This window comes from Leuciscus leuciscus (assembly GCF_965113295.1).
Source record: "Leuciscus leuciscus genome assembly, chromosome: 21".
In the NCBI taxonomy this organism is placed as follows: domain Eukaryota; kingdom Metazoa; phylum Chordata; class Actinopteri; order Cypriniformes; family Leuciscidae; genus Leuciscus; species Leuciscus leuciscus.
The window spans coordinates 9,446,886-9,518,974 of NC_138745.1; the positions used below are offsets into that span (position 1 = coordinate 9,446,886).

The 72,089-nt window shown below is 37.9% G+C and overlaps 4 protein-coding genes across 6 annotated transcripts in view; all 4 read left to right on the forward strand.

Annotated features, from left to right (window-relative positions):
* The first annotated feature begins 992 nt into the window (after positions 1 to 992).
* Positions 993 to 13,888, forward strand: ndc80 (NDC80 kinetochore complex component). Of its 3 annotated transcripts, none has more exons than XM_082151587.1 (17): positions 993 to 1,077; positions 1,686 to 1,795; positions 1,936 to 2,016; positions 2,377 to 2,503; positions 3,059 to 3,231; positions 3,394 to 3,496; positions 4,943 to 5,032; positions 5,139 to 5,232; positions 5,934 to 6,034; positions 6,866 to 7,010; positions 7,716 to 7,921; positions 9,196 to 9,342; positions 9,446 to 9,535; positions 11,695 to 11,787; positions 11,941 to 12,071; positions 12,152 to 12,254; positions 13,567 to 13,888. In XM_082151587.1, exons 2-17 carry the CDS (start codon positions 1,707 to 1,709, stop codon positions 13,690 to 13,692), a joined length of 1,899 nt encoding a protein of 632 aa, XP_082007713.1. In that variant the 5' UTR covers positions 993 to 1,077; positions 1,686 to 1,706; the 3' UTR covers positions 13,693 to 13,888. The 3 variants fall into 3 exon arrangements, with proteins under 3 accessions (XP_082007713.1, XP_082007712.1, XP_082007714.1); XM_082151586.1 differs by having other exon boundaries at positions 1,005 to 1,152; XM_082151588.1 differs by having other exon boundaries at positions 1,024 to 1,105.
* A 3,942-nt stretch (positions 13,889 to 17,830) lies between these two features.
* On the forward strand, positions 17,831 to 30,553 carry tut1 (terminal uridylyl transferase 1, U6 snRNA-specific). The gene is made up of 10 exons (XM_082151803.1): positions 17,831 to 18,019; positions 18,935 to 19,125; positions 21,729 to 21,929; positions 22,026 to 22,140; positions 24,007 to 24,131; positions 24,235 to 24,461; positions 24,587 to 24,696; positions 25,182 to 25,304; positions 26,429 to 26,521; positions 29,098 to 30,553. The coding sequence occupies exons 1-10, from the start codon at positions 17,944 to 17,946 to the stop codon at positions 30,237 to 30,239; spliced, it is 2,403 nt and encodes an 800-aa protein (XP_082007929.1). The 5' UTR covers positions 17,831 to 17,943; the 3' UTR covers positions 30,240 to 30,553.
* A 13,366-nt stretch (positions 30,554 to 43,919) lies between these two features.
* On the forward strand, positions 43,920 to 47,311 carry pyyb (peptide YYb). The gene is made up of 4 exons (XM_082152042.1): positions 43,920 to 43,988; positions 44,243 to 44,430; positions 46,683 to 46,760; positions 47,030 to 47,311. The coding sequence occupies exons 2-4, from the start codon at positions 44,243 to 44,245 to the stop codon at positions 47,049 to 47,051; spliced, it is 288 nt and encodes a 95-aa protein (XP_082008168.1). The 5' UTR covers positions 43,920 to 43,988; the 3' UTR covers positions 47,052 to 47,311.
* Positions 47,312 to 52,079: 4,768 nt separating this feature from the next.
* Positions 52,080 to 72,089, forward strand: part of mpp2b (MAGUK p55 scaffold protein 2b) — a 53,016-nt gene continuing 33,006 nt past the window's right edge. Inside the window, exons 1-2 of the mRNA XM_082152620.1 lie at positions 52,080 to 52,445; positions 68,369 to 68,442. Coding sequence (XP_082008746.1) covers positions 68,412 to 68,442 — 31 coding nt within the window. The 5' untranslated portion in view covers positions 52,080 to 52,445; positions 68,369 to 68,411. The remainder of the gene's footprint in view (positions 52,446 to 68,368; positions 68,443 to 72,089) is intronic.

The following is a 72,089-nucleotide window of genomic DNA, read 5'->3' on the forward strand; positions in this document are numbered from 1 at the left end:
TTTTTACATGGTACTCCATATACTAACTTTGTTTTATCATGGTTGATTTCCAAATCTTAACAGGAAATGTGAAGTGTCATTTCTGAGGTGGCCCAAGAAGATTTTCTTTCTTTGCACAGAAGGTCGTAGCACCTCTAGCTTAAAATGAACAGAAAAATTTGTTACAAATTCTGTAAATTCTTTTAACAGTAATATAAAAAAATAAAAATAAATACTATGTACTGAATGATTGGTATTATAAGTTGGCACCATGGTATTTAAGTGGTACTCCCAATGTGCAATAAAGGTAGTATGGCAGAGTAGTAAGATATCCCTGCAACCTTTAATTTTTCTCTTGTTAAATGTAATCTCAACATGTTTATTGATTGGCTCTGCTCTTATTAATCTTGAATTTTCATAAATTTGAGATTTATTAAAACTGTCCACTTAAGCAATCTATTTTTTTTTTTTTTTAATCAGTGGGTAGTAGTTACCTGTGCATTTATTTTGAATATTAAAAGGTTTTAGGTCTAATTGTTAATGGTGGTTTGTGGACAGTAATTCATTTAGATTTGAATAGTAACAAAAGGTTAATATTTTAAAGTGGAACGTTAAATTATAATAGCTCAATTATTATAATTATAATAGACCTTCTGTCTGAAGGTCATAAAGGCATGTGGCTGTTGCGGTTTTTATGTTTTAATTTACTAATTGAATGAATGAATATATAGCGCTTTCATATGTACTACTACTGTACACCCAAAACGCTTTACAATCATATCAGGGGATCTCTCCTCAACCACCACCAGTGTGCAGCATCCACTTGGATGATGCGACGGCAGCCACAATTATTATAATTCACTGAGCTATTTAATAATTCGAGTGGTGAGGTATTGTAGTGTAAAATTAGTTGTATATTATTTAATTCTTATTTTTTTAAGTTTTGCACAGCGCAGTTCCGCCACACCAGCAGGAGGCAGTACTCCGCGCAGCAGCTCAAACTGAGGCGTTTACGTCATCAGAGTCAGCGTTCGCGGACATTTTTGAAATTCAACCGAAGCATCGACGGAAGAATAAACTATATTCGTGATATATCTGGTATGCTGATATTCATATCTGGAATATAGTACGTATTAACCGATAATCGTCCTCCAGCTGAAGTTTATATCGGAGGTATTGTTTTGTCCATAATTCTAATTTATTGCGTTACTAGCATAATATGTAGTTAATTTTTTATTCATTTAGCGCCGTTTAATGTAATGCAGTTTCATAAGAAATTTATTATTTCTCAATCATTTTAGATGGCTGTTGTGTTTCAATGTTTGTATGTGTGGGTTTTAAGCTTATGTTCTTCACGTCAAAGCTAACGGACAAGTTAGTCATATATTTCTAACATATAACTTACTAACGTTACTACAATTACAGTATAGTTTTGCATGGTTGTAAGATTCAAAGTACTGAGTAAATCTGCGTTCTTTGTTTTTACGCATTCCTTCTATTGGACAATACCTATGGTTTATTTACATTACACGGCTAAGTAACGTTACAACACCAACGCATTCTTTATTAGTAACGTTAGTATTTTAAGTCATTAAGAAAATGGCCGAAAATAGTAAACAAATCCAAACTGTCTTATGCTGGATTTGATCACTACTTTTCTTTTACTATTGTAGTAACTGAGTCTTTTCTCTGTCCTACATGTGAAGGGTGTGTTTATAAAGGTCAAGATGAGTCGGCGACCCAGCAGCAGATATTCTGAGATGCCCATGCGAGTGACAGACAGCAGGATGAGTCTGGTCAATGCCACCCCTCAAAAGTACACCCCATCTACATTTCCTTTTACATTATATTACTGTAGATGTATTTAGTGCATATTGAAGTGGTTTTATTGGCCTAAACTGCTTTCAGCGTTCATGCTTCAATATATATGATATGTTAACTTGAATTTCATTACAGCAAGGACAATGTCTTTGGCAAGCTGAACATACCTAAACCTCATTCTACCACATCTGAGAGACGAACAAGCTTTTTTGGAAAGTGAGTCTGGTAGTAACTTGTGGTTGTGTATTGATCATGTCATATAGGCCTGGTTTCACAGACAGGGTTTAGATTAAGCCAGGATTACACCTTAGTTAAATTAGAGCATTAAAGTTGCTTTTAAAAACATGCCATATAAAAAATAAAAATAAATTACTGGTGTGCATCTTGAGACAAAACAATAGCAGTGACATACTTTAAGATATGACCTTGCAAGTTGCTTTCAGTTGAAACATGCATTTTAGTCTGGGACTAGTCTTAATCCTTGTCTGTGAAATCGGGGGATAGAGTTGTTTTTATTAAACCACAATTGGTTAATCATATACTGTAGTACAACAGTATCCGCATCTTTCTCCACAGAGGCATCGGGGCAGGTGGCCAGAGGAACAGCATGTTTGGGGCATATGGGGGCCCAGAGAAGATGAAGGACCCCAGACCCCTACATGACAAAGCTTTTGTCCAACAGTGTATCAAACAACTTTGTGAAGTATGATTAGTTTTAATGTCATATTGCGGGTTGGTGAAAAGTTAAAGGTATAGCAGAGGATGTTTTACTTCCTGGGGGGTAGTCTAAACTATTGGTCCTCCTAATTGTCAATCATTCTGGTGAATCAATCAAACTTTTCAAAAAGTGGAGAGGGCGGGTCTTATCTAAAATTTGGAAAGATCCTCCGCTATACCTTTAAAGTAATAGTTCACCCAAAATTTATAATTCTGTCATCATGTACTCGCCTCTAACAAGTGTACACTTGTCAAGCCTCCATGTGTCAGATTCCTTGTGGAAAACAATATTTCTTTAGAAGGTTCATGGATGTTTTTCAGTGTTTTCACCATCAATGGGTTTTCTATTGGGACTGTGAACAGATATTTCTAGTTATGGTCAGCTTTAAATGAATAAATATTTTGTCAGTTAGAAATTGCTCTTTGAGGAGGCACACTATATAATATGATTTTTAAAAAGCTTATCTTGTGATTTTATAAGCAACTTAAAAAAGTCTTAAAAAGTCTTTTAACAATTAATTAATTTTTCCATTATTTCTAGTTCCTGGCGGATCGAGGCTTTCCAGGCAGCATCACAGTGAAGACTCTCCAGTCTCCATCCACAAAAGAGTTTCTAAAGATATTCGAATTCATCTACACTTTCCTGGAACCGTCCTTTCAGATGCCCACTGCCAAAGTGGAAGAGGAGATCCCAAGAATGCTCAAAGATCTAGGGTAATCACATTATCATAAAAACAAAGGATGACAATATTACTTCATTACTACGCCCTGTACGAAACGCTACAATAGTAGTCTGATGTCAAACACACTTTGCTCCGTGTTAACCACCCTGTATTTTGCCCTAATCGTTAAGAGATGATTATCGTTTTGTTTCAGATACCCGTTTGCACTCTCAAAAAGTTCCATGTACTCCATTGGTGCTCCTCACACGTGGCCACAGGCTCTCGGAGCTCTTATCTGGCTCATCGACACAGTCAAGGTAACTCTTCTTCAGACCTTTAACATATTTACGTGAGATATAATCTGTACATAGAACTATTACTGGTTTCCATTTTAAAGTTATGAAATAAGCAAGACTTTCACTGTTGCTCATAGCAAAGCAAACATTCCATAAATATATGTACACTACCATTCAAAAGTCAAGGTTTTGTAGAGTTAAGGTTTTGTCACCCCCAAGGCTGCATTTCTTTGATTAAAAAATACAGCAACAGTAATATTGTGAAATATTATAACATTTTAAAAGACTATTTTCTATTTGAATATATTTTCAAATGTAATTAAGTCATTTGATGGCAAAGCTGAATTTTCAGCATCATTACTCCACTCTTCAGTGTCACATCATCATTCTAATATCATTCTAATATGCTGATTTGCTGCTCAAGATGTTTTTTTTTACAATGTTGAAAACAGTTGTGCTGCTTAATATTTTATGGAATCTATGATAAAGTATTTTCAGAATTATTTGATGACTAGAAAACCCCCCCAGCATTTATTTAGAAATCTTTTGTAACATTTATTTACTGTCACTCTTGATCAATTTAGTTCACACACTTGGCATGTTTGGTTCGATTCAAAAGATTTCTGTTGCAATTGCTCTGTGCGGTTCATTTGAATATGTGTGAACGCTGCCATCCGACCAAGTCTGCTGAAAAGATGGGGCTTGGTCTACTTCCAAATTAGGCCTGTCACGATAACAAATTTTGCTGGACGATAAATTGTCCAAGAAATGATTGCGATAAACGATAATATTGTCGTTCGAGGCCATTTTCATCTAATATAATGATAATGGCATAATAATGCAGGTACACCTTTTCAAAGATCTATAAACTTGTATTTCTTAAGAATATTAAACATTGAAAACGGAAACATTTTAAATATCCACAAAAAACGAACAAAACAACCAAAAACTATAAAAGCAATGGACTCTCAGTGTCTGTTAACAAAAAAATTCACTTGAATAAATACCAAAAACAATAAATAAAATGGATGTAAACAAAATTGCAAAAAAAAAAATGACCCTTTTACACATTTTCTAAGCTCTTATTCACGAGTTCTCAGCTGGTCCAAATACCATCATACGTACACACATACACTGAGCGCATTTAGCCCATAACACAGCATTGTTTTGGATGTTCTTTAAATTTCGTAAAAAATTTAATAAAAATCCCCCCTCTCTTTTTAGGTTCGGTCTTAAAAATGACAGTGTGAAGGCTAAAGAACCAAGAGACCGAACTACAAGTGTTAACACCCTTAATGTGTCCTTCCTGAATAAAACAATTATTTTAAAAATATGGTGCCCTTCAGTTTTGATGACAAGGACCTTTTTCACTTGAAACTCTGAAAATCTAGCTTTCCTTACTATCCCAGACTGCAATGTGAACAATAACGTGCAGCTTTGACTGACATGTAGATATTCTCCCTACAGCTCTTCAGTGGTCAGAGAGACCAGGGTCTGCTGTTCTCTGACTTCTCAGATGAGCTGTGTGATCTAGAGGAAAGGACCGAGTACAACAAGGTACCGTATCAGACAAAACGTCTGCTTTGACTGTATAGTTCACTCTTCTGCATAATTGTAGATGTGACATATTTTCCAAATGTGTAAATGTATATTTTCTCTGTAGCTCTTTATGGAATACTGCTCTGACACCTACAACAAGTTCATGCAGGGAGCAGATACGTTTGAGGATGAGGAAGATGACTATCTTAATAAACTAAGTAAGTTACACCACAGTGTGATGATGTAAAGTGTACATTGAACTTATTTGGATGGGGGAAATTATGATGGAGATAAATTATATCTGACCTTCTGAACAACTTCCAAATTTCAGTAAAACTAAAACAAAGTTGGTGTGAAATAAAAATTCACCCTATTTTTCTAAATTGTAAACCGTTATTGTAAAATTTAAATGTATTTATTTATTTATTAAATAAACCTCAATGTTTAATCAATGTCATAACTGGACCTCTGGTGATGTATGCATGCATTCTCCAATCATTTACCCACTTAAACCTGCTCCTGCAAGCTTGTTCACCAGCCTCTGCTTTTGAGTGCAACGGCCACATAGCAGCATCCAAACAAAACCATTGCATTTTTCTTTTTTTCTTTTATTTCTTTTTTTTACATTTGGATGAAAGTCGTAACACAACCAGATATTTTATTAGGAACTACAACATAATACATGTTTGACTTTGAATGCCTTACTGATGCCACATTGTTTTTCTCTACCACTCCATGTTTATGTGTGGGATATCCCTCACATTAAGCAACCGAAACAAAAATAATAAGAAGGGAAAACTTTGTGTCTTTATGGTCATAATAATCACACATTTTATTATTTAAATTTTTTTTTTTAATAACACTAATGCAAAATATGGTTTCATTGCTGATAAAAAAATTATTTTTGGAATTCTCTCAGAGAAGCTGTACAATGTGGATGGGGCGCTGTTACACTCCCAGCAGGAAAAACATGCAATACTGATGGAGCACGTGGAGAGACTCGAAAGGGAAAGCCAAACTGTGAGTGTATACATGTTTCCTTCACTTCATTTATCAGGTTCATTCAGATCATGAGAATTACTTCTCACTATAATCTACAAATTTTAGAATAATAGCATAAAATAATGAAGTCAGTCAAAACTATGAAAAACTATGAGTATGAAGTATGAGCTTCTTCAAAGTTGCCACCATTTGTCTTGATTTACATCTTTTCACACACACATCTCTCAACTACCTTCATGAAATGGCTGAAAATGAATGACCCCAATATGAAAAAGGATGGATTGTGAAAATTAGGCTAGATGTTACATAGGTCATTAAGGTCTTAAACATACAAAGAATTCTGTCATGACAACTCTCTAATAGAATAATGGATATGGAAAAGTTAATGTATTTGGTCTTTGCGGAATAGATCTGCTACGCTGCTGCAGAGCAAGTACCAAGACTTTGCTACAGCCAATACATTCACAGACATTGCTGTGAGCATGTAAGATATGTTGCTGCACATGTAACATGCATGAAATAACCCCTCAGCAAAGCAGGAGACAAGACATAAGAAGTGTAGAGCCCTTTTAAAGAGACTACAGTTTGCACTTATCTTGGATGTTGATTTCAGATGCTTTCTGAAGCGCGCTGCAGACTGCTAACAGCAACGCTAGCGGTATTTGGTTGATGTTGAGCCGCAGCTCATTGGCTGCTGATGCAACAGCAACCAATCAGCTGCCCTATGTAGATGACGATACGATCGCAAATAAACGAGTTAAGGACCTATCAGCCTGCCTAGAGTTTCATGCCATAACTAGGTAAAAAAAAAAAAAAAGATATCAATGTTAATGCAGTGTGTATTGACAGGATCGTTTAGCAGGGAAGAGGACCGAGAAACTCAGATTGCAGGCTGATCTGCAGAAGCTGCAGGACTATCGTTGTACTCTCGAGGACCATAAAACTGGACTGAAGAAAAAAGCTGCTGGACTGTCTGAGGAGCTCGAGGCTGCTGGTAAGAGAGATTAGAAGATGCAGCCACACATGCCTTGTTCACTTTGCACATTGTATGTTGTCTTAGCTTAGTCTGGAAATCCAGACCTAAATCTGAAAGATTAATGGTCTTGCGTCGACTAATGAAAATCGGCAAGCTCGAGGGGTGGCACCAAGCATGCATTTGAAAATCTCACTGCACACACTTGGATAACACTACGACCAATCACAACAAGTTATCGCTTGGCTACCAGCGGAGCTAACTGGTAGATTAGCCTCTTACCGTATCCGGTCGGCAAAACAGCAAAAACGCCCTTCTTGCAAAGGAACGATTCGAGCGCCGTCTTCTGTTCCTCTTTTAGAGAAAAAGTATAAATCTTTCATTGTAGCGGCCAAAGCCGTTTCAAACAAATGGTGTTCATCCATAGCCATCTTGCAACTTCGACGTCACAACGCTGTCGTCATCTCGCCTCTGGCATATATATATCAGATAACCCGATGTGATTGGTACAGCTCAGATAGAGGGGCATATTTAATGAGCATCATTACTCGACACTAGAGTAACTCGCTGAGCAAATTCAACTTGTGCTCTCGCGAGAACTCTGGATTACCAGGGTAGTCTTAGCTCTGCAATAAGTAAGAATTTCATTGTACTTTGTACACTACATATGATAATAAAGATACAAAGGTTGAATTAAATTGGTAAATGTCCCTGTTCTTTGTACAGAGATGCAGTTGGAGGGTCTGAAGCAGGAGAGAACGAGGCTGCAGCACATCCTGGAGATTCAGAAGTTCACTCCAGCTGATATCGAGCGTATTAACCGAGAGAGGAATGAACTGCAGCAGACCGTTCACAGCTTAAACCAGAATCTTGTGGAGGCTGAGCAGCTGGTTTGGAATGAGGAGGTCAACCTGTCCAAAACCAAAGAGAAGGTCAGGACTTTACCCACAAACAGACATCCCAGCATGTCTAGTAAGAGTTGTTTCACAGACCAAGGGCTGATTCACACAGAACACGTTTTTTGCTGTTAAAAAAGTGAGACGCAGGTCAGTGGAACGAAAATAATGTTTAGAGATGTGGTTTTTAAAAGTTTAACAACTTTTAACTTCAGTGCTATGTTTTTTTTAGAGAAAGCTGTGTCATGCATGAGACAGTGCAAAAGACACAAGTGCAATGGTCAATGAATAGGTACTTCATTTGAATTAGTACTTACTTTGTGACCAAATAGTATGTTCTGTATTGTGTAGTATGAATGAAATTCGGGCAAACTACATCTACCATGTTGTTATTGTAATTTGTACATGTTGTACACTGTCATTTATGTCACTTTACTGTCATTCACAACTCCTCTCCTGTGGCCTCATTGGACTCCTGGACACATCTTTGATGGACACTTTACTATGTATTCAGACATGACTTTTTTTCACATACTTTTTTATCCTTAATATAGTAGGGAAGTAGGCATATTCAGATAGAGAGCAAAACTTCTAAATATGCCTACTATATAGTATGTGAAAATCCCAACACGAAATAATAGCATGTCATAATTCGAAGCATTCTTAAAACGGTAAGTGAAATTAGCCAGATGAGGCACTATGTCTGGCGAAATCCGTTGGTGTCACTTCACAATCTAATGAGGCCACATTATAGGATTTTTTTTTTTTTTTTGGCAGGAAAGTGACGACCCCGACATTGTAGGTCACATGACAGTGCCAACATGGTGAATGGTACACGCATGCATACTTCATGCACAATGTTTTTTCAACATCCCTGATTTCGAACACGAACTCGCAACTGCGTTCGCCGTAGTCTTGCAGGTATCGGAGCAGAAACGAAACCTGCTGCCCACTGTATGTTTGTCCATTGTCTCCGGTCGCATTCATTTGTAATTTGTGTGAGCTTACTTCGTACATTAGATTGCAAGATCTGAAAAAGCCCTTACATTTACCTGCCCATTGACCCTCCCCTCAAAGAAATCAGGACAGAAGTGGTTAAAAGTGGACGCAAGATGTGGATTAAAATACCAGGTGTAAACAGGAATGTGCCTCCCTTATTTACTTGTGATCCGATCGACCAAAACTGATCTTAATACCAGGTATAAACGGGGCCTAGGAGTTGTGTGAAGCCAGCCAATCAGTTTAGAGAGAGTTTTGTTGGTGTTCCATGCAGTATACATAAGTTCATACATTTTCACATTTTGTTGCAGGCGGAGGTGAAGGTTGCTGAGTATAATAAACTGGGTCGTAAGCTGAAGCTCATCCCGCAGTCAGCAGAGAATGCCTGTGGTCATGACTTTGAAATCAGAACAGATTATAGTGCCATTACCATCACGCAGTACAAGACACAGATTCAGGTACAGTCACTACTGCCATCCATCAGTAGCTTCTTTTATTTATTTATTATTATTTAAGGATGTTTATTTTTTTTCTTATTCTGTCTTGTCTTAACTGTGTTAGAATCCTCTGAAGAATATGATGGTTGACGTGGAGGATGAATGCAGCAGACTCACCAATATGAAATTGAGTTTGGAAGAGACTGTTGAACAGGTGCGATGCTTTTGTTCTACCTCTTATTCAGTTGCTGTTTATGCCTTGCATAAAACATTTATATCTTGTTAAATACACCAACTTAATGATGTGACCCCTAATTATCCTACTCTGGTGAATCTCACAAAGTCTGTTAAGAAAATGTCCAGTTCATATTTCACTCCCAAATCAACAAAGAAAAGATATGGAATTTTATTTTGCATAAAGAATGTTTTAGTACAATTAAGACTGTACTGTTTATTATTTGCATTGTAATTTAATTTCACCAAGTCTTAGTGAATTATATGTATTTTATTATTATTTTTGGTTAGAGTGGATGAATTATGATGGTGTTTATTTTGTGAATTGTTGTAGATGGTTGTGGTAAGAGTGCATATTTTTGAATGAGAAGCTGGAAGGAGGAAGACATTATTGGTATTTTGGTTACACAATATACCGCACCTGCCATTTAATTCAACATAAACTCTTACAGCTTCTCTCTGAGAACAAGCCCAAGAACATTTAACAAATTTAATATAAAGATTTTACTAGTATCTCTGCACAATCTTTTTAAACACATTGTTATTGTATCTGCAAAATCCAGTATCGACCGACCTATAATTTGTATGTATTGATATATTAGCAGTAGCACTAGGGCTGTCAACTGATTTACATTTTTAAAAATCTAATTACATGATGTGCTGATGAATTAATTGAATAAATTACAATGTAATCGCACGTCAATTTTGGCTGAGAAATTACCCCCATTTAAGACCAATTAAAGTAATTTGTGTTGGATGAGAAAAGCATCGAATAGATATTACAAAAAGTACATTTATAATAAATTATTTGATTCATTTATTACACACAAACTTTTAAGGCTACATTATATCCATAAATGTTTTTCTTTTCTTTTTTTTTAAAGCTGCATCTGAAGTGGCATTTTGGTATATTTACTCAAGATGGTTTAATGCAGCTCAGAGGTGGCATGAATATGGATGAAAAATGAAATGATACTCTAAATATGAAACTAAAACTGCCAATAGGTGGTGGCAAGTCACTGTCTTAATGAGTTGTTTAGAACTTTTCATTGCCAAAATTGAGCAAAAACAGAAAATATGGATTTCATACAACAGTTCAATAAACAAGAAGTGAATATTTGTTAAATTGTCAATATCACATTTGCAATCGTGCAGATATTTGGGGGGGAAACAGCACTCTTGATTGTGTGATTGCTAAGCTATATCATACGAAATGAATATGACATATCCATACATGGGCATTTTTTTGCCCTCATATCTTGAATTTTAGTGCCATTTTTAACTGCATTCTATTAGGCTTCATCACACAGTTAGTCTGCCCTGCATCATGTTTGTTGCTAAACTGCATGCAATGCATTAAAAGCGTTAATAAATTGAACACCTTTTCCCCCCATAATTAATCGCACCAAATAAATGCGTTAAATCGACAGCGCTTATTAGCACATAATCTATTTTAATACATACCATATACAGCGCTTGTCTTGTCTCTTTAGTCACAGTTGGCCAAGTCAAAGTCTGGACTTATTCTATTGAACAAATTTGGGATTTAGTGGATTCAAAGACAGATCAAACAAAAGTTTAATCTACAGCAAGTCTTTGAGAAACTATTTGGAAGTCAATAACAACAGAGACTTTATCAAGGCCAAAGGATGCCACTCAAAATATTTAGTTGTTTCAGTTTGTTATTTGCCTAATAAATGACGATGACATTTTTAGTTTTAAACAAGTTTTTGATAGATTCCTAAAATATTTGTTTTCTCTTTATTATTACAGGTGGTCTAATAAATTGAAACACTGTATATTGAGTATTTTAAATTTGCAGTTAAATGTGAGCCCCAGCCAGTATTTGAGATAAATGATTTTATTTGTTCTGTATGAACATACAGTATTAATTTTATTTGTGCAGGTTGTACATTTTATTTTAAAAACTGCAGATAGATACCTTGTTGCAGTTGCTGCCAATGTAAAGCACTTCAAATATAGCACGTCATTTATGAGTTTCAGTAATGAAGCTACCTTAAAAGGGAGTTATCTTTGTAGAAGTCAGAAAGTGAGACTGCTTTCTAGGTTTTGTAATAAAGCATGTGCTTACAAAGCTTGACGTGAGCTCATGTATGTACCACCCCATCTGTTTATTAGGTGAAGTCCAACATCTTTGATAAGGAGAATGACATCAAGCAGCTAAAGGAGCAGATTCGCAGAGTCGACCAACAGCTGGAGCATGACATGCAGGTAAAATGCATCAGTATGGGGATTTCTGATTTTAAACCTGCTGTAATATATTAGCCTAATATATGTTAAATTGATTTTTAATTGATTTTCAGTAATGACACATTTGAAATCGATACTCGGAGCATGTGATTGAACTAGTTATGGTGTGTGTAGGAAATGGCACAAGAGGATGAAAAGTGGGCAGCTGAGGTGGACTCTGCTGAAACCCACAAGAAGCGCTTGGAAAAGAACGTAACGCAGGGATGTGAGGAAGCCGAGGAGGAATGCAAAGCTGCCCAACAACAGTGAGCATCTTTTTTCCACTTTATTCTTCTAAATACGTCACCTGTCGATCTCACTTTACGTATCTGAACTTCTCCACCAGGTACCATGTGGTCGTGCAGGAGACTAATGAGGAGCAGCGCATGGTGAACAAGAATCTGACTGAAATCTTCTCTTATGCAGCAGACCACTTAGTTACAGTTGAAGTATGTGATGATTTTTGCCTACAATTACCAGTCACATCTTGACTTGATATGTTCTACATAAAGTTGAACATTTTGCAACTTGAAGGGAAATCCAGATACAGTTCTTAAAAAAAGCTATATGTATTTGAATTATACCATGGTTTGTCTGAATGAGTTCCGATTACACCAAGAATCATAACTATAAAAGTACCTATATTAACATCCACACCAACGAACAATAAAGTTCTGTTTATTAGTAGGGCATGCTGCTGTTCTGCTGCTTTAAAGGCTCGAGATCTGTAACGTCAGGTGGATTCTGATTGGCTGTTGATGATTTTTATCATTCATCAGCTGGAAAACATTATTCTAAAAGTGATTCCAACCATCATTGTAGTTGTGTGGACTTCCCTATTCTAATAGTTATCATCCTTGGTGTGAACAACCCTTAGTGCTAGTCAAAATGTATGTGCTGTCTTCATTGAAGCACACACATTAAAATAGCATTGCTATTAAACTCTCATTTATTTTCCGATCTTAACGTACTACTTCTCTCATTTAAATCTGGCAGATTGCTTAAGCAAGTGACCTGTAGCTAAAATGTTTGGCTGTCTACCAGTCAAATTTTGTGCTGCAAACATTAATGACTGCTTTAACTTGTCAGTGCTGGCAAGTGGCCATGGTATAATCGGGATAATCGATGACTAGGTGTGCATTACTTGATTTTATTTGACTCCATGTCATGAAGATTCTTTGCTGCCATGTGATGGATTAAAATTGCTTAATGCACACCCAGCCCTGTATTATTCCTTATATACCACCCCATACGCTGATTTCACGCAGCCGCCATTTTGAAATCGAAAGTGAGGCTCCGGTGGGAAGAACCCCGGAAGTAAAGATAAACAATGCCTTGGATTACCAACCTGAAGCTGCTGCTGCGATTTACACAATTGGATGTTAATATCCAATATAGGATATGTATATAGTTCATTCCTGCTTCTTTTTTTACTTTCTGAATTATATATAAAAAAACTTTTTTATTTATAAATGAATTTCACTGTATATAGTCTAAAGTATGAAAGAAATGTATGTACAGTTTTAGAATAACTCATTTTATACATTAAACACAACAATACGCCATCGCATTCACGACTCTCCTGTGATTAAAGGCGACACTTCCGGTTTTCTTCCCACCGGAGCCTCGCTTTCGATTTCAAAATAACGGCTGCGTGAAATCAGCGTATTCTTTACATCTGTACTTCAAAAGGTTATATGACCTGGTTTGTGAAGATTCTACGTGTAAGCAAAAAAATGTTCTGTCTCTTTCTCTCTTTAGAAACACTGCAACGAGCAGCTGAAAAGGTTTGATAAGATGAAGGAAGTCATCCGTGAAGACGAGGCTGACATGAAACAGTTGATGGATCTAGTGGAAAACTTCATGAAGAAAGCGAACAGCTTGTAATGTCTTAATAGTTTTGATTTGTAAATAGTTTTACTGTTAGACTACCTTTTTTTTTGCTGATGTTGTTTGATTCTGGCAACCATAGAGTAATATTGGAGTAAAGACATTGTCTTTGGAGACGGAATCAAACTTTGTGTATTTATCCTGTATTTACATTTTTGTTTACTAAAAAAAAATAAAGTTTTTTTTTGTGCTAGTTTGTTTACATTGCTTACATATTAGGTTCTTATAGTATCATTTTTTTTTTTTTTTTTTTTTTTTTTTTTACAAATTAGGTTTTTATTTAGTTTTTCATGTGTCAAAAAACATTTCACTTCACATTATGTGGAGGAAAAATTGTCTAGTTTATTTTAATAGGATTTAGATCAGATGTTAGTACTATGTTAGCTAATAAGAATACTTGGCCACCTATATATCAAATCAGATATAATTGTCCTTGAGAAATTTCACATTTGTGGGGAAAAGTACATTTTATATTTGTACATTATCTAGAGTGTAATTCTATGGTAAACCACTTAGATTTGTCCTCGGAAATTACTGCTAGAGCTTGTTGGATGCCATATGCCACAATATAATGCATTTAGCTTGACCTTACTGTTCCATGTGGTCCAGAGGTAATATTACCAACTGTGATTTTAACTCTTTCCCTGCCATTGACGGAATATTCCAGCTTTCCGTGTTTTCCACATTTATGTTTCAGCATGTAAATCATAGCTGCCTAATGTCGACCCAGGACGAGCTACAGGAGTGCAAGCATTAGGGGTGTTGATGGACTCGATCTACTCCATCTTTGTTTTGATCATCGTTCTGAATATGGTAGATAGTCTTTTGACAGAAACGCGATTTTCTCAGCTTATTGCTCAAAATGTTTTTGTTTTTTTAATGAAACTTGCCCACATTCAAGAGTTGATTAAAAAAGAATGCAGTTTTTGTTTAAAAGCAGAGATTCTCTTCTTTCCTTTGACATATTGCATGTTCAGGAATTCACACAACAAAATATTCTGGAGGCCATGACATATTGGTGAAAATTATCAAAAACGCTGGCGGTGGCTGGCAACTTAAAAAAAAAAAAAGTTGGCGGGGAAACCTTTGCGAAAGGTTGAGACATTTCTATCCAAAATTGAATAAAAAATGCAAAATAAAGTTTATTTTCATAAAAAGTGGCTACTCACTATAAAAAAAATGGTAATCAGGCGTAAGAAATCATGGAATGTTCTGAAAAATGGAATAGCCTAAAAAAGATATAGAACACAAAACAAGGACATGAATAAAAAGTAGGCTATATTTTTCTAATAGAGTAAATTTCCAGGGCTGTGCTGCATAGCATACACAAGACAGAAGTGAGCACAATAACAATAAAATGTCACTTATGTTGAAACATTCCACTTCTGCCAAATTTCTGGGGCCAGTTGTTCAAAAGTAGCCTAATCTGATCAGATTTCTTCTATCGGATTGAATCAAAAGAAACAAAGGATTCTGAATTCAGATTAGATCACAAAATCCAACTTTGGTTTTGATCTGGATCAAATCGTCAGTTTCCATTGTATTTTTGTATATGGAAGTCAACAGCTACTGTCAACTATCTGGTTATCAACATTCTTCAAAATATCTTCTTTTGTGTTAAACAGCAGAAAGAAATTCATACAGGTTCGGAACAACTTGAGGGTGAGTAAGTAGTGACAAATTTTCATTTTTGGGTTATCCAGTTAAAAATACAAGATTGGAGGAAAGATTAGATTATGATTATGATTAATGCTTTCGCGTTCTTTTGCAAATCTCTTGCAAATGTTTTGCATTCCCCCAAGAAACTGTGTGTTCACTCTCAAAACTTTTTGAGTTTTTTTGCGAATGAATGCAAAGTTTCTTGGGGGGAAAATGCTAAACTTTTGTGAGAGAACGCAAAAATACATAAATATAATATATATCTCATATTTTTGTCCATCACCATGTCCCTTAAGTGCCTCTGTAGGGGTCTGATTGTTTAAAGAAAATTGAAAATGGAAGGGGATGTTTGTTTGTTTATGTAGTTCATAAACTTTTATGCACCCAACTTTTAAAGTGACCCACTGACTCTTCCGGTGCGTCCCAATTCGAATACTATCCGTCCTAAATAGTATTGTCTGCCCTACAATAGAATGCAATAGAATGAGCAATTCAATAGAATGAGTATGTCCCAAATCGTAGTATGTTGAAATGAGTATTCCAAAGATACCCGGATGGTCTACTACTGTATTTCCGGGTATCTTTGGAATACTCATTAAAGATGACGAAGTAGTATGTCCCCAAGCTTGCCAATACTCTTTTACTACACACTCAAAAGTATGTACTTTTTCATTACAAAAAAAGAGTACATACTTTTAGGGCGTAGTATAAGTAGACGAATTGGGACGCAGCATTCCTGTTGTTCTTTACGTAACCTAGGCTACATTGTGACAAGTGATCCTATTTAGAGCACTTGATTTGATATTCTGACAAAAGCTGTGTCTGAAATCGCTCCCTATCCACTATATAGTGCACTATTTAGGGTGTCGGCCATTTTGTAGTGGTGTCCGAATTCTGAGTGAACGACATCATTCCCTACATTCGTTCACTACTTTTACCCACAATCCTCTCTGAATTCGAGTGTACATCCGATGTACACTTGCTGAGACACTATTTCCCACAATCCAACACGATAAGGCGATAGAGCGCGAATGAAAAATAAATATGACGGACGGCAACAATGTCACCATGGCAACAGCGCACGCGAGATAGAAAACAATCATTTGAAGGACATTTAACTATCCTTTGACTGACTGGAAACCCCGCGAAAGTAATGAAAGTAATGTTTAAATAACGGAGTTTTTTTTTTTTTTTTGACAGTTTTATGTATTTATTTATTTATATATATACCGTTATATCTATATTTGAATAAACAAATGTGTTGTGTAGTATTTTGTTCTCTTTTATTTTCACATATAAATGTAAAAAGTAAATAAATATGACAAGCAAGTCTTTAAAAAAAAAAATCAAATAACGCAATAAACCTGAAAAATACATACATACAATTGTTACATACATTTCATACAGCCAAAAAAGGAAATATCAAAGATGGGTAAGTAATGTTTATGACGAAATTGTCCGAGCTCTCTGGCGCGTGATAATTATGTCAGCGTCCGAATTCGCTCACTCATTTTCGTTCACTCTTTGCTGATGTAGTGCACTCAACTGCCATTCACTATGTAGGGATTAGTGAACGAGTGAACGAGTGAGCGGTTTCAGACACAGCTAAAGTGTGTATCTGGATCAGGGTGTTCCAATCCAATTTTTTTCAAAGCACAAAAGTAAGATGGATTACCTGATCCTGGATAGCAAAACATGGGATTTTCAAATCTAGATTCTGATCCATAAACCTTTTGAACAACTGGGCCCTGCCCTGGAGACTGGAGTCATTGTGTCAGCCAGTATTGGGAAATCGGGATAACCGCAAGCATTCATTGTGCCATCTATAAATGTCATCTTCACAACACCTTTTAGACAATGCATTTACTTTGGTTGTCCTGGACGATCCCATCTGAGCAAAACAAATTTACTTGCAGTTTTGAGCCAAAAATTGAACTTTTTTTTTCTTCTTAGATGTTTACTTTCATTACTGAAAGCGGTAACGATCATAGAAACTACCCAACTATTGGGTTTTCCCCTCACTCAGCTCATCATTGGCAAAGATTGCAATCGGAAATATAGGATTAAGAAGGAGTGACTATAAAATGTTGGTATTAAACCCTGTTTTGTGAGTGAATTACAACATTTTTAGTTAATCTACAATTAAATGTACAGTATTGTTATATTACAGATATACCTTCCCTTTTGACAGCACAGCTAAATATCACGAATTGTGATATATTATAATACATTTTAAAACCCTCCTTTTGGAATAAAAATGCAAAACCTGTATTTATTATATTGTGTTTAGTATTTTTCTGTTCAGTTAACAGTATTTTTCATTGTACGTTTTATTGTATACACTAAATATAAATGCATAAATACAAAATAAATAACTTTAACTTTAAAGTTACAAGAAATAACTTGTAACTTCATCAGTTTATCCCTGGCAACCCTCCTTCTGAAGGGCGGAACAAAAAATTCCCCGCTCCGTGTTTCTGTCGGAAGAATTACGGGGACGGACGCAGCGGAACATCATGGAGGGAGATTTGAGTTGTTATATGTAGCAACTTGGACGCTTTTCTTTGGAATTACCAACACAGCCTCTCAATGGAGCTCGATAAAGACATCCAGACAAAGCAAAGAGGATTTCACTGCAACCTCTGCAATGTTAATATACCCAACAGTAAGTTGTAATAAACTAAAAACAGTAGAGCTAACGTTAACACAAGTGAGACACGTTTCGAGACGTTGCTAACTTGTTATAATACAACAATTGCCACTATATTTAGTTCACTGTTAGCCAAAAGTACTTTTTTAACACATTCTATGGACTATGATGATATTACGGTATTTCTTGCAGCATCTTTGAGTTTTGTAAATATGGAAATCATACGCACCAAAGTATTTAGAAATGCTACAGCTGCAAAAATAGGTAGACCTTGTGTGGTTTTGCATCCAATTTTAAATACCATCATACGTCTTACAAGCACTGTTTCTGGTAAATACAAGTTGACAAAAATCGAAGAGAATTAAGGAAACTTAAATGATCAACTAAATACATGGATATATTATGAAGGTAATATATGAAGTATAAATATGTGAATACTTGAATTCAAAGAGAATTAATAAAAGAGAAAAAACAAATTAATAATATGCATAAGAAAATATGGTAATACTTTACAATAAGGTCTCATTCGTTAATATTAGTTATTGTATTACCTAACATGATCTAACAATGAGCAATACATTTGTTACAGTAGCATATTTATTCATTTTTGTTAATAATTGCACTGTCGCTCATTGTTTGTTTTTGTTAGTTCACAAAGCATTATATAATGTTAACAAAACAACTTTTGATTTTAATAATGTATTAGTAAATGCTGACATAAACATTAAAATCAATAAATGATGTTGAAGTATTGTTCATTCTTACAGTAGTTCATGTTAACTAAAGAAGTTAACTAATGGAACCTTACTGTAAAGTGTTACCGAAAATATGAATTAAGAAAATCATCCCAAACATTTGACTGTTTGATACACCGGTATTCCATCAACGATGTTGCTTTCACACATTTAACTGAAGTGTTTTTTTGTGCAGAGCCGAGCCTGGAAGATCATGTTAAAGGAAAAAAGCACCAGCATCTGCAGCGGCTCAGAGCTCAGCGTAAAGCTCAGGAGGAAAACAGCGTGTTTGTGAGCGGCTTTAAACCAGACACCTCTCAAACCGATCTCAAGGAGTATTTCACACAGTTTGGGTCGGTGTCAGATGTGATCATGGACAAGGACAAGGTTAATATACACACTATCTTTATCATGACATGTGGTATACCGGTAATTCTCATGGTAATCATTTGATCTTTGTCGCTTGCATCTTTATTTGAAGGTCTGCCATAAATCAAATTCAGAATATGAAATTATCTTGTCATTTCATCCCCAATTTACAACCCCATTTCCAGAAAAGTTGGGACATTTGTAAAATGCAAAAATGTTATTTATCTGACAAAAAAGTAGAAGGAAAATATTTCCAATGTTTTCCCTGTCCAACTTAATTGTATTTTGTAAATATAAACATTTGAATTTGATTGCTGCAAAAGTTTGGATAGAGGCATGTTTACCACTGTGTCACATCACCTTTCCTTTTAGGGTCTTTTCACACCCAAAGATCGTTTGTTTTGTTCTGAAACGGGGACTTCATTTGTTACAATGTTTTTTTTCTTGGTTCGGTTCGCTTTCACAAGGCAACCTTTCAAAGCATACAAGAAAGGTTACAAGTCAGAGTTTCCTCTGCGTCATCCATCAAGATGATTGACAGGTTCGCACCATGAGCTTATTGTGGCTTTATTTGTAACTGTAGAGACAAACACAAACACTATACGATTGTAGCTGTCATTCCCGCTGTTAAATGTTATACTACACTTGTATTATTAATACTTCAAACATGCAAACACTAAATGAATGTTATAATGCAGCTAGAGCAGGAATCAAGGCCCAAGACATTTTAAGAAGAAGATTTTGGTTTTCTCATTTGTGATAACTAATGTGCTCACTCACAGAATCAGACACTACTGCTATTTATTAGGGGTGTGCAAAGCAGCCGGTATTTGTATCTGTATTTGTATTTGTTGAGAGAGGAAAAGTATTTGTATTTGTATTTGTATTCGAGTAAATTTCAAAATAGGTGTAAAAATCCATTTTTTTTGCGTTACACTTCTAATTTACGTTATAGTGTAAGTATTCTTTAATTATATATCAATTATAATAATTATGGATATGCAATATTGGTTGATGTTTTTCCATAAATCCAGCAATGAACATGTAACAAGGAACGTCATTGAAAAGAAAATAACATAACAGCCATTACCTACGTTAATGTTACTCTGTCAACAGCATATTGTCTAAATTACCAAGCTAACAGAGCTACTAGTGTTGTCACGGTGCCAAAATTTCAGTATTCGGTACCAATACCTGTGAACATCCACGGTTCTCGGTAACAATTTCGGTAAAGCTTAATTTAGATTAAATTTACATATATTAAAGTTTATATCACGGTTACAAAGATGGAAACTGTAGTATTAAAAACACAACATTAATATTACATTTGTTAGATAACAATAGATAAAATGACCTAACAATAAACAATAGTTAGGCTATATACTGTCGCAATTATTCTCCTTGGGGTTCATTTAAAAATACATTTTTAAAATCAAAAGTTAACATTATTTATGTTAACATTATTTAATGCACAATGAATGAAGTGAACAAACATGACCAATCAAGTGTTTGTATTAAATAACATTCACAAACATTAATGTTGTAAAAATATATTGTTCACTCAATGTGTTGATGTTAGATGCGCATTAAGTAATGTTAATGAATGGTATCTTATTGTAGTGTTACCAAACAGGAGATAAAACATGTTTTATTTGACTTGACTGTACTTATATTTAATCCAAAACTGCATTCATATTTAATTTTAAAAGAGCTTTTTAAACCTGCTAAGAGTTATCCAGCCAAGAATAAGCCTAGAACTGCTTTTCTGACGGACTGATATTAATGACAAAATGACGGCTTTTTTATTTCATTTCTCATCTCCATAAATATATCTAAAGCTAATGCAAGGGCTAGAAATCAATTAATTCTTTGCTGATACTTCGTAATCATGAAGAGCGCAGTTCGCACGCTTTCTCCTTTCCACAAGCGCTTGCCCTCCCGTGGCGTCTGTCGTTGCTATGCAGCGCGCTTGCCGCGCGCCTACATTTGAAATCTGCACGCGCAAAAAACGCGCTATGTGAACTACCCCTTATGACAACGTGACATTAGCCTAATCCAAAATATTTCAGCCACCACATCAGCAGCACCGCCGGTCGCCATGTCTCATGAGGAAACGTAGCTTTTTGATATAAAGTTTTTCTTGTTCCCGAATACAAATATTTTTAAAAGTATTTGTTCGAAATAAGTATTCGTAAAAAACACATTATTTGTGCTTTCCGAATACCGTATTCGGGTTCGGCTCCACCCCTACTATTTATATAACATTATTGCATTTTACAAAGTCTTTTCTGGAAATGGGATTGCAAATGTGTGGTTAATGTTATCCAATTATCAGTGGTGTTTACTAAGGCAAGCATCACTTTTACTGTTGCTTATACAGTACTTGGGCTTAATGATTTAAACAAGCCCTCAAATGATACCTGTGTGTCTACATACTTTACATTTATTTAGAGAGCAGATTATCATAGAGACTTGGCCATTTGAAAGCGTCCCATAAAACAAATGGGACAAGTTGTAATAAAGGTTGTGAAGGTGTTAACTCGGTAAAGCCAGACATGAAATAATAGTCAGAAAGACAGAAGAGTTAATGGAGATGTTAATGTGAGAGTTGTTCTGTGTAGGGTGTGTATGCTATCGTGGAGTTCTCCGAGCCAAAGAACGCTCAGACAGTTCTGGAACAGCTACAGCATCAGCTCAATGGACTCCAGCTCCGTGTAAAGCCCAGAGAGAGGAAAGACTTCAAACTGTCCAGCAGAGGGAAACCCAAAAACACCCAGATCAGCCTGGACAAACTCAACTATGAGCTCTGCAAGGCTACATCTGTAAGTGTACATCTAACGTGTTCTACATTCACACAGCTTTCTTGTTTTAAAGCTTTTTCTCATTTTTACGTTTTCTTTTCTTTTTGTGTGTAAAAGGTCAATGAGCAGATACAAAAGGTGGTGGAGTTTTTTGAGCTGAATGACAATGAGAAGAAAGTGAGAGATCTCCTAGTTCAGCTGCTACAGGAAATCTTCACAGAGTTCTTTCCAGGTCCATTCTTAACTCAAACTTGAACCAGATTTCCATCATTGCATCCTTATCCTATTGGAAACCAGGGTTTCCAAAATGCAGGGTTCGTGATGGAACTGCAGGGGTTTGTTAGTTTATGAAAAGCTAATAATTAAATCAAATCTGGTAAATGCGCTATGAGTTAAACATACATATTAAGATCATTTGCTGCACGTGTCACTCATATTACATGTTCATAACCTGCCCTGTCTTTTCCGATTGTAAATAGCATATCATTTGTAATTGAAAGGGTTTAATGACAATATCTGTTTATACTTGAAATACTATTAATTGTACCCAGCCTGTATGTAAAATGTTACCTGAGAGATAGGTCAAGTGTTGACCAAAAAAAAAAAAGATGCGTCTTTAGCCGTTTCTTGAAAATGGCTAAATAATCAGCTGCTCGGGTGGAGTTTAGGCAGGTCATTCCACCAGCAGGGAACAGTCAAGTTGAAGGTCTGTAAAAGTGATTTTGTGCCTCTTTGAGATGGCATCACATAGCGCCATTTACTTGCAGAGCGCAAGCTTCTCTAGGGCACTTAAGTCCGAAGTAGGGAGTTTAGGTATGGGGTGCAGAGCCTGTGGTGGTTCTGTAGGCAAACATCAGTGCCTTAAATTTGATGCAACCAGTGAAAATTGATGAAGAGAGGTGTGACGTGCGCTCTCTTCGTTTAAGACAACTCTTGCTGCAGCATTCTGGATCAGTTGCAGAGGTTTGACAGTGCATGCTGAAAGGCCTGCCAAGAGAGCATTACAATAGTCCAGTCTGGATAGAACAAGAGTTTGGACATGGAGTTGTGTAGCATGCTCCGATGGGAAGGGCCTGATCCTCCTAATGTTGTACAAGGCAAATCTGCAGGACCGGGCAGTTCTAGCGATGAGGTCCGTGAAATTTAACGGATCATCAGTCACAATTTCAAGGTTCCTGGCTGTCCTGGAAGGAGTTACAGCTACCATCAGATCTTCTGGCTGGAATTAGAGGTAGAGTTGTGTGTCATAAACATAGGAAAGGTGACAGGAAAAGCCATGTTTCTGAATGGCAGATCCTAGTGTAGATGGAGAAGAGAAGTGGTCCAAGCACCGAGCCCTGAGGCACTCCATTAGCCAGATGTTGCGACTTAAAAACCTCACCCCTCCAAGACACCCCGAAGGACCTACCTGAGAGGTAAGACTTTAACCACTTGAGTACTCTTCGTGAGATGCTCTTCGTCATGAGGTTGGCAGGAGGATCTGGTGGTTATGTGTCAAAAGCAGCAATCATATCCAGTGTGTGCTGTCAAGATGTGTTTGTCAGTTTGTGGTGTGGAGAATTGGTCACTGATGGTTGTTTTATTTATGAAGAATAGTCATCAGCTGTTAGAGTCGTTGAAGGATGGGGAGGAGGACAAAGAAGGGAGAAAAATGGTTTTGAAAAGTGTGCGAGAGTCAGAGGAATTGTTAATTTTGTTGTGGTACTATGTTGTTTTACCAGTGGAGACATTTGCAGAGAAGGAAGAGAGGAGTGGCTGATACAAACTAAAGTCAATGGGATCTTTCAATTACATTACAACACTCAATGTTTATTACAAACATTCGATGGTGGTTTACAGTAAGTTTTGAGTAAAAGCATAGTATTTATCTTATAAATTGACAAAATCAAAGTAATGGCAATATTTCCTGCCGCTGGATGTAAGCTTTTCCATATTCCAAGTGACTGTAATCAGTGCAGAATATAGTGCAACACTTTTTTTTTTTTTGCAGCATTAGTTTTGGATTGTTTTTCAGAATCAAAAGGAGCTTTATTTCCAACTATGTTTTCTGTTCATTTCCTAGTGATTAAAAAAAAAGTCTTTGTGTCATGTGTTATAGATTGCCAGATTGTTCCCTTTGGCTCCTCTGTGAACACATTTGGGATTCACTCCTGTGACCTTGATCTGTTCCTCGACCTTGAGAACACCAAAGCATTTCAAGCTCGTGCAAAGACTACTGGATCGGTGTGTTAGCACCTCTAATACGGGACATCTGTGAACTCAAACATCAAATAATGAATCTATTTACATCTATCTGTAAAATGTCTAAAACTACTCATTTCAACAGACCGGAGAAAATCAGTCTGAGGATTGCCATTCTGAAGACTCCATTTTGTCCGACATCGACCTGTCCACTGCCACTCCTGTTGAAATTTTGGAGCTTGTTGCAGCCATTTTGAGGAAGTGCGTTCCAGGTGTACACAAAGTACAGACGCTCAGCACTGCCCGACTTCCTGTGGTCAAGTTCAGTCATCGAGAGCTCAACCTCCAAGGAGACATCACAATTAACAATAGGTTGAAAACCGTTATTTTTGGCCATTTTGTCAAATAAACCACTTTGAATGTAGCACCCCATTTGACAGTAGTATACTTCAGATTTTTGAAATCTTTGTCTGTAATGTCTTCCCTTTTTGCATCAGATTGGCAGTAAGAAACACTCGATTTCTGCAGTTGTGTTCAGGCATCGATTCCAGACTGCGACCCTTAGTCTACGCCATCCGATTATGGGCTAAGCAGAAACAATTAGCAGGTAATATAGTTTTATATGATAATTTATTGTCTGTAAAAAAGGTACATTCTATAATTTTACTGCTAAGTTTTTATTGTGACAACATATTAGAGATTATAACATACATTTTCAGTGCAAAAAATGTATTCTCAATACTGTAAAATGATGACACGTCATTGTAGAAAAGTAATAAATCCTTTTGTTTTTAATTAAGTCAGTGTTAAAATAATTCAGACATATATTTAACAGTTTTAAAAAAACATTTTTTTTTATGAGAATTACAATAGAGACGGGATAAAAATTAGCTTTGTTGTCATGACAATAATATCAAAATGCAAACTCTTTTAATGTTTCTAAAACCAAGATTCATTTTCCTTATGCAAAATATAACTAACTACTTTTTTCTTTTGATTTTGAGGTGAAACACTGTATGGTGGCCTGGACATTTCTTGATGCATGTACAGTTTTCTGAGTTAAACCTTGTACATTTCTTTCTAATGTCATAGGGAACCTGTCTGGCCCTGGACCGTTGTTGAACAATTACGCTCTTACACTGCTGGTGATCTTCTACCTTCAGAATCGAGACCCTCATGTGCTTCCCTCTGTGAATCAGCTCAAGAACATGGCCTGTGCGTTAATCTGGACTACTGTTTATTTAACTTCCTTAATCAGTTGTTTTATCTGTATTTTATTACATAGTACAAATTTTATTGATTGTTTTTCAAAGAAATATTAAATTCAAAAGCAATAGGAAGCCAGACAAAACAGTATCTGTCATGAGAGTATGAGATGTGTATTAAAAATATTAATAATTAGGTGTGAATCTTCACTTGCCTCTTGATTCGATTACAATTCTCGGAGCATCACAATGCATCTTTTCCTCCAATTCTTTTATTAATAATTATTATATTAATAATAACACTATATTTATTAATTTTTTATTTTATATTTGTTATTAAAAATAAGAACAAAGATGCAAATAACAAACAATTGAGCGAATACAATATTAGAAAGAAACAAAATAATTTAACAGTGCTTTACATTTTATTTACATTTTACATCTATTTAACCGAAGCTGTTGAGTAAGAAATACAGAAATGTAATAAATGTAAAAGGAATCACTGCAGTCTTTCACACACAAATTGATTATTAATCCTACAAAAGTTTAGAAAAGAGCAGTGAGTGGTTCCCTCTTTTCTTCTGTTCCTTGATTAACATTAATGACAGAGCAGCAAATGTATTATATTGCACCTATTAGACCTAATGCACGGATCTAATATAATGTTACACATCAGAATCCCGCCCAAAAGACATAACCGACAATGTTTACATGAATACTCAAGACAGATATTTTGAAAAAATTATCCGTTCAAGTGGGATATGCCATTAAAGAGAACTGAATTCCCGATCGCATGCTGTCTGAGAGCGGAGTCTATTTGTGTGCACGCTTTGGGTGTGTGTCAGTCAGCGCAAGTAACGTATTGAGATCTTTTTCATGGCTTATTGTTCTTAACTCTTTTTAACATCAAGCACATCCTGCACTTATTCACGTTCATGCATGTTCTTTTCATAAAAACTGCAATATCAATAAAACAGCACATTATTATGTCTTATATGCCTATTTAATAAAAAATATTCTAAGATTCTTTTGTTTTTATGCATCGATGCAGAATTGTTCACATCAGCAGTGCCATGCATCGTAAAAACGATTATATTCCACAGCTCTTTTAAACATGTTTTTTTGTTTGTGTAGGTGAGGAAGAAGAGTGCGTTATTGAGGAAAGGGATTGTACGTTTCCTAGTCAGCCCTTTAGTGTACCACCCAGCAAAAACACTGAAGATCTCTGTAAGTACCATTTCAGTTGACTTGTCAGTGAGTGTTTACATGAACGTTCTTAAACCAGTTATTCTTAATAAGGTGACAAAGTGCGTGCTCATGTAAACAAGATTAAAATGAAAATTCTGTCATTATTTACTCGCCCTCATGTCATTACAAACCTGTATGCATTTCTTTCTTCTGCTGCACACAAAAAAGGATATTTTGAAGAATGTTTTGTTCCCATTGACTTCAATTTTGTTGGTCAATGGGAACTAAAACTGTTTGGCTACCAACATTCTTCAAAATATTTTCTTTTATGTTCCACTGAACAAAGAAAGCCATACAGGTTTGGAACGATATGAGGGTAAATAAATGATGACAGATTTGTCATTTTTGGGTGAACTATCATTTAACCGTTATTCTGTCTGGTTACTGTTCTCATCTTGCGCAGCCAAAGGAGTTGTACAGTTTAAAAGTTTAGTTACAGGTCTAAATGTTTTATTTAAAATCGCAAATTATAGTTTGGATACAGAGTTGGATACTCTTCTAATTACATATTCATGTAACTAGGTAATAATCTGATATTTAAAATGTTTATTTAAACTGGTTGTCAACCGTATTTCAATGCACTATATTACTTTTAATAAACTTTTTTCATGTAAACAAAAGCTGTTGCATGTATCCTCTGTGGGTAATGCAATCCCAGAATAAATAGGGAAATGTCTTCCTATTTCTTCTGAGATTGTCTTATTGCCATTTATCTAAATTGTAAATTGGTTGGCTAATGTCGACCCACCCTGCTGTACTCAATTAGTTCTTGTAATGTAATCATATAATTTATCTACTAGAATATTAGTATTTTTGATTTGTTTTATTTAGTTTTTTTTTAGTTTTTTTTAAGAAAACTGCTTTTGAAGCAATAAGGAACATGCTCAACGTTCTGTTTACATCCATTATATATGCTGTGTAATGGTGTAGTTACAACATCTACCAACAGGGGCAACATGGGCTAGTTTTCAGTCAATAAATACTGGAAATATTCATAGAAATTTAATATGAAAAAGGTTGTTCAGTAATTGTGAATGGTTATTTCACACAATATTGTTAGAAAATTAAATTGTGATTATTAGTCTACTGAGTGGTTGAAAGTGAATCTAATGCCTTTAGTCAAGTCTCCCATGATAATTTACAGTATCAGAAAAAGGACAAAATAATGAGAAAAGAAAATGTTGAACAAAATGTTGTCTGTTGGTGTTTATATAAACAGAACATTTTATATCACAGCTCTCCATGATATGAGATTTTTGTTTTAAATCTTATTTTCACTTTAAATAAAATACTTTTCTACTGTCCAGTGACAATTCTAAAAGAAAATGCCATGGAAGCCCACTGTTTTGCTTTAGTAGTGAACACAACGCATTTTTCCATTCCACGGCACTGCTTTTTTTATTGTTTTTCAATGTAAACGCACTAGACGGACGTGTTTGACAGTTGCCTGTAACTGATCTAAAGATAAACGGCGCATTCTTATTTCAGTGTTATTTAAGCACACAGTTTGCTTCGTACATTCAGTTTAACAGCAAGGTTTCAACTGAACTATGCATATGCATTTTATACACTTGCATTACATCCATGCTCCATCCAGCTATTTTCTGGTGTTATTTTTTGATTGGTTGGGGCATTCTACAGCACTTCATCAAACTTCTCAACGCACAGCCCACCTCAGATTGTTTTTAATCAATACCCAAATCCTAAAAAACAGATTAACACTATCTTTGCCTAAATTCTGATTGGTTGGGCAAGGCAGATGTTGGGTGGGCTCAGTACACAGAGGTTGAGTTATTCAGCAAACACAATCGCAAATAGTTGAGAGATCAATGTTTGAATTTATTACAGTTCATCACAATGGCAGATTTAGCAAGCAGCTCGTGACAGAACACATTTTGCTTAAATGGATGTCATTCAGTCGGTCTATCATAAATGGAGATCGCTAAGCTCCAGTTTACTTGTTTGTTGGTGTTTTCAGATAATCCGTGCTTTTTCCGCAGTGTAAAGAGAGCGCTTGCGCATGGTTACCAGATTGCAAAGATTAAGTAAAACACTGGGGTAGAAAACATTTTCTTTTAACAGAAAAGCTCTGATTGGGGGATTTAAATTCTTGAAATCTGGCAACTGCAAGCAAGAAAACTCGTAGCAGCTTAAATATATATTTTTTTGTCCTTTTTCTCCCCTAACAAAACAGTGATTTGGCCACATTTTAGTCAACGATATTGCATGTTGATATAGTCACATTTATTTATTATTTAATGATGTTGGTGTCTCGTCAACATAAATTGTTTGTCATAGATTTCGTTAACAAAATGAACACTGTTCAACATTTTTATCATTGTTTTAATCACCATAAGAATGTCCATTAACCTAAAATTATATCTAACTGCTCTCCTCAGTCATCCAATCAGATATTTCGATACTTTGTTTTTGAGTATGCAACTGTCTGTACTGGTATCATTAGTTTGTGCAAATGATGTAAATTGTCACGTGTGCGTTCATGGACAAGCAAATTGTTATTCTCCCTATAATTTTCCCTATCTCCTTTCCCTCAGGCACTTTGCTTTTTGGATTCTTCTCCTTTTACTCACAGTTTGATTTCCCTGCATCAGTGGTGTCTCTGCGAGACGGCCGTGTGCTGCCTATTACAGACTTCCTTCGAAGAGACGATGAAGCGGTAAACGCTCCAGAGGCCTCTAGTCCCAAACCGAAGCGCTCCTCTGCCCCTAAATTGGGCCCAATGAATGTCCTGGATCCATTTGAGCTAAACCACAATGTGGCCGGGAACCTTAACGAACGAACGCAAAAGAACTTCAAGAGAGAATGCTGCGAGGCTGAGAAGTACTGCCGCAGTTTGCAGTACCAGCGCAAATCAAACAAGGGCAAATCCTGGGGCCTTGTGCGGCTCTTTGCACCGCCAAGTGAAGCAGGACCCCGTCCGAAGGTCGAGACTGAGAAGATTATGGAGATCAGCATCCCTTTCAAGGCAGCCGTTCTCCCAGAACCCTTGCGTGCCCAACTGGCATTGGCTGGGAAAGGTTTTAGGGGTCTTTGGTTTGCAAAGGTCTGCTCTGCTGTGCAGATGGTGTTTCAAGAAATTTTAAAATGTTCACCCTCTGAGGAGGCTCAAACTGCACCCCTTTGTCAAAGTCTGGACAAAGCTGACAGAGATGGAAATGAAATGGAGGTGAATAATAACCAGAGTCTAGAAGATACTGGTCCTCAAGCCAAAAGTGAAGCTGGTAAGAAGAGGCCTCTTATAATGGAGGAGGGTCCATCAACCTCCACTGTTATACAAGCTAAAAGACCGAGACTAGATGTTGATATGGAGCACCCAGAGCCGGTCCACTGGACTTGGACTCAAAGGAACTGTGTTTGGGCAGGCCGACGGAAAGTGCGGAGAGATCTCTTGAAGACGAGTGATGAGACTTCCAAACCTGAAGGAGGCTGCGTTGACATTGAAAGCAGGGTGACACAGAGCATTGTGGAGAAAGAGGAGAAAATTCAAGATTTGTTGTTCAAAGTGGATGCAGAAGTTGTTGGCGGGAATGAAAACACCATGGTTGTCCTCCGTTTTCACCCCAGCCATGATACTGCAGGCGTCTTTCAAGACTTCTTCCATTTTCTAGAGTCCTTCCTGCCTAAGATGGCAGAAACGATCCTAGGGAGAGCAGAGGATGTTACAGAAATGTCATAATTACATTTTTTTTTTTTTTTGGTTAAACGTTGAATTTGTATAAAATCTGCATATTTTGATGTAGAGCTAAGAGGCATACTTTTTGCAAACCTTATAAGCAAAAAAATTTAAATGTTAGTGATTTATGGTTTGACAATATAACAATATACTTCATGCTTTTTGTGTATTGCATGTTTTGAGTTCAATTTTTATTTCCTGTTTGAATTGGGTTTTGCCTTTTTTTTCCCCACCATGATTTTGGCATGTTTGCCTCTCTATAATGTAAATATAATGAATGTGAATACTCACATTAAAATTCAAACTGAAAGTATAAACCATTGAGACCCGGACTGTAGCTTTCTTTATAAAATGGATAGTTTTGATTTCAAAATCTGATTTGATGCGCTGTGTTTGATCTGTTGTGAATATCTGGTAATATTATTATTTATTATTATTCATTTATTTTTTACTTTTCCCCCCAAACAATTACAGGAAGGAAAAAAAAAAACCGTACAATATGTACTCATCCTTACATAAGAACATTTTCATGTGTACACATGTACATACATAATGTATACTTGAGCACATATGCACATACATAGACACCAGGTATAACCTTACTTATATACATTTAAATTTAACTATAACATTACATTATCACAAGTTCTTTTTTCTCACTTTCTTCCTCATGTATACATGGCGTGGGGGAGGGGTAGGGGACCTTAGGTACCCGATGTAATCTTTTCATCTCTATTCTACTATTTCCCCCAATATGAAGAAATTCTATTAGTATGCTGTCTTAATGAAAAGGTCAGAGTTTCCATATTGTACACATTTACAATTTCTTGCCATTCATATACAGATGGAGGATCTTCCTTGAGCCATTTCCTTGTAATGGCATTCTTACTAGTTGCTAGTAAGGAGAAATGCTCAAGTACATTGTTTTAAAGTTACACTCAAGATTCCACCCCATTTTTGCATTTATTTCTCTATTCAGATCCTGTCAATAAGTATGAATAACGTTACAGTCCCAAAAGATGTGAAAATTATCAGTCATTATATTTCCGCATCTTTTCCAGCATTCACCGGCCTTTTTATGCCCAGTTTGTATATATTTTACTTTGGGGGTTATGAAGAATCTTAGTGCATTTTTCCAAGAAAATTCCCTCCATAAATCTGAATATGTTGTACTCATCTGTGTTTTACACATAGGTAGCCATTCTTCTTCTCTTAAACTTATATTGGCTTCCGTTTCACATACGTTGCCGAGCTTTTTCTTTTCTTTTTTTTTGACATTAAGCATGAATAAATTCTTGATACAATTTTGTTGTACAATGTTAAACCGCACTCTAGTCCGCCCACTTTTCCAAATGAAGCGAGGTATTCGTTTTTTCCATTCATCAAATTGCCTTTTGGGTATATCTACTGTTAAAGCTTGATAAAAAAAAATAATTGTGGCAAAATATTCATCTTTATAATCTCTATTCGATTAAATAAATTTAAAGGTAGGAGAAGCCATCTATTCAAGTCCGTTTTTATGATTTAACCAGGGCATGTGAGATTCAACACGTCATCAGCATATAAACATATCTTGTCTTCTATATCCTTGACTACCACTCTATTTCTATATCATCTCTGATTAGATGTGCCAATGGCTCAATAAATAAAGCAAAAAGGGTAGGGCTTAATGGGCACCCTTGTCAGCATCCCCTTTCTAAAGTAATATAATCTGAAATGTCACCATTAATTTTTATTCTTGCTGTAGTTGAATAAATATTTTATAATTCTAAGAGACTCATTTCCAAATCCAAAACGTTGCAAAACTAAATATAAGAAATCCCAACTCACTGAATCGAACGCCTTTTCTGCGTCTAGACTAATTTTGAGGGCACTATAGTTTTATTCTGAAATAAATGATCAGGTATGTGTAGGGTTCGCCATATATTATCATATGTCTTTGTTTTACAAAACCTGTTTGATCGGTATCAATTAAATCTAAAAGAATGTGTTCTGATCGTTTAGCTGGATGCATAAAGTGTAGTCAATATTTAGAACTGAAATAGGTCTATTCGAGCTACATTCCATCCGATCTTTTCCTTCCTTTGTCAAATTCATTATTTATACTAATTAATACTAATTACTAATTAATACTAACTAATTGTTGTGTTGCTTGGAAACTATAAATCACCTACAGCTACTCTTATACAGACCTATACAAATGTATCTTGGTGGAACAGTTGTTCACATTCCTGCTATAAATGGTGCATTTATGAATTTTCACATGGAATTGAGCAAATGTTCTTGATCTCCTATAAATACATATATAGTATATAATAGAGTATTTGAGAATATTTTAAAGCTGGTATGCCCTGTATTGTATTTCAGTGGTTAGTTGCCATTCCCATACCTAAATACATATTTTACAGTCACTGTTATGCAAATTGAAAACCACTATATTGTAGTGATCAAACACAGCTCAAAGGCTGTGGCTGCCCTTATAGAACCCTGATATGGCAAAACCTTTATAAAATCCACCTGTATACTCAATTTACAGTGGTATTGTGATGTAAGAAAATGAACTAATATGATTTCAATATTAATGACTTGTGAGTTTAATGTTATATCCAATATATTAAGACATGATTGTGACATGAAAATGTACAGGAATTACCAACCTTCGGTAAATTAAATAATGCACCTTATATGGCTTTTTGAAGATTACTTTCCATGTTGATATTCAAGACCTGTTCTACCCATCAGCCTGATGTCATGTAGTGGATGCTATGGCCGTAAGACATGGTTAGAATGGAAAACCTGTGAGTACTCTGGAATGAGAATTCAAAGGTGTGTGCAGAGATAAATGACTGTAATTACACAACAAGGCATGCTGCTTCATTACAGCTAATGTATATGACACTGGAGGATTAGTCACAAATGAACAGCACATATTCTGCCTTATTTCATGCAGTTTGTTGTGGATGCAAGAGTAATTAAGAGTTAAAATGGAGGAGGTAGTAGTATTTTTCTTATTTTTATTTTTGGAAAGAGTTGGAAAAAATGTAGACCCGTTTCAAATTTTGTAGAATATATATTTTTTAATTTAGGTGAAATTTGCCGCTGTATTTGAAGCATTCGGTTTGATATTCAAATTAATGTCAATATTCCGTGGTGTTCTGGTATATTTTTGAGCATGTATGTATTTATGGGTATTATGCTTGTTTTATGGTGCATTACAGATGACGTCATCAGTGACATCTGTGAGCTGATTTTTTTTTTTTTTTTTTTTTTTGTTGCATCAGAATGTCCATTTATGAAGAGAACAGTCAGTGTTTAAAATAAACAGATTAAATAAAATGTATGGAGTAAACCATTTTGTTAGGGGATTTACAGTTAAAGGGATACTGTCTGGTTACTGACATTCTTCTAAATATCTTCCTTTCTGTTCAGCAGAAGAAATTCCTACAGGTTTGAAACAACATGAGGGTGAGTATATGATGACAGAATTTTCATTTTAAAGTGGAGTATCCCTTTAAAGACCCAAGGACCAGATATGATTAATTAAGACCTGGAGTCAGAAGTGCAGTCAATATAAGACAAGAGTCAGAATTATAATAAATTAAAGACATTTTTTTTTTTACTGAAGATAGTTTGCAGTTTCATCAGCAGAAGTCAGCTTCAAGACTCACACGGGAGTTCGTAGGCCGCCCCGCTTACAGTTACAAAGATCACAGCAGTTATACCCTTCACCAAGGTCTAAACAACGTCTTGCTTCAGGTTGAATGATTCTGATTGGCTAAGAAATAGCTAAACACACATTTTCCACAGATAGACTGAAGCATATCTCCATCGATTAGGCAGCTGACACTCGGACCCTGAAGTTAGGCACGTCGTGACCTTCCAGGTCGCAGGTCTGGGTTGTTGGGCGCCAACGTGTCGAAGAAAACAAGTAAGTCCATCTCCAATAATGCCAGTGGTTCCTTAACCTGTAACCAAGAAGACTAACACACACACCGACACACGGCTTCCTCGAGGTTGGATTTGGCCAGGCTCTAACTATAAACAGGAGAGTCTTCTCTAAACATCAAGATAATACATTCTTTCTCTCAAGGAAAGGACACTTTAGTCTAACTGGAAAGTAAGGCTTTAACTGAGAAATGGTCCCTTAAACTATAGACTTCAATGACCCCTGTGACCATAGTTGTCAGTTACCCTGGAAAAGCAGATGGATGTAGTGACACGTTAAAGAAGTCCATACTTCATTTCTGGAAGCCGGGCTAAATGAGCAAGCACTGTAACTGCATTCCTGGCATTGGGCCAGACCCTCAGTCACCTCATATATTACAGACATTAGAGAATACATGAAAAGAACATTTCAGTAATCTCACTGGTAACTTCTAAAACAAAGTAAAATCATAAGCCTAGAGAAGTCATTCAACTCATTTGACCTTTAGAAGGAAAAATATTGATGAATACCTTGATTATAATCACTCATTAGATATACATTGAAGCCGCAGTGGATTCCAGAATCCACCCTTTCAGTTTCAGATACAGGAAAAAATGGTGTCGAATTTTTTTCACTTTAACAATTTCTTATCAATTAACAGCAAAGAAACGGTAAGTAACATTGAATTAAGCAGCATTTTGAAGTAGAAAGCCTGAAATAGTATTTTCTTGTAAAACTTGCTCCAATAATCTTTTGTTTTTCTGTTTACCACTTTGATCGGTTTTATAGTTTCAAATGCTACGCTTCCAAATGCTCCCCAAACCACTAAATCCTTTATTAAACTTTATTAAATTAAAATAATTGATTTATAACTGAACATAAATTATAATGAAATAGTTAAATAATTACATTTAATTAAAAAAATTCAATTAGATTACTATTGAAACATATTATATTTAAAATATTGAGTTTTTCATTATTTCTTAATGTAGATTTTTCATATGTAGATTTGAATGCTTTTTATGCCGATTAAAACATGACACTTTTTGAGCCAAGTTAATTTTTCCTGGTTTATTTCAAATGAATATATTAAGTTGGGAGTTGGCTGCTTTGTCTTTGATTAAGCCAGGATTAGGCCTTAGATAAATTTGGATATTTAAGTAGCTTTTATAAACTTGCCTTAGAAAAAAAACCCATTACTGGTGTAGATTTTGAGACAAGATATGTCAGTGAAAGTGGCTTTCAGTTTAAACAGCTCAAACATGCATTTTAGTCTGGGACTAGCTTAAACTTTGTCTGTGAAACCGGGCATTAGTTGCTTAACTTTAGGTTTATATGCTAGCATTTTACAATCAGTAGTAATGAGACTGAATGGTCTAGATGTTTATTCTTTCTTTAAAGATTCATTAAAGATCAATTTTTTTAAGCACAAACTACACAGTCTACTTTTTGAGAGAAAATTTTATTGTCGAAAAGTGGAGAGATTGAACGGCAGCGATTTAATGACCCAGGCACAACACATTTAAGCTGTAAATCTTTAACGGCACATCAACTGGTATTTATCTGTTTTAATAAGAGGATGCTAACTGAAGAAGAAAGATTGACATGGTTCTGTAACCTGAGGTAGACTCTAGGGAAATCAGTCGGGTTGTCTGCATTACGAGTCATTTAGTTTCAGTTGAGTCACTACACTTATTTGTTGTTAGATGCTATTTATCTCCCAGTGGGAGATTTGAGAAATGTCAATGAAACAGCCACACAATAGTGAGCATTTGGAAGTGTGAAGAGGGCATGTCTTCACTGTTTAACTGAGAGTAACCAGTGTCTTTGCAGACCCTTTCCCAGTTCCCATCCTCATGTGGTTAACCTTAGAGCTGTAACAATGGCATTGTTCCAATGACTTACTACTACTCTAATTCACAAAATGAACTTCGTCTCAATGATATGCTTGTCTATAGTGGTGTAACGATACCCTCATGTCAAGACTCGATACATATCACGATACTGAACTCACGATACGATATTATTCCGATACTCCAAGACGTGAAAAGGTTAACAAAAAATTTAGTGTTGATTAAAATGCTAAATTTGGTAATACATTGGGAGTGGAAATGAATAGGCTTGGACTTGGTGCTGGAAACCCAATGCACAGGACAATGGTGACACCAGAATAAAAATATTCATGATTGTGAAGCTGAAAATACAGAATTATTTTAGAAGAACATACTTGCACTCTGTCACTGACTAGATAAAATAATATGGGACAGTTTTTACTGGTGACATAAGACATTTAGCATTATCAGGACCCACAAATATTCCCCCATTGCATTATTATATTCAACATTATAATGTAGTACTGACACTAAAACTTTATTTTTACACAGTCATTTTTATTTTTGGGCGAACTATACACAATACATATTGTCACTATCCACGATACATTTTGTTGCATTTTTGTTTTGATATATATATTTGGGGGTCTAATGCAAAGTAAATTTCAAATAAAACATTTTTTTTTTTTTTTATGAAATCAGCTAATTTGCATGTCCCCATCACGTTATAAAGTGATAATAATTTAGTTCATTTAAAAATCATTTAATTTTATTAATGTAAAACTTTTTCCTAAATTAAAATGATTTTACTTTCTATAGTTTTCCCCCTCTAAAATCCAGAATTTATCTTTGCGCTTTCTGTTCAAACTGTTGTGATATAATGTTCCCCTCTTTAAAATAATGGTTTGATCATCATGACATCATATTTACATGATTTAATATCATGTTTTTGGCCACATGGTTAAAACAAAGATTAGTTTCTCTTTTTTCAGTATTTCATAACGTTTACATGTATATTTTCCTTGTCAAGCTCAAAAGTTTGACTGTTATCACAAAAAATAATGTTTAATTGTATAATGTTTTTAATTAGAATGTGTGATTTTAGGCACTCTTTGAAGTAAGTATATAAATATCATTGCGTTTTAGTGTTATGATTAAGAAAAGTAAATCTAAATAACTATGCAGTTTTAGAATCAACCCAAGGAAAAACACGAATTTGTTCACCAATTTGTATATTTGTGTGGACGTATCCTATATTGTGATCCCTCAATGGTTCGATGGATGGTTTGCCTGGAAGTTTGGATCTGAGATGGTAAAATAAGAGTTCAGCAGTAACTTAAAAAAAATAATAAAATCTCCTGAAATTTCCTTAGAATGGGATCTATTACTAACTCAATGCAGGATTACAATACTTCTAATAGGTTTACAAAGTTTCATCATAAAAGCAATATAAGTTTTCACTATGACCTTACTACACGGCCACTCACACACACGCAAACACACATATGGTGATAAGTTTCACTTATCTGAAATAAAGCATGTTAAACACTTTGGAAATGTTCCCTCTCTCTTTCTCTAATGTCTTATTCTTAGTTTTTTTGGACTGACATTATGCTATCAGTGTTCTGTCTCTCTCAGGTCATCAAACTCTCTCAGGTCGTCTCTCAGAACTGAATCAGCTCGTGTAAACATGCTAGGCTGCTACCAAAGCACTCTGCTCACATTAGTGAGGCCATAACATGCGATAAGTCTGATAATAATTCCATCTTTTCCTCTGACTCTCTAACATTATCCCTGAGACAGGAGGACAGCCATAAATGCAGGAAGTTTCAGGATTTTGTGTGCGTAAGTGGAAGACCGCACGGTAGCAAAGTTAAAACAATGAACGATTGCAGTTTTTCATAAATGGTCATAAATGGTTTTTTGGCTCCTTTCTGTCTGAATGATGGCAGTGAACTTTTCTTGCCTCTGTCTTTGTGTCTATTTTCCATGTGTCTTTTTGGTTCGTTAGGTTTCTCACACAAACATAACCATAGCCAGAAATGGCTTAGTACATATTAATTTCACAAAGATTTAAATAAAAAATTTCACCATCAATCATCAATATTTTTTAACTGATGTAAAAATACGGCCCAATACCGTATGGATATGAAGGACTTTTCTGTATTGATTTTTTTTACTGGACCATACATTGTAAAACATGATTGCTGTGATTATTTATCACAACTTAAAATTCAACATTAAAATAAGAAATAATGTGTTTTTCAACTTAAAAAAGTATGTGTTTGTGCTTGACTTAAATTTTAAGTTTAGTTAACATTAGTTAAGTTGGATATTTAAAGGGATGGTTCGGAGTAAAATCAACCTAAGGTCCTTTGCACCATGACCTCGAGCCAAACATCCCCCAGAAGCCTTTTTTCCCTTGGTCGAACATTATTAAAGTTAGAGCTTATTTAGAGAAATCAGCCGGATGGCTTAGTGCAGGCGCTAATGGATCCAAGGTTTTATCTCGTAAAATACCCCACTAATAATGCCCAGAATGGTACCAAACTTCTACAGTAGTACAAATAGGTTCTGTACTCCTAAAACGAGGCATTGGAAAGCTTTTAAGTACATCAGGAGTTTATTTAAATAACACTTGCCTGGCGGCTTATGCTACCGCTAACCCGGACGTCGAGGTCACTTCCATGATTTGTTAAAAGCCCGTAAAAGTCCTGGCAGAAAGCGATGCATAAGGATGTAGTGTAAAGACGCCCAGTTCGAGGAATGTACTAATATTTTGTTGGTAGTACCAGTTTGCAACATTTATTAGTTAGCACTAAGTTGTCAACACTTTGGAAAAAAATTATAATTCGTCGTTATACATCCTTTTGCATCGCTTTCTGCCAGCACTTTAACGTGCTTTTCCCAAACCACTGAAGGGACGTCGACGTCCGGGTTAGCAGTAGCATGAGCCGTCAGGCAAGTGTTATTTAAATAAACTCCTGATGTACTTACAAACTTTCCAATGCCTCGTTTTATGAGTACAGAACCTTGTACTACTGTAGAAGTTTGGCACAAATTTTAAGTTGTTATAACTAATTGCAGCAACGTTTTATACCCAAGTTTTGAATTACACACATACTTGAGAAAGGAATAAGAAAATGTTAAACTTTCAGGACAGTGCTGATGCTGTGTCACACCTTAAAAAGCACCCATTAGACATTTGGTGTAAACTGTTTACAATTAAACTCTTCATTGCAAATTGACATCGGTGCATTTTCTATTTTAAATAAGAAGTCACAGCAAAAGGAGATGTATATCATACTCAATATGATGGAATAGGCTACATTCATGTATAATAATAAACTGTTGTCTTTGTATATCTGCCATGTGTGGCATTTGACTACGTTAATTTGTTTTTTCTGCTCTAACCTGTTTATTTTGTCATGTTTATTCTGTAGCCTATATCACTCCCTTTCATACACATAGTTTTATGATTCTTCATATGATTTCATTTTTATGCCTAGTGGAATTATTACACATAATCCCGTTAAAACCTAAAATCAATACAATTACAACAAGCTCCATAGTAAAAAGGTGTTCCCACCAGTATTGATCAGAAATAACACCATTAATTTTCATATGGAAGTATCTACATTGAACATGCAGAGCACTCTCAGATCAAAACGTTTGTTCTCTCAAGTTCATCCGAGCAGCCTTTCATCCGCACAACAATCTCCGCGTCAGAGGATATTATTTGTAGAGTTATCATAGCGTAAACACTCAGCCAATCAGTTTGTGCTTGTATTATCTGGTGTGGCTTTCTCAGTGTTTATTCATACTGATAAGCTGAAGTGTGAGCATCAATATCTACTGTGTGTTGTTTCTCCTCATTGACTTTTATGGTTGCACTTGCTGGGCGACTCCAACCACCGACGCAATCCTAAAAATTTTACAACAGAAGCCATGGGAAGTGTTCCTGTAAATTGTATGCGTAATATAAACAGAGGAACAAGCAATCTGTATCAATCTTACACATTGTAGGCTGATATCATATTTATATTTGCTGAAGAAAATGTCCTCAAGAAAACATGTACAGACCATGCACCACTGAGATTTACACAATTTCTATACGCCTTCATGATCGGCCATGACATGATGATTTACACTTTAATCTATTCCTGCATTTATGAGAACTCAGAGAGAAAGTGCCCATGTGCCTTTACTTACCTGCAAAAGACGCATTCATGTGCTGGAAGAATGTGATATGTAATCTAATAACAAGTTAGAAAATTAATTACTCAGTTGTTGAATGAAGAATACAAGTAAATTTATTAGTTGAGTATTAGCAAGTATTCAGCAGAGTTGGAATAATATTTAACATTATTGATCTCTGACTGTAGGTCTACTGATGCTGCTGTTCGATAACTGAACTGAGCTGGACGATGCCATCATTTCTTGTAGAACTGCTTTATGAAATGAACTTATTTAATAGTTTATGATCTTTACAATGGAACTGAATTAACACTGAAATGACTTTAGCTGAACAACCGCCGAAATGCGTAATTTTTCTGTTTTCACTGTAAAGCTGCTTTGAAACAAAAAAGCGCTATATTTACATTTACATTTATTCATTTAGCTGACGCTTTTATCCAAAGCGACTTACAATTGCTATATATGTCAGAGGTCGCACGCCTCTGGAGCAACTAGGGGTTAAGTGTCTTGCTCAGGGACACATTGGTGCGCCACTACCACCCCTATATAAATAAAGGTGACTTGAGGTGGAAGAGTAAACACAAAATAGCAATTTTTAGCAGCTATTCATGAGAAGAATGCAGATTAATTTATGACTGTCTGATAATTAATGGCTTCATAATAAGCAATAGAGTGCAGCATGGATGAAGTAGCCTATTTTTGTGGGCCAAAACCCTGAAATAAATTAGCATTTTAGCACTTCTGATTCCATCGTCCTGAAGTCAATGGGTTTTTTTTAATGGGTTTTTGGTTAAAAGTCTGAAATAAGGTCTGTGGTGAACACAAGCTCAAGATATTTCTTCATTTAATTCTATGACATAAAATATATCAGTATTATACCTACCCCCCTTGTGATTTTTATAGCTTTTACTTGTCTTGAAAAAGGTGGTTGCTAACAAGTTGCTAAATGTTTTTAAAATAAAGACTGAAGTTGTCGGAAGCTTAGTGATGGTGATGTTGAAGTAACACGACTATGGTGTAGTTTGTTCATAGAATACATTTAGCTTTGTACTTCTGTTGACTGTATTTGGGCTTCATTCATAAAAATTCATAAAGATTGTGTTCATTTGTGAAGATTATCATAATGAACAAAAGAGTTCTGCAGAGCTCTACAATAATAAAAAAAGCCAATGGAAAAATCCTATCGAGGGAACTGGCCTATAAATATGTAATTACTGCAGCACAGAAACCGTAAACTTCAACTCAATCTCATGAGAAATATGTAACTATTTTAATTATGTCATTGTCATTGATCTTATCATATGAATTTGTAGGAAAAAATGTAAGTATGAAGAAGGTCCATCCCTGACCTGAACCATCAGTAGGGCCTAAAAGCAGATCATCCGAAAACGTATGAATGATATCATACAAAATCATATGATTTAATCAAACACAAAATAGTAGCTTTTCAAAGAGAGTTTGTTGGATTTGTCTGTTTATCCATATTATTTGCATATTATTACATTTCCTTAATTTAATTCACGACACTTAAGCTTAAACATAATCGAGTTGTTAGTCGATATTTGTAATTTGAGCGCTCTGATAGTTGTCTCATTAAAACACTTGAAGATTAATTCCACTGGCTAGTTAAGTGATCGAGATCAAGATGAATATTGATTAACCACCCCTGCCTTCTTTACAAATCAATGACGTATAATTAACATTTCCAGCTCTCATTTTCTTCCAGAGTGTTTATTCTTAAAGAATGTCTGTCAATTAGAGATCTGAGAGGAATTCTTTGCGTCAAGAGCGCCATCGCCATCGTCACAGTCGCGAGAGAGCACGTTCACACACAGCAGAACAGTAAGGCGCCCATTTCCACACAATTAGTTTTATCACTTCTTTTGTACAACTCGTTACAAATGTCTTAGTTATTCGTGATGCTAAGACTATAGTGTACAAGATAAAAAAAAAAAATGTTGACCGCAATCTCAGGGATTAACGAAGGTCAAAACATGAGTTCCACGCTCCATAAAGGCCTGCGTGTCTGCAGACTCTGCACGCATTCAGCACGCGCTGGGTGTTTGCTCAACTCCGCCTTATAGTGGATTTACAGAAGCATTTTACATTTATTAAAGTAGCCTATTATTTTAGCGGACACTTTATCAAACGCGACTCATGAATATTATTCGCAGTAGCCTACAAAATACCAACCTTCAAAAAGACCTTATTCAATGGACGCTATTCTTTTCGAAGGGGGTTTAGCCTATAGGCTTCCTGGATGTTGATCATTCATCTGACTGACACAACAATGACATCACATCTTTCAGAAAAATTTCCTAGTGACAAAAAGTTACGGGAAACGTGTTTTAGTTCAAATCAGACATTATATCAGGAAATTAAGACAGTAAGGTCATCAAAGCCCTATTTTCATTCATAAAAATATTATGTAGAATGAAAAAGGTCCATAAGCCACTAAAAGCAGTATGCTGATTTTACCACATCAGGGGTGTAAGTTTCAGTCAGTGTAAAGCAATTTGAAAAAATTACAGTATAATAATAAAAAAAAACACCAATGATTATTAAGAAGTTAAATGTATTTCTAATAATAACCTTAAACAACTAAATTCAAACACTAGCTGTTTTTGTTTCCCTATTGCAAATTTGTAGGCCTACATTATTGTAAAATTCAACTGATGTGCACTACAGTTGTGTGTATGGACTATTTTACAATAGCTTCAAACACAAACAGTTGATCCAATCAGAATTTGGAATCTGAACTATTCAAGGAATAGTTTTATTCAAAATGAAAATGCTGTCATCATTTACATTTACTTAGGGAGACTAAGGTGTTTGAAACCTGTATGAATTTCTTTCTTCTGCTGAACACAAAGGAAGATATTTTGAAGAATGTCGGTAACCAGACAGTAGATGGACTCCATTGACTTCCATAGTTAAAAAAAAAATATATAGGCTACTATTGAAGTCAACGGGGTACACTGTTTGGTTACAGACATTCTTCAAAATATCTTCTGTTGTGTTCAGCAGAAGAATGAAATTCATACTGGTTTGAAACAACTTGAGGGAGAGTAAATGATGACAGAATTTTCCTTTTGAAGTGAACTATTCCTTTAAATAGACAATTTGACAACCATTATCCTTATTTTACATGTCAGGGAGGGAATATGTATTCCTGTGGGAGAATACCAAATGATTTTTCTTAACAAAATATTTTTTTAATAAAAATATCTGCTGTGCTTAACGCATTATAATATTTACAATATATACTTAATTGCTGAATTATGTAACAGCATAAAATTATGGAAGCTTGCTCCGCCAACTTTTTTTCTTGCCATTGCAAGTATCTCGCATTTCAGACGTTATAACTCGCAATTGCGAGTTTATTTCTCACAAGTCAGCCAGTTATAAACTCACAATTGCGAGAAAGTCAGAATTGTGAGATGAAAAGTCTCAATTACCTTTTTATTATGTGGCGGAAACAAGCTTCCATATTAAATATATGGCTGAGAAGTTATAATTTCAGAACCAAAATTAAGTTAGTTTTAGTATTATACAGCTGTCTAGTTAATGTTCAGAGTCTCATAGATATTGAGATCACAGGGTTGGATGGCTTGAGCCAATGACTCATTAGTTCATTATTAACACTGGTTTTGTGTAAGTGCTGGGTGGGGTTTGGACCTCCCTCTGGGGTGTCTTGAGCTATAAAAGCATCATCGTCTGGTGAGAGAGGAGCAGATCAACGCCAACTACTAACATCAGCTCTACACAATCCTTCTAGGCCTGAACATCTATTGCAGAGTAAGTATCATTTTGCTTCTTTCTCTCTTTAGTTGATGATAACTTTAACATAACGGCATCAGAATCAGGACCATGGATAGCTCTGTGACAAAATACATCAGTGAGTGAACTTGTCAAAACCATTCAGCAACAAGAGTTGAAAATCTACAGGAAATGTTTAAATGTTCTGTAGAATTGCTCTACACAGTCTATCCGGATCAAAAGTGCATCCTACTTTGTATGACTCCCAAAGATTTTCTCTCTGTGTCTATCAGATGGCAAGTGCACTGAGATCCTGGACTGTGCCGCTGGCTCTTGTGCTGTGTGTCATTGCGTGTCTCAGCAGCCTGGCCGAAGCTTACCCGCCCAAACCTGAACCTCCAGCGGGGGATGTGGGTCCAGAGGAGATGGCCAAGTACCACACGGCTCTAAGACACTACATCAACCTCATCACACGACAGAGGTACGGCTACAATTACCTGTGCATTACCTGCGTATAATTACATGGGTAACACGTTACAATAAGGTTATTTGTTAACATGAACTAACTATGATAAATACATCTATTAATCTCAGTTAATGTTTTTTTTCTACATTTACTAATAAATTATTCAAATCAAACGTTGTATCTGTTAATATTACTTAATGGACCTAAATTAACATGAACTTTTTATTAACAAATGTTAAGAGATATTAATAAATAGCCTACTGCAATAAATGTTTTGCTCATTGTTAGTTAATATTAACTACGTTAACTAATGATACCTTATTGTAAAGTGTTACCATTACATGTGTCAGTGCAGATTTAAGCAGATAAATCAGGATTAGGTGCTAATAGTAGCACTGATTAGTTATTAGTAACAGTTAATAATAAATTTCCTTAATAATTGTCAGAACATGATATATGCAGAATTTAAAACTAAATGGAAATGTCATGAAACATTTTATTTAATATATTTTAAACATTTGGTAACAGTATTTAATTCCATTTTACATGATTATTACTTTAGTCATCATTAACTGTTAATGAACAAAACTTTTATAGCATTTATTAATGTAGAATAATTCTATAATATGTACATTTGAAATTAACATTAGTTAATCTATTATGAATGAACATCAATCAACATTGAACAATAGGCCTATATTTATAAATTAACATTAGCCTTTAGATTATTAATGTTTGTTCATTTCTTATTATTGGAAGTTAAGTGTTACAATTGCAAAGTCTATTGTCTTAGAGACAATCATAATTCATAAAACAGTAGAAGACATTCTGTGTAAATTGTTTGAAATGCATCTAAATGGTAACACTGGACTGAATGCAACAATATTTTTAAGAATTATTTGACAAACAATTTATACAGATTTTTTGTTTTGTTCGTAATTCATGATTAAAGCCCATTGTACAGATGCAACCCAAGCTGAGTAAGATCAGAGGATTCTTGAAATATGATTCTGTGGAAAAAAAAGCAGAAAACAGCTAATGGCCCAACAAAGATTTTCAGATGATAATGGAGATGATGCCCACATTAATGGAATCATTTCTAACACATCTCTCTCTTGCTCTCATCATAATGACGTAATTGACTGTGAATCAGTGTATTTTTTTCACATCACAGCATTTTCCAGTCATTGGGTTACTTGAGCCTTTATTAAATTGGTTTAAATATCCATTACAAAAAGTATATAGCAGGTATAGTTATACTTGTAAATATTGAGAAAATAGTACTTCGATATATAGGCCTACATATCGTTTTCATATTCCTGTAGAATTATATTTAGGTACTCAAGAGTACTTAAGGAATACCGTGGTACTGCCACAGTAAAAAAAAGAAAAAGAAAAGAAAAAAGTATTATGATTTACCAGAACTTCTAAGCTAAACTAAAACCATAAAAAAGAAAGAAATTATTTACTTGAAATAAAAAATATATTAAAAAAGTTTTTTTGATTTTGATTCAGCTAGTTGTTGTCATTTTCTATAGTTTAACTTGATGAAATGTTATATATATATAATATAGTATGTTAATGTTAGTCCCTAAGGTTCTCAAGCTTCCCTTTGTTTGTAAATCTCTATGGTTTGTAAAGCTCATTTGAGCAATGCGGTGTGTGAAAAGCACTAAACAAATGAATTTAATTGATTTGAATCCAGTCCCACTTAGCAATGCAAGTGGGTTCATAGGAGAATAAACCAAATCTATTTTACAGTTTGAACAAAACCTATTTTTTTGTGTGTGTTCATGGTTTTACCAAATTGTGTGTTGCTATGTTTTTATCTGAACACTCACATATGTTCGAGGGGTGGGCTGAGTTGCCAGATATCATTCAACCTGTGCGTAACCCCTCATTATTGTGCTGTGCGCTAGATAGATTGTTATTAAGTGGGATTAACATGTCTGGTAACGTCTCTGATGATGCATGCTAGAGATCTACCCTGATATTTTCTGCAACGCATTTAACCTTAAAAGGCCACAATTAAATGACGTTCATGTGTTATTTTGGTTCTGTTTCTTGTGGATTTCCTTATTTCTCTGAATTGATCTACATTTATCTTCAGTTAAATCAGGAAGTTGGATTGTAATCCTTTTTAGTGCTTGTTTGTTCATCACTGCTGTTGCTCACAATTAGGGTAATGGAATTTGAACAAACTTCTGACACAATTACTAAGTACATACACTGTAAACAAAAGTTCAGATACGCTTTTCATTCTTCAGATACGGGAAGCGCTCCACCCCTGAGGACGTTGTGGCTGAACTGCTGTTCGGTGATAATGAACAGGACGTCAAGCCTCGGTGAGCAGTGAGGGAACATGCTGGAATATCTTGCTTACTCTTATAGCTTTGTCACAGACAGCATCGTAGTGTCTGCCCAGATCTGGCCCACATGTGGTACATGTGGTTTCCACGCGTACCAGATGTGGGCTGGATCTGGGCCGACACTATGTTGCTGTCTGGGGTAGTATTACTGCATGTTATATTTAATCACAGTCACAGTCAGTCCAGAGATATTCAGACAAACCCGTGGTGGAGATGTGAAAATGAATGATTTTGTTTTTGTGCAGCATGGAAGAATTGTTATGGTGATGCTACTTCTCTCTCCTCCTCTGTGGCTGGTGCAGTGGTTTTCTTCATCCATCCATCTCTATGATAATAAATGAACATCAGAAACCAGCATGAGCCAAACTCTCATCAAAACGAGTCTCCAAAAAAACCTCATGATCTGTATATGTCTATCAGCCTCTTTCTCTTTTCCCTTTCTATGATTTAATTTACGCTTTGTGAAAGACAATTGTAAATAATTTATTATTCACTGACAAAATTGACAATAATAAAAAATAACTGAATGTTGAACGCTTGATTCCTCTCTTTATTTATGCATTTACATGTTTTCATTTATTTACCTTTTCTTAAACAAATAAAGAAAGATTGTGTCTGAACTAGGACATCTGCACACCACTAGATGGAGGAACTCAACAATATTTCTACATTTTGAACATTTGCCAGTATCATTGTTTCATAATCACAGTTTAGAAGTTTTGTTTTTTATTGTTATAAGGTAAATGAAAAATATCATAAATATTCACATTGCACTGAACAAAAACTGGACATCATTTAACGTTATATGGTACGTATTGGGCTATAAAAAACCTGAAATAAAAATATTAACTGAGTATGACTCTTTGGGGAACGAATGCCCGCTATGCCACACACCAAATATGTCTGCCCTAGTGTGAAACTGTCTCAGGCACAAGCTAGGACTAGAGCACTCGTGCACCCGGTGTGTTGGGGAGGTGCAGACTATAAAACCTGATAAAGGTATGAGGGGTAGCCCAACCAGCTGCCTCACAGATCTCCTGGAGGGGCACTCCCGAGTAGAGGGCCCTAGAGGACGCCATGCCCCTAGTGGAATGAGCCCTCACGGCCAAAGGTGAAGGCAGATTGCGCACCTTGTAGGCCGAGGCAATAGCCTGTACAATCCAATTGCTAATTGTTTGTTTGGATGCAGGGAGCCCCTTCTTAGGTGACCCAAAACACACCAACAGTTGGTCCGACCTCCTCCAAGAAGAGGACCTCTCAAGGTAAATACTACCTCTCAAGGTAAAATCAAGGACAGAACACATGGAGCCTCTTTTCTTCTGCCGACACATGTGGTGGAGGATGAAATGCCTGCAGGACCGTAGACCGTGCCATACTGGAGGGCACCTTGGGCACATAGCCAGGTCTCGGATGCAAGATGGCCTTAACTCCTCCCGGGGCAAACTCCAAGCAAGCTGGCGATATTGCCAGGGCCTGGATATCTCCCACCCTCTTAAGCGAGGTAATGGCTAGGAGAAAAGCCATCTTAAGCGTCAGGTCTTTAGCTGATGCCGACTGAAGTGGTTCGAAGGGGGGCAGGGATAACCCTTCAAGAACCACCGCGAGGTCCCAGGTTGGAACTCTGGTCCTGGTCGTCGGTCTCATCCTCCATGTACCACGAAGAAAACGTATGACCAGCTGGTGCCTCCCCAGAGGCCCATCACTTAGTGGTGCATGGAAAGCCGCAATGTCAGCCACGTACACCTTAAGGAACTTTGGAACTGAAGCCACCGGGTAGTTAACTGGGTCTAACTCATGATCTCTACAACAAGTGGAAAACACATTCCACTTTAGGCCATACAATCTCCTAGTGGAAGGAGCTCTGGAACTAAGTATGGTCTCGACTACTCCGGCTGAGAGGCCAGCATCTAGGTACTGAACCCCCTCAGTGGCCAGACCCACAGCTTCCACAGCTCCGGGCAAGGGTGGAATATCGTGCCTTCCGCCTGAAACAGCAGGTCCCTCCTCAGAGGGATCTGCCATGGCGAACCTGTCAGGAGTGCTATTATGTCTGAGAACCATACTCGGGCCGGCCAGAACGGGGCTACTAGAAGTAGACTGACTCCATCTCGATGGACCCTCTCCAGAACTCCCGGGAGCAGAGCGATCGGGGGAAATGCGTACAAGCGCAGCCTCGGCCACACCTGTACCACCTGTACCATACCAGTGGGGCTGGATGTGTGAGGGAAAACCACAGTGGGCAATGGGAAGTCTCTAGAGACGCGAACAGGTCCACTTCCACTGGGTCGAAACTCTCCCATATCGACTTCACCACATCTGGGTGAACTCTCCATTCCCCAGGCCTCAGCCCCTGCTTCGACAGGATGTCTGCTCCCTGATTCTGAACCCCTGGGACATACATTGCTCTGAGGGACAACAGTTTACCCTGGGACCAGAGGAGGATCTGATGCGCCAGTCTGGATAGATGGCGCGATCTGAATCCCCCCTGACGATTCAGATAAGCGACCACCGACACATTGTCTGACCGTATCAGGACATGGTAGCCTTTGATGTCTGGGAGGAAGCTCCTCAGAGCTCTGAACACAGCCAACATCTCTAGACAATTTATATGCTAAGAGCGATGATGGTCCTGCCACAGACCCCTGGCAAAGCGGCCGTCCATGACCGCGCTCCAACCAGTGAGGGAGCGTCTGTCGAAACAGTTTTCCGGCAACATGATGCTCCCAACACTGGACCTTGGGACAGAAACCAAGGTTTCCTCCATATTGATAGAGAACGAAGGCATCTGCGCGTAACCCCGATCATACGGAACGGATTTACCCTTTGGGAAAACCCCTTGGCTTTTAGCCACCACTGAAGGGGTCTCATGTGCAGGAGGCCCAAGGATATTATGTTGGACGCAGCTGCCATGAGGCCCAGCAGTCTTTGAAATTGCTTTACAGTGTTGGCATGGCCTAGCTTCATCCTGGATACCATGGCCAGGATGGACTCGATACGCACGGGAGATCCGCATCGCATGATGTGCCCGCATCGTAGTCGAGTCCCATACCACGCCCAGGAACATAGTTCTCTGGGCGGGCACCAACATGCTTTTCTTGGTGTTGAGTCTCAACCCTTTGATGGTCACCACATCTGGTGATGGGGGGGGGTGACCGAACTGCAGTCTGTATGCTAATTTTATTATACGCAGGACCTATGCAGATATATTGGGTAGGCGTTGCCACGCTTCTACAAAATCTACTAAGGGAACCAGCCTCTTGAGGCTGGCCTCGGGTGTTCTTCGAGCACTGTTCTCGACCCCCTGAAGCGGAGGACTGGCAGGAATTAGTCGAGACTGATTTTGTGACCATAGTCGATGCCCGTTTGCAAGCATTTGGGACGAACGATACAGTGTGCGTTCGCTGGAAATTGATGTGACCCGAAGCATCCTGGAGGGGTGGCAGCCCTTAGAGGTCCTATTACTCAGGTTAGGACCTCTTTCCTGAAGCACTCTTCACCTGAATGACAACCCTCAGGTCGTACTTATGGTCAGAGGACTTCGAGCAAGAGCGTTTCCTCTGTTGCCAGGCTCCCGAGGCAGGGGCTCTAGAGGCAACGCTCTCCTTTTGTACCTGGCGGTACGAGGAGCTCGTTGACGGCTGAGGCTGACCTCTCGGTACAGCCTTCTTAGATTTGGATCTAGAGCGGCGAGGGAGGAATTGCTGGAATGCCGCAGATTGCTTCCTCGCCTCCTGAAACCTGTCGACGACAGTATTTACTGCGTCACCGATTTACTGCTGCAGGAAGCGCTCATCCAGCTTGCTTTTACTAAGCGCTTCCTGTTTCTCATGCGGCCAGCTGATGTTTAGTTTGGCCACAGCAAGAGTCACAACCTCTATGAGCTCCTCATAGGCGGGAACGTGAACTGGCGAGTCTAATTCACGTTCATCCACCACGATGCTGAGCACATCCAATTCCTCAGAAGCAGTACGGCTCGAGCATCGGGCCCTTGTCACGGGCAGAAGAAGCCGCAGCGCTGCCTTCTGCACCATGAACGGGGGCCTCAGAACTTTCAGATGAAGAATGATCATGATCTGAGCCATGATCTGAGTCGCCGTGCCGTCTCAACGGACGCGGGAACCAGACCGCGGGGAACGCAAGCCTGGCCATCCTCATCAAAGATAGCCAGGCGAGAGCGCAGCACTGTGATACGGAGTGCTTCACAATCACCACAAGCAGCCCCCTCAAGAGCTGTCTGGGCGTGCTGCACTCCCAAACAATTCACACACAACTGATGCGTGTCCCTACCCATTGAAAATCTAGGGCAGGGGTGCACACATCTTTTAAATTGTTCACTCGCCACAATATATATATATTTCTGAGACAGACAATACCAAATAGTAACAGACAACAACAGAGAGTGCGTGTGTGTGCCGGCGTCACTTGGTGGATTGGCACATCAGGATTGGTGTTTCCAATCAGGATTGGAATAGAACAGGATAGTTTCATTCATACTTCAGAGACGTACACTTAGGGAGAGTCCCAAAAAAGAAAAAGGTGTGTGTGTGTGCTTGTAATATTTGAGAGAGAAAAACTCAACTGCAAATAACAAATCCAATCACTGTGTGCACCAGTGAGTTTTGCTGGCATCCAATGGGGAAAATCTGTTACTGCGAGTCTGCGACCCGAAAAAAATCTTACCGAAAGCTCATTTTTCAGATATCAGCCTCAAAATTGGAACACAACTTATTCAGATTTATGGCTTTTCTAGCCGTTTTAGAGTTCAACTTGTTTCATAAAATATATATTTTATATAAAATAATTTTCATAAACTTAAACTAACTTTGCTTTGGATTTACTTTTTTTTTTTTTTTTTTTTTTTTTTTTACTTCAGCAATAATCTGCCACGGGTCTTCTTTAAAATGAGACCAAACTTACGTCTGTGCTCCCAAGCTTCACATTTTTATGACAGTTTTTTTGACACGGACATCTTTGTCCTCTATGAAGTATGAACCTATGTGTAACTTTTTTTAAAAATTGATGCACAAGGGTTAAAGTGCCTGATTCAGTATAATTTCAGGATACTTTGGAGAAACAACCAAGCATACTGGTGGTAGCCTATAGCCTAGTGTAGGCTATTCGGTAGGCTAGTCTATAGTTTTAATTAATAGAACATATAAATAATTTAATAGTATGTTGATAGAGAGGCTGCGGTATTAGGTGAATTGTTCTTAAAACTGTAAAGGTTTGAGTGATTTAATACGATGTAGAGGGGGGTGAGTTGTGGGGTCCGCAGAGAGGCGTGGAGTGTGTTGCCCCTTTAAGACTCACAGCATCTCAATAAAACAAAAGCGCATCGCCGCCGGTCAGATACGTGATGTAAGCAGTTACACAGATTGTTTAAATCTTCGTTTAGTTATCAGGTGACAAGAGGTTGACTGAGCAGATAATCTAGTTTAAAGTGTTCGTGTGATAATATTGCTGTCTGTGAGACTCACTGGTTGCTGTGTTATCAGGTGTATGTAGTCCATGTATGAGTGTGGTAAATAAGACGCGAAATTCTTAATGATTCGAAAGCCGATGGATTATACGCGTTAATTCGGCGACCATCATCATGACCGCCGTCTGCAAAAAGTGAAAGACGTGCACTGCTGGTTTATTTCACCCTGTCAGACATCACAGGTGAGTCAAAGGCGTTCATGACAGATAGTGAAACAGCTCATTACACTCCTTTCTGCACAGCGAGCTACGCGACGCGATAAACAAGTAACGTTAGGATATAGAGTTTGATCTGAACTGAGTTTGAGTCTTTTTCACTAATGTCAGTGTTTATCTAAGATACTCGCGCAAACAATGTAATGGTATTATTACATTGCCTATTCTGGACATCTGGTTTAATGGTAATATTGGATTCTTTGGGTAGGCTATCATGTAAATTAACATGGGATAAGAAAATGGTAATCAGTAGCCTACCATTGAATAGCTAGTATCATGCTTTACCATCTGATACCATCACTGTACCATACTACATAACTAAATGTGTTCAGGCTGTATTTAAAATGAAAACCATGCATTTTTTGAATAGATCATAATATATATATATATATATATATATATATATATATATATATATATATTTTTTTTTTTACAGTTAATTAACAGTTCGGATAATTTACAATGACGTCACCCATCATGAAGACTTTGCAAGATTAATTTTATCACAATTAGCTTTTAGATATTTTAGTTGTTTCCACTTCATAAATCATAAGGAAAAGATAGATGCTGTAATTATGATTATAATGAATATACTTTATTATACATGTATATGAGCGAAAACAACAGCTTCACTGCATGATGCTTAGGCCAAAAATATATATTTTATTTTATTTTATTTTATTCTATTATGGTTGGAGACATGTGTCAAGGTTATTTGTTTTTATTTGCTATTTTGTAATTATAATGTTATTTATTTGTAATTAAATTATATGTATTTAAATTCCTATTACCATATTTTTATTATTATTGAATTTATTCTTTTAAATTATTATTCTTTTTATTTTTTTGGTCTGTTCTTTTAACTTGTGTTTGCTGGCTTGTGTGGGAAAGTCGACACCTCTTCAACTCCTACATTCTTTTCTTAGTCTCATTCATAAACATGACATGACCTCTCTGCTTCTGTTCCACTCTGTGTGTGACAGCTTTACCCACGTGTGCAGCGCCAGGGACGGTTTCCATGAAAACCGGTGATGTAGTCAGTGCACTCAATAAAAACAAGTGACATTGCAAAACGGGGTATATGACTTAGAAGGTCTAAGATGTTTAATATTTCAGATTTGATTGATTTTGTTTGGATTTTAAAATTGTTATTGGGTATAAGGTAATTTACATGTCTTCGACTGAATAATATATACTGTGAGACACCAACATGCCATGGAAAGAGATTTTCAGTCACTCGTTTGGCACATTATTGTACACCAGGTGGCACAACAGCTGCCAAAGAGGGAAATGTGCTTATTAAATTATCAGTGTGTAGACACACAAAGACAGTTCTAAAAGCTGACCACAGATTGTCCTGAAACTTGAAACCAGCCAGCCAGTTACTTGAATAATGTACATCACAATCTCGTAATAAAGATCATCAATTAACTACTGAATTACATGCTTAAACACAGAACAGCTCTATACAAGATATACTCTCCAATTTTCCAGCTCTTTTGCTCCATTCAAATACCCTACAGTAGAGGCTCTTGGGATTTCATGTGTTGCCAGGCAACCGTTGCTGCAGCTGCGCACCCGGAGAGTTAATGCTATACAGTACTGTTAGTGCTGACCTCCCACTGTCATCTGCTGCCCTGACTGCCTTTGGTTAATTGAGCTTATGTGTGTAACTGTGTGAGTGTTTAAAACGGCTGTATCTGCGTAATTCAGAAGTATTTTGAAAAATATTGGGAAAATATTTTTGCTGAAGAAACTGTGAGTGGTGCTTTGCTTCTGCAAATTTACAAGTGGATGGCCAAGACTTATTGCTGTTTGCACCTGTTATTAACATGTTTCAAATGTGTCAGGTGGAAACAGGGCCCAGGGTATTCTGGTCTCTAGATATTTTAAGTCCCTTCTTCAGTATAAGTCAATAAAGTCAGGCAAAACATCATAAGTCTGATCAGGCTACATTCACACAGTGAAGCTTAGTGCTCAATTCCGATTTATTGCTCAGATCCAAATTTTTTGTATAGCTGTTTACATTGTTTTTTTGTTTGTTTTTTGGCCAATGTCCGATTCCAGTGTGAACAGATCATGGTCCTGGACTGACCCGCATACGCAAAAGAACGGAAAATTACGTCATGCAGCAAGTGATTGCGTGTTTATTTATAGTGTGATCTTCCTCCAAAGCCAGCAAATTTATGCACAGGCAATATAAAAAAAATCCATCCTTCCGTTGACTAACTTTCGCAACTGTCTTGATAACTTCAGGTATGTAAAATCTTTGAAGTGACTCTCATGAGTGCAGATTTGTAACGAATGTTGCTCTAGTGTGACGTAAAAGCCGCATTAATTCCGATGTGAATGTTCAGACTGAGGTTGCGTTGCAAAACATCTGACCTGTATCGGATTTCTGAGCACATATGGAAGTGGCACAAATCGGAATTGAAAAGATCAGATTCCATGTGGTTTGTGCTGTTTACACTTTCATGAGAACAGTCACAAGTGAGCATTTTTTTTTTATTTAGGCCACATTTGCCTGCAGTCTGAACGTAGCCTAGTGTAATTCATGTCCATAGTACAAATGATGCAGGATGACTTACTGAAATTTAAGTTTATGATGGCTTTGTTCAACCCTGGGAGACCTAAGGGTTACAGTGGGAGCGCTTCTGCTCCTCTAGCGTGCCATGTGCCGCCAAGCTGCCAGATGATGGCGCGTGTCCTTCTCGTGGGGGACCCAGCGTGGCTTTGGGTCAACTGGGAGAAGAGCAAGCTCTACCCCGTGCAGAGCATCTCTTTTCTCTGAATGGATTTGGACTTGTCGTGTGGCACACGTGCCAATCTGTCGCCGAACATTCAGCCATTGGTCAGACCTTGGACCTGTTGCTGCTTGCGACAGCCCCTGGCGGATTTCCCTGACCGTGTTTCTATGGGCCGGAGTGTCAGGCTGTTGTTGAAAATAAGAACTTGTTCTTAAGTGACTTGCCTGGTTAAATAAAGGTCAATAACAAGTGTGCAGGCATGTTGTTGTTACAACAGATGCCTCCAGAAGAGGCTGGGACGCTGTGTGCAATGGGCATGCAGCTTGTGGCTCCTGGACGGGACCTCGAATTTTGTGGCATACCAATTGCTGACGGTTACATACATTAACCACCAAGGCGAGGTACAATCACGTCGCATGTCACACCTTGCCGCCATTTCCTCTGGAGTCAGCAGCGGCTCAGGTCGCTCGCCACCATTCACATTCCAGACAAGCTCAATCGTGCGGCCGATGTGCTCTCATGACTGCTCACTCTTCTAGGAGAATGGAGACTCCATCCCCAGGTGGTCCAGCTGATCTGGAGTCGATTTGGGGACGCACAGGTTGACCTGTATGCCTCCCAGGAGTCCTCCCACTTCCTGCTCTTTCACTCCCTGACAAGGCACCCCTCAGCACAGACACTTTGGCACATTTTGCCCTGGGGGCCTACGCAAATACGCGTTTCCCCAGTAAGCCTGCCTTACTGGCTCACCCGGACCTGGTTTTCGAACCTGATGCTCCTTGCGACAACCCCTCCGTGGCGGATTCCCCTGAGGAAGGACTTTCTCTCTCAGGGACAGGGCAACATATGACACCCGCATCACAAGTCACTGGGAAAGCACGACCTGATCATCGGGTTCCTGAGAGGCGCCAGGAGGCTAAATCCTCCCAGGCCGCCCCTCATCACCTCTTGTCATCTCTCTGTGGTCCTTTACGGTCTGCAGAAAGCCCCCTTTGAGCCGCCGGAGTCAGTTGAGCTAAGGTCCTGTCTCCAAAGACAGTGCTCCTGATCGCGCTCGCTTCCATTAAGAGGGTGGGGGACCTGCAAGCATATTTGGTCAGCGAGTCATGCCTTGAGTCCGGACTGGCCTAAAACAAGAAAAAATGTTGGGCGGTACTTCATTTTGTTCCATGGGAATTGATTGGAATGTTGGATCGTTGTCATTTGCTATTGGTGTGATCTCATGTGAGTGACAGGTTGTCCCAACCTCACACCAGTAAACATTTCATCAGAGAAGAGATGTTGCTGCAAGGAGATGTATTTTACAGAGCCCCTAAAGGGACCTTTGCAAAAATATATAATCCTTCAAAAATAAGAATTGTCAATTTTGATTTCATAGTTATTTTAATAAAACAACATTTTTATGAATTTTATTTAAATTATATTTTATTTAAGTAGTAACCAATTTTATAAATTGTATTTGAGGTTGTGTTAAATTGTCAATAGCTTTTTATATGGTTTTTATAGTAACTAGTAACTTATTTCTTTGTAAACACACCCACATCCTTTGCTCAAAAACCACTACTTGGTGTAGATTGTAATTGCTATTTAATGTAGTCTCTGTCATTGCCGTGGTGAGAAAAGAACCACTCATTGCACAAGGGAGAAAAAGAATAAATAGAAGCTGCGTGTACGAGCAGAGCTTATGGTTGTCTTGGTTACAACCATTCTCCCATGTAAAGTAATGAGAAGCCCAACTTGAGGGAGCGGAAAGGGGCTATTTTTAGCCCATTTTCACCAGGACCTGTGGATTTGTGCCTTTTTTGAACATTTGTTTGTTAGAGTTGTGTTCTTACACTGAGCTTAAAGGGGTCATGAACTGAGGGCCTTTTTACATGTAAGAGGTTATCATACTATAAGAATATCCTGTAAGTTTCAGAACTGAAAACTTCCTGGTTATTCCAAAAACAACTTTAATTGTCCCCAAGTCCAGAGAACGACTCGTCCTGGAATGTGCCTCTTAATGACGTAATAGAGTGGTGAAAGACCGCCCCTTCAGAAGAAAATCAACGCCTACTTCACCATTGCAACTTTGGCCCCGCCCACTGGCTTGTTGAGATGACGAGAGTAGAGCTATACAGGATGAACCACAAATATTATCTTCCAAAAGATCCCAAAACTAGGAATATGGTTATTTTATTTATTTTCAACAATGTGAATGTCTGATTTAAGCATTATTTATTTGTATGCGGTACATTTCTCACCGTGGATTCTTTGGTAAAACTGTCGCAATTTTGGCACAGGCTTTGCAAACAGACTTTTACAATATGGACTCGACAGTAGTGCCACAACATGTAAATAACTTAATTCTAATGCCTGATCAGTGACCGGTGATTTCTGATATGTAATGATTCATGTACAGTCAGGTGTTCTTTGTCTATGTGCCAGTAAATCAAACCAGTGAGTGACTTAACGGTCTACTTCACATCGTTTCCCTTAGTAGAATGAAAATAATCTGTTATTTAAGCTGTGATTAAATTAGATATAGAACGCAATCAAAGAATGCTCCCTTTGCAATCTCTGGAGCTGTCAATCAAACAGCGCGTGTTTATCAATGACTGAGTTCTGGACCAAAACTCCTGTAATAATCTGTGCCAAAATGAATCTCTTCATTGTGTTTGCACTGTTAGTTATGATGAAAGCATTCGTTAGTGTGCAGAAATCAAGTTGCAATGACGAGATCACATTCATGCACTCAACTTGTCTGCTCATCACTGCAACCTTTCATGCCATGATATAAATATAATGTCATAGATCTAAATATAATATTATAATCAACACTTTACATGATTAGTTAACCTTCAGAGCTGTAATAGTCAATGCGTGTTAAAAGTTTTTGAGAGAGTTCCACTTGTAATACTTATTTCATATGCAAAGATGTTAGCCAGTCACAGCAGTGGGCGTTTACGTTGAAGTCTCACAGCAGACACGCCCCTTCAAACAGAGTGTTCAGATCAGAGGGCTAAAATCAGGGTAGGAAAAATGCCTTTTATTACTTTTATTTCTAAATTATGACAGTTTTTTGTATAAAAATCATACTAACATTATAAATGCACCACAGGAAACATTATAAAACAAAAAAACAATGCAGTTCACGACTCCTTTAAACTGGTTTCCCGGAGTGAAATTTTGTCCATGTTAAACTTAATGTGCAGACACTACTTAAAGTAATTTGTATGTTGTCATTCTTGTCATTTCCGAACAGAGGAGCAGTTTGAGTTACCTGTTTGAAACTCTCTGTTGAAGCTCTATGTTAATCTACTTCTGGTCTTGCAGTTTCCTAAGGAGAAATTGGAACGTAAACATTTGACTGGAGATCACCGCATCTTTTTACTCATTAATAGAATTTGTATTGTCATATACACTGAAAAGCCAAAACATTATGACTGCCTGACTAATATGCTGTTGGTCCTTCACATGCTGCCCAAACAGTGTCAGCTTACTGAGGAATGCACTCTACAAGACCCCTAAAGGTGTCCTGTGGTTTCTGGCACCAAGACGTTAGCAGAAGATCCTTCAAGTCATGTAGGTTGTGAGGTGGAGCCACCGTGGATCAAACTTGTTGGTCCAGCACATCCCACAGATGCTCAATTGGATTGAGATCTGGGGAATTTGGAGGCCAGGGCAACACCTCAAACTCTTTACCATGTTCCTCAAACCATTCATGAACAATGTGTGCAGTGTGGCACGGTGCATTATCCTGCTGAAAGAGGCCATTTCAGGGTGTACCTTTTCTGCAACAATGTGTTTGTGCACATGAATGGCCGGACCCAGTGTTTCCCAGCAGAACGTTGCCCAGAGCATCACTTTCCCTCCACTGGCTTGTCATCGTCCCACAGTGCATCCAGGTGCATGACTTCCCCAGGTAAATAAATGGCACACAGATACATAGCCATACATGTGATGTAAAAGGAAATGGGACTCATTGGATCAGGCGACCTTCTTCCAATCCTACAAGGTCCAGTTCCGACGCTCGCGTGCCCATTGTAGGCACATTCGACGGTGGACATGGGTCATCATATGGCACTCTGATTGGTCTGCTACTATGCAACCTCATATGCAGCAGAGTGCGATGCACTGTGTGTTGTGACACATTCCTCCATAATAATCATTAACATTTTCTGTTGGCTCTGAGCAGACGGGATAGCCTTTTGTTGCTCTCGTGCACCGATGAGCCTTGGGCGCCCAACACCCTTTCACCGGTTTTTGGTTTGTCCCTAAAACAGGAAAATTATTCAATGATGCAAACAGTTTATTTCACTTGTACAGCAGCTCTAAAAGAAAGTATTGTCATTGTTCAGCTGAAGTCAATTCAGTATTGAAACAGTTCCATTGTAAAGACCATCAATTATTAAATTAGGCAATTTAATCTATAAAGCAGTTCTGCAGAAAAACAGTAATGTCGTCATCCAGTTCAGTTCTCATCCAACAGTGTCAGACAGTGCAGTCAAATCAATAATATTGTTGAATATTAAGTCACACCGATGTCACTTAATGTTTCGGTTTAATTTTAACGAAAAGTCAAATTGGTTTAGCCAATCAAGCCATTGTTTTAACAATCTAGGTCCATTCTGGTTTTAAGTGCATAAATTGAAATACTACCACCACATTTTTTACTATTTCATTTGTAACATTACACAAATGAACATTATATAAAAAGTGTTGTGAATGACACTTTACATTTTTTATATTGTGGGAGAAAAAACATTTCAGGATTCCAGATCATCTTTACGGCTCAATACACTTTTAATGAGAATCCTTTATTCCTATATCATCCACATGAGAAGTGAAAACAAAGCATGTATCATTAATACTATTCACTATTATTATATTAATGTAGACTTGCCAGTGTATTGACCGACTGCTCTATAAAACACCCCCCTCCAAAGACATTAGCAAATACAAACACTAAATATGATTGACAGGCTCTAATTGCTTGCTAGTTTTCTGACTGGCTCACGTGGTGGACTGCAGATGTTCCAAATCTTTTAGCATTATGAGAATAAATATGTTTGTGAAATGCAGTTTCTGTCTTTGATCAGCAGAGATGGTCCATTTCATGTAATGCATGATAAGTGAGACATTTTCGGAGGAGGAAAGTCCATTAGGTTAAAATCTATTCAAACGGTGCTATTAGCTCTCTTCCAGATAAAAAGGGTGCGTGTGGCTCCAGCATTTGGACTTATTTTTCTTAGTTCTCTGCGAGTTATTAACCTCTATCTCACTCTTTCTCTCCAGATCTGTTTCTCGTTACGTCCTCTCCCTCTCCCTTTATTTTAATTTAATTTTTTTAAGTTACAGAAAGACTGAACGTACTGTGTACTACAGGATACAAACAGACAGATCTGCAAATTGACACTTATATTGTACATAACCGTAACATACATTATTGCAGGTAGTAAGAGGTCTACAATACGGTGGCCCAGTAGTGCACAACACAATGAAATTTAAAAAGCAAACATAAGTTCACAACACAACGGAAAATGTATAACACAACGAAAATAAGCCACAGCACAAAAAAATAAAGCCACAGCACAACGAAATAAAGCCACAGCACAATTAAATAAAGCCACAACACAACGAAATAAAGCCACAACACAACGGAAATGCTCCCGACCACTAGAGGGCTACTGGAGCGCGGTAAAGTTCGTTTTCCTGGCCATTGTTCTAAAGAGAAAAAATATATCAATACCACGATTAGTTTTACCAGTATGTAGCTAACCATTGTTTATCAATATTTATTAATTTGAAATCACCTACGTGCATTAGGCTATAGCAGCATATTTATACTCTAGAAAGCTTTGACGTGCTACGACAGCGCATGATCCTTCGGGAACGTCTGCCAATTCCTCCAAGTTGTTAAAACGTATAATTTGTATTCATTAAAATGACTTTTAACATTCAAAAACAGACATGTTCAAAATCCAAAGCTTGATTGTATTGGTAAGACTGACTTACTACAGGTGACTACAGACAGGTGTCATAGAAAAGTGAAAGTACATTTTAGTTAAGTGCAATATAAAGTACATATAAGTACATATAAAAAAAATAAAGTACATATAAGTACATATATAAAAAAAAAAAGATTAATTCGTACAGTTGCAGAGACAGGTGGGATTTCTTACTAGACTTGATATTTGACAGATTGTCAGGACATTTTCTGAGTGACAATCCTTAAATGACCCCTTACAACAGCTTTAAAGTATAAGGCAGTTTGTTTTTATAATTTTTTTTATTTTTTTATATTAATTTAAAATATGTAGATTTTAATTAATGAATTAAATCTGTTTTAGTTGTAGTTATTTTGGTAAGTTAAACTACATTTAAATTGTTGCCTTGGCAGCTATAGCTGGAAAAAGCGAGCTTTTTTAATATATATTTTTTCCGTTAATTTGTTTTATTTCAAGTAACGAAAATGTAAAAAAATTATTGTTTTAGTTAAATTTTACAAACCCTGCATCATCCAACCCGATTTCATGAGAAAACAATTATTTTACAAGGCAATTACAATAATTTGTAACATGTGATACTGATATACAGAAACAATAAACTTTTCGAAAAAAGTAAGTCCATCCCTAAACCTAACTGGAGCGTAAGCATATATGAAAATGTATGAATGAGATTATACAAATTCATAAGAATTAGGCATCAGCTTGCCATAACGTAACACATACGAATTGCCACGAAAGTGTGTTGTATCAGCCATAAAGTAAAGCTGTTCCAGTTCCAAAACTTAAACCACTGAATCCAGCTCAGTAAAACCAGAAATTAAAACTGAGCTTAGTTAATAATGTGATCAGGATTGCTTCAGGCTGTACCCTGTATTTCAGGGTACCAGTTGCCTTAAAATTATTAAGTAAATAAACTTTGAAAAAAAGTAAAAAAAAAAAAAAATTTGTATAGCATATAGCCTATATTATGTGACTATTCCACATAACACATTTTTTTCAATTATGCATGAAGTTTATTTATTTTTCTCACTTTTTATAAGTTAAGTAAACTGATCACTTTTTACCCTGCATAGCAAAACATTAAACACTATTAAATCCTCCACTTAACATTAAGCATGCACAAAAAACATATAACGCTTAATTTTAGAATTTACCCTCCATTTTGAGTGTCATGACAAAGCATTCTGGGAAATAGAAATCCCAGCCCTGTTTCCAGTTAAATTTAAGTTTGTCTAAATTAAAAGAAACACGTTTGCTAAACTCAAAACAATGAAACAATTCAGATTACTTAAAATGTACAAGTTTTGTGAAATCAAAAGAAAAATTAAGTTCTAAATATTCATAAAAGTTCATTTAATTTAACTAATTTGTTTGTTTACCCTACTCAAACCAATTAATTGTTTTGAGCATTAGTGTTTACGTTTTAGCCAAGTTTCCACTACTAAAAATATTAGTAGTTGAGATTACATGGTCATTTTAAGTTAAATGTATGAGCTTACTCAAATATTTCAAGTTAAGAGCAATTAAAATGTATGAGTACAAAAGGCAACACTTTATTTTGATAGTCCACTTTAGACATTCTAACTATCAGTAACTTTGCAACTACATGTCAACTAACTGTCATTAGAATATTAATAGACTGTCTGCTTAATATCTGCTAACTCTTTATTTTGTTGGTCCCCCAACAGACATTCTACTGACTATGGAACTAGGCAACTACAAGTCAACTTATTCTCCTAACCCGAACCCTAACACCTAACCCTAACCAACAGTCTACTGACAGTCAACAACAGTCTACTAATACTCTAATGAGAGTTAGTTGACATGTAGTTGCAAAGTTACTGATAGTTAGTAGAATGTCTAAAGTACTATTGAAATAAAGTGGAACCGTATAAAAATCTGTTCCAGTTCTGCTTACTTAAACTTTGAATTTCTTAATTGCCAATTACCCTCCTCCATCCCAGCTCCTCCTCTCATCAGTCAGGATTTGGCATTCTGATTCCCCTTGAATCAAAATAAATTCTCGAATCATGTTGTACTTTAAAAGTCTTGAATTAATGATATCTGCAATACATTCATGTTGGTTCTGTTCTGTTTACCCTAAGGGGGGTTATTGCCACTCACTCTTATCCATGCTAGGCTGTCACGTTAACTAAAGAAAACTAAGAGAGGACTCAAGTGCAAAGGAAAATAATATTTATTGGAAAAGAAACACTTAAACACAAAACAAAACCCACGAGGGGGGAAAACATTACTAAATACCAAAACAACAACTTCAAAAGTGAACATACCAAACGGGTCACGGGGAACGGGAGACGTGTACAAGACAACGAACCAGCACAAGACTACAAACACAAGGAGGCTAAATAGGGGAACAAACACAACAGGTGGGGCAAATTAACCAATAACTGGATAACAAGATGGGAGGGGCTAAACGGCAGACACGAGCACATGGCTCAAAACAATAAAACACCCATGTGCATGACAAGACAGGGCAGGCATGTGACATAACCCCCTCCTTAAGGAGCGGCTACCAGACGCTCCACTAGGACGGGAGGGACGGACCAGGGCGGAACGGGAGGGACGGACCAGGGCGGGACGGGAGGGACGGACCAGGGCGGGACGGGAGGGACGGACCAGGGCGGGACGGGAGGGACAGACCAGAGCGGGACGGGAGGGACAGACCGTCCATCGGGCGGCCAGGGAGGAACAGACCGTCCATCGGGCGGCCGGGGCGGAACAGACCGTCCATCGGGCGGCCGGGGCGGAACGAACAGTCCATCGGGCAGCCGGGGCGAAGCAAACAGTTCATCCGGCAGCCGGGGCGGAGACTTTCCCTCGGGCGGCCAGGGCGGAGACCTTCCCTCGGGCGGCCAGGGCGGTGAAGACCCCTCGGGCGGCCACGGCGGTGAAGACCCCTCGGGCGGCCACGGCGGTGAAGACCCCTCGGGCGGCCACGGCGGTGAAGACCCCTCGGGCGGCCACGGCGGAGAAACTGGAACTGGCACCAACGGCTCAGGCACCGGAACTGGCACCACCGGCTCAGGCACTGGAACTGGCACCACCGGCTCAGACACCACCGGTTCAGGAACAGATATCAGCGGACCAGGAACAGACGCCACCGGCTCAGACACCACCGGTTCAGGAACAGATACCACCGGCTCAGGCACTGGAACTGGCACCACCGGCTCAGGCACTGGAACTGGCACCACCGGCTCAGGCACAGGAACAGACACCACCGGCCCAGGAACAGACACCACCGGCCCAGGAACAGACACCACCGGCCCAGGAACAGACACCACCGGCCCAGGAACAGACACCACCGGCCCAGGAACAGACACCACCGGCCCAAGTGTGTGCGTAGCCCACACACACCACATGGCTGTGGCCATAATGGCCAGTGTCGCGGTCACTGAGGGCTCAGGAACAGACACAGGCTCCGGCTCAGGAACAGACACCGGCTCAGGAACAGACACCGGCTCAGGAACAGACACCGGCTCCGGCTCAGGAACAGACACCGGCTCAGGAACAGACACCGGCTCAGGGACAGACACCGGCTCAGGAACAGACACCGGCTCAGGGACAGACACCGGCTCAGGGACAGACACCGGCTCCGGCTCAGGGACAGACACCGGCTCCGGCTCAGGGACAGACACCGGCTCCGGCTCAGGGACAGACACCGGCTCCGGCTCAGGGACAGACACCGGCTCCGGCTCAGGGACAGACACCGGCTCCGGCTCAGGGACAGACACCGGCTCCGGCTCAGGGACAGACACCGGCTCCGGCTCAGGGACAGACACCGGCTCCGGCTCAGGGACAGACACCGGCTCCGGCTCAGGGACAGACACCGGCTCCGGCTCAGGGACAGACACCGGCTCAGGGACAGACACCGGCTCCGGCTCAGGGACAGACACCGGCTCCGGCTCAGGGACAGACACCGGCTCCGGCTCAGGGACAGACACCGGCTCCGGCTCAGGGACAGACACCGGCTCCGGCTCAGGGACAGACACCGGCTCCGGCTCAGGGACAGACACCGGCTCCGGCTCAGGGACAGGAACAGACACCGGCTCCGGCTCAGGGACTGGAACAGACACCGGCTCCGGCTCAGGGACTGGAACAGACACCACCGGCTCAGGGACTGGAACAGACACCACCGGCTCAGGGACTGGAACAGACACCACCGGCTCAGGGACTGGAACAGACACCACCGGCTCAGGGACAGACACCACCGGCTCAGGAACAGGAACAGACATCACCGGCTCAGGAACTGGAACAGACACCACCGGCTCAGGAACAGACACCACCGGCTCTGGAACCACCGGCACTGGGACCACCGGCACAGTCACAGAGGGGTTTCTCCTTCTCCTCCTCCGTCTCGGATGGCGAGGAGCAGGCTCCAGATCGGCCAGGAACCACGATGAAGAAGGCTCTGGGTCAATCATCAGCGGCTCAGAGTCGATGAAAGACTGAGGCGAAGAGTGGTAACAGATGTCATCTCTAGAACCTCTTCTTCTGTGGCCACCACGGGTACCAGAAAATCTGGCCAGACGGGTTCCCTCAAAAGATGGTTCCCTCTTGATGGACCGAGATTCGAGGGATTTGGCCATCTTGATCTCCTCCGTCTGCTGGGCCCATAGCGCGAAACACTGGAAGATGTTCATACGAGGCTCCAACTTTCCAGTTTGAGAAATCCCACTGCTAGACATAGTGTATTCCTTTTGCTGAGTCCTCAAAAAATGGCTGGTTCGTTCTGTCACGTTAACTAAAGAAAACTAAGAGAGGACTCAAGTGCAAAGGAAAATAATATTTATTGGAAAAGAAACACTTAAACACAAAACAAAACCCACGAGGGGGGAAAACATTACTAAATACCAAAACAACAACTTCAAAAGTGAACATACCAAACGGGTCACGGGGAACGGGAGACGTGTACAAGACAACGAACCAGCACAAGACTACAAACACAAGGAGGCTAAATAGGGGAACAAACACAACAGGTGGGGCAAATTAACCAATAACTGGATAACAAGATGGGAGGGGCTAAACGGCAGACACGAGCACATGGCTCAAAACAATAAAACACCCATGTGCATGACAAGACAGGGCAGGCATGTGACATAGGCTGCATGGATGCGCAGGGAGTTCTTGCCCAGAACAGAACCATACCGCCAATCCTAACTGTATGCTAATTGTCAATCGTATTCGACGATAGTGGTCCTGACAGAACTGTTTTATTGCAAATAAAATCTGTTTTATGACATTCCATAATAAATATAAAACTGAAATGTTTATTTTTGCATACTGCATACTGCTTCACATACTGCTTTAAATGTAGTAAGCACAATGCAGTATTAACTATTCTGTAGAGTAAATTGTTTTCATGTTGAATGTTTAAACAAGGGAGATGAAAAAAAACTGTTTTTTCGTGAACGTTTTTGTGCAAAAATATATTTCATTGTTATAGCTAGTGGACTATCATCAAAATTCATTAAGGCTCATTAACAACAACAACAACAACAATAATAATAATGATAAAAATACATTTTGCAAATAATATTTTTTATAAATTCTGAAGTTATTTATTACTGTTACTGAAGCAGGATTATATTGATTCATAAATTGGATTATGAGTGGTTTTGAATAAATAAGGTGTTTAGTTATATTCTTGCATTTTGTTAACTGTAGGTGGGGAGTGACACTGACTTTGCTGTTGAAAATCATCTTCTTTGTCTTGTGAACCGAAGGGAAACTTCTTGATTTATGTTTTGATATTTTATCATTAATATTACACTCTGCTCAAAGTCTTTAGAAACCCTGTTGTATTACAATGTTAGTAGTTCTCCGTGCTCAATCACTGCTGTGTTTCTGTGTTATGAGTTTGGTTTTGACATTAAGCTAAGGAGAATGTTTAAGAGCACTGGAGCGTAATACACACACACTGACACAATCTCTCTCTCACATGCACATTCAGCTTGGTTATGCACAGTCTTGCTGAGGTGCACAGTCAGAGTTTAACAGCTTCAGTGAGAGCTATATTTAACATGGTGCGTGTGTAGTAGATGTGTTACACCGTAAGATAGCGCCTTTAAACTCCCCCGTAATAAAGTGCCGTTTAGCTGTGTGTGTATCCAGGTGTGCAGCTCAGAGCTAAAACTGTGTGAAAGAGTTGTCAAATTTGCCCATGGCTTCACACATTTTTATTTTCCCACGATAGTGTAACGTAATTCCTTCTCAGGAAAGAAAAAGAGACTAAATGTTGCAATGATTTCTGTTTATGTCAAATGTAGAAAGTCTTGGAAAAGCGTTTGTTTGCTTACCTGAAAATTGGATGATTAAAAAAGAGATTTAAAAATTAAAACAGTAATGTATTTAGAGCTGGGTAGTAACTGATTATAAGTAACCTGAATTTTCTAATCAGATTCCAAAAAATAAGTACTTGTAATTGGATTATATTACATTTTAAAATGCTTATAATCAGATTAGTTACTTTTTTATGGATGGCATGATTACATATTATTAACATTATTTTGACCTAAAATATTTACTTATTTACTTAGATTTTAAGTTAATATTTAAATAATTTGACAACACATGTTCATGTGTTCTCTAATGTTGTTTATTGGTCACACTGGTATGCAGGTAAACAAACAAAACAAAAACAAAAAATCTGATTTTAGAGTCCAAGTATTGTTTTTATTTTAAAAGTATTAAATTCACATTTTTATGATTCAATTCATTCCGTTTTCATCATCTCACAAACTCATTGCAGTTACTTACAAACCCCAGTTTTGGGAAACCCTGTCATTTAAGGCCTCGTTGCTGAGAATAAAGAATGGAATAAATTTTTTTCTCTTTGTATTTTTATATCAACAAGGTACAGAATAATCGTATCGAGATAAACGTGTTGGGTCAAAAGTAATCTAAAAGTAATCAGAATACATTACCTAAAATGTTTAATCTAATAGATTACGTTACTAACTACAATTTTTGTAATGTAATTTGTATTCAGTAATGGACTATAATTTGTAAGTACTTTTTCCAGAACTGAATGTTTTATAGCTCTGTGCAGAGAGGGGGGATTTGGGGTAAATACTTGGACTGACCATGTGATGAAGTTGCTTCTCATACAGAAACTCTCTCTCTCCCTCTTTAGTTGGACAAATTTGATACGCGGACAGACACAAACGAAAACGAAAATGCCAGTGGCGTCTGCCAGCTCTGACTCAGGTATGTTGCTTTATTTTAACAGTTATCTGAAGTTTGTTTCCATTCAAAATCTTGTTAGTCCACAAAAGGGTTTTGTGAAATAATGAGGAGGGAAAGTCAGTGACAACCTTAACAAGCCAGTCAGCCATTTCTGGCTGGAACACCACAATAAACTGGGATTAAATGTTAGTGCTTCACTGAGCATCCAGTCATCCACCAAGCTTTCACTGGAGAGACACTTGAATCAATATTATCGCATTTCTTATTGCATTTCTAGAATGAAATCAATGCATTGTTCTGTTATGACGTTCTTTTGTTGAAAGAAAGACAAAAACAGAGATATGATCACATGGTGTTGATGAAAAACAGTGGTGATGAGACAAGTAACATAAGATAAGTAATTAGAATTTATAGCTGGTACAAATGTTTAAATAATAAAGATTATGTAGAAGCAAAATGTGCATGAAAATAGAAACTAAAACCAACTATTACAGTTTATATTTAGATTGCTTGTAGGTATTCATTCTTTTTTTTTAATTGTACCTCATGGCACCATGATATAATTAAAGGAGAAGTGTGCAATTTTTGTAGTTTAAGGTGGGACTGTTTTTTCTAAACAATGGAAGATGAATAGTGTTTGAAATATGTTTGAAATTTTTTTTGTACCTCTTTGTACCTCTAATGTACCTGCACTGCACGTCACATTTATAATTTTTTTGCCATTTAATAACTCAGAGTATTTTAAAATGTCATGTGAAAAATGTATTAGAAGTTATTTTCATTTAATTAGCAGCACTTTACAATAAGGTTCAATTTGTTAGAATGCAGGTGTCATGCCCTAACAATGAACGTTTCTGTTACTAACGTAACCTCGGTTTCTGAGATAGACGGGTGCACAGACAAATGACGTTTCAGCGTGCCCAAATGGGCGGGCTCATTTGCTTATATTAGCTGCCGCTGTGTGCCATTTCATCAGAATCTTTCAACTGAGGAAGCAGGCAAGTGACTGCTAACAGTGCAAGCATAATAACATGGCAAGCTTATGCAATGTTTGTTCCTGTCTATCTAAGATAACCGAGGTTACGTTAGTAACCAAAACATTCCCTTTCGATAACAGTTCACTCACATTGCGTGAGTGATGCTATGCCCCATGCTGATGCTATGGGGAATGCCAAATACTGTGCTTCGTCACCGGCAGCCCTTTGGTGTAGCCTCCGAAGCACACAAAAAGCTGCTCTGATAGCCAGAAGTGGCTGGAGCGCTGAATATACACTCTAAGTGCCCGAACCGTGCACAGCAGGTGCAAAAACTGCTCGTCCACAGAGTCAGGGAGAGCCAACAGGGTTATGACCAGTGAAAATTTCCTGAAAAGTTCGCTACGGCTGGTAAACACTTTTGTACTACCTTTGGTCCATGGCGATTACATAATAGGTAGGTGTGCATGGAGACTCCCCCTTCTTTCACATGGAAATCTTTTCCGGTTCATTTCTCCTCTTTAGTCTGTCAAGGTCAGATGTGACCTGCAAGTGAAAACATGAACACACTGGAGAGCAGCTTATTAGAAAATTAAGTTGTAGTTCTGATGAAATGAAACACTGACACTGTTTCACATGTTTAATATGGTAAAGCTGCTTGATTTTAAGCAATCTATTGTATAAAGTGATATATAAATAAAAGTGACATGACTTTACTAGAGTGCCGAATTGGAAGAGCTTGTGCAAACATCCACATGCAGATGTTTTTCTTATGCTTTATTAAAATGCTTGCTGTTTTATCAATTTTGTTGTTTTATTTTGTTTATTGAGAGGAAAGCGCGCAGCACATATTTACATATTCTTCTAACCGTCGCTCTCAGCAGAGTGGCCAGTGTCTGATGTTTGCGAACAGTGTAACGCTGGTCATATATTTCAAACTTCGTTTTACCCCTAAACGAAGAACGAAAAAGAACCTCACTGTGAGTATATCGGGGCCTTTAGGCACATAACCATGCCTTGGATTAAGGATGAACTTACAGTCATTTGGCCCAAACTCAAAGCAGGATGTGCTAATAGAAAGTGCCTACAGGTTACCAACTCTCTTAACCGATGCCTGCACTAGCAAAAGAGCGATTTTAAGCAAGAGTGCCCATAATCTGGCTGACTGTATCAGCTCAAACGGGGACCTTGGACCTGAGGACGGTGGACAGGTCCCAAGTCAGAACCTTATGGGGGTGAGTCGGGTTTAGTCTTCGGGCTCCCTTAAGGAATTTAATGATCAGATCGTTCCTACCCAATGACTGGCCAGCAATGGGGGCATGGTACGGCACAATAGACCTTAAACAGGGATGGGGTTCACCCGTCATCCAGCCGCTTGTGTAGAAAGGAAAGGATTAATGCCACATCACAAGTTACAGGGTCGTGATTCCGGACTGCACATCAGTCGGAAAAGAGAGACCACTTAAGGGCATAATGGCACCTTGTAGATGGGGCTTTCGTCTCCGCAATGTTGTTTATTGTAGGCTCCGCAAAGCCTGCCGCTTGGGAGAGGAGATCGTACTCTGGTTCAGCCTGCCCGGCACATGAGCGGAGGTTGTGCTGTGCCCACAGGAGGAGGCGTCCACCGGTGACCACCATCATGTTTTCCGACCAGACCATGACGTGGTGGCCTCTCAGGTCTGGCAGAAAGGCCTTAAAGGGTTATTTCACCCAAAAATGTTAATGCTGTAAGTAATTACTCACCCTCATGTTGTTCCAACCCTGTAATCTTCTGAACACAAATTAAGATATTTTTTATGAAATCTGAGAGCTGTCTCACTCCTTCATAGGCTGCTTGGTAATTGCATCTGCCGGCCCAGAAAGTTAGTAAAGACATTGTTAAAATAGTCCAAGTGACTACAGTGGCTCAACCTTAAGTTTATCAAGTGAGAATACTTTTTTGTGTGCAAAAAAACCAAAAATAACAACTTTATTCAACTATTCATTTTCTTCCGTGTGGGCCTCTGACATGAGTTCACGAGAGCGCCACGACGCATGCGCGAAAACTGATAAACATGCATCTAGCTGTCTCTAACTGTAGACCGGACTGTCCGAACCTTACCCCTGAAGCGGGTCATTGAGCAAACTGGAGTAAGTAGCCTCATTTGATCGTGTCCAGGACTCTGGAATATACTCCTGGAATGGCCTCCCATGCATGCCGACAGGCAGCCAGAGGCAGGGATGCTGCATGTGGAAGGTCGCTGCTCTGAAGCGTGGAGCTGACCTTTACGCTGTTAGGAGAGAGTGTGAGAGAGAGAAAAGCCCTTTTTGTGAAGGTGTTTGTTTTTTGTTTTTTGATCCGCTGTAACAGATTATTACGCACACATTTGTGGGAACGTATGCTAAACATTTTTTAAGTTGTACAAATGAACAGTTTATGTATTTTTAACGAGTATGAATTAAAAATGAACAACAGTATATTTATGAATTCATTAACCTAGATCAGTGGTATTCAAATTGCGGAACCTGGGCCCTGGCTTGGTTCCATCCGGACCGTGGGACATAATTGTGCCATTTTACTGTACACACCACAAGCTCATATTCGTTTAAAGGACAAGTTCGGTATTTTACACTTAAAGCCCTACTTTCAGATCGTTTCTGATGAAATAGAACGGTTAAGATTGAAATTTGGACACATGCTGCTGGCCCGAGAAT

Bases quoted from the DNA above. Each gene is read 5' to 3' on its own strand.
- ndc80 (XM_082151587.1), top strand. From the start codon at position 1,707: ATGAGTCGGCGACCCAGCAGCAGATATTCTGAGATGCCCATGCGAGTG. The intron at 5,033-5,138 runs GTACCGTATCAG...TTTTCTCTGTAG, and splicing joins AAAGGACCGAGTACAACAAG to CTCTTTATGGAATACTGCTC. The intron at 9,536-11,694 runs GTGCGATGCTTT...TCTGTTTATTAG, and splicing joins TGGAAGAGACTGTTGAACAG to GTGAAGTCCAACATCTTTGA.
- tut1 (XM_082151803.1), top strand. From the start codon at position 17,944: ATGGAGCTCGATAAAGACATCCAGACAAAGCAAAGAGGATTTCACTGC. The intron at 22,141-24,006 runs GTCCATTCTTAA...CATGTGTTATAG, and splicing joins CTTCACAGAGTTCTTTCCAG to ATTGCCAGATTGTTCCCTTT. The intron at 24,462-24,586 runs GTTGAAAACCGT...TTTTTGCATCAG, and splicing joins GACATCACAATTAACAATAG to ATTGGCAGTAAGAAACACTC.
- pyyb (XM_082152042.1), top strand. From the start codon at position 44,243: ATGGCAAGTGCACTGAGATCCTGGACTGTGCCGCTGGCTCTTGTGCTG. The intron at 44,431-46,682 runs GTACGGCTACAA...TTCATTCTTCAG, and splicing joins AACCTCATCACACGACAGAG to ATACGGGAAGCGCTCCACCC. The intron at 46,761-47,029 runs GTGAGCAGTGAG...GTTTTTGTGCAG, and splicing joins GAACAGGACGTCAAGCCTCG to CATGGAAGAATTGTTATGGT.